At 31.8% G+C, this 71,212-nt stretch overlaps 6 protein-coding genes, 3 long non-coding RNA genes and 1 other non-coding gene across 22 annotated transcripts; 4 read left to right on the forward strand and 6 right to left on the reverse strand.

Annotated features, from left to right (window-relative positions):
• The first annotated feature begins 11,959 nt into the window (after positions 1-11,959).
• On the forward strand, positions 11,960-20,161 carry LOC121117363 (uncharacterized). Of its 6 annotated transcripts, none has more exons than XR_011780061.1 (6): positions 11,963-12,259; positions 12,321-12,460; positions 12,582-12,739; positions 13,326-15,850; positions 19,145-19,265; positions 19,365-20,161. It is a non-coding gene; the product is annotated as an uncharacterized lncRNA (long non-coding RNA). The 6 variants fall into 6 exon arrangements; XR_005864163.1 differs by lacking the exon at positions 13,326-15,850 and adding an exon at positions 17,271-17,361 and having other exon boundaries at positions 11,988-12,259; positions 18,720-19,265; XR_005864165.2 differs by lacking the exon at positions 13,326-15,850 and adding an exon at positions 17,271-17,361 and having other exon boundaries at positions 11,991-12,259.
• Positions 20,162-24,205: 4,044 nt separating this feature from the next.
• Positions 24,206-27,050, reverse strand: Wdr82 (WD repeat domain 82). The gene is made up of 3 exons (XM_040711765.2): positions 26,517-27,050; positions 25,905-26,164; positions 24,206-25,837 (listed from the first exon to the last, which is right to left on the reverse strand). Exons 1-3 carry the CDS (start codon positions 26,837-26,839, stop codon positions 25,461-25,463), a joined length of 960 nt encoding a protein of 319 aa, XP_040567699.1. The 5' UTR covers positions 26,840-27,050; the 3' UTR covers positions 24,206-25,460.
• Positions 27,051-28,047: 997 nt separating this feature from the next.
• LOC121118371 (uncharacterized) lies at positions 28,048-29,675 on the reverse strand. Its single transcript, XR_011780062.1, has 2 exons — positions 29,160-29,675; positions 28,048-29,091 (listed from the first exon to the last, which is right to left on the reverse strand). It is a non-coding gene; the product is annotated as an uncharacterized lncRNA (long non-coding RNA).
• A 2,860-nt stretch (positions 29,676-32,535) lies between these two features.
• LOC121118437 (ribosomal protein L37a) lies at positions 32,536-33,301 on the forward strand. The gene is made up of 3 exons (XR_011780064.1): positions 32,536-32,655; positions 32,982-33,099; positions 33,161-33,301. It is a non-coding gene; the product is annotated as a ribosomal protein L37a (transcript).
• A 1,759-nt stretch (positions 33,302-35,060) lies between these two features.
• Positions 35,061-36,958, reverse strand: LOC121117640 (cysteine protease ATG4D). The gene is made up of 2 exons (XM_071888405.1): positions 36,732-36,958; positions 35,061-36,665 (listed from the first exon to the last, which is right to left on the reverse strand). Exon 2 carries the CDS (start codon positions 36,307-36,309, stop codon positions 35,134-35,136), a length of 1,176 nt encoding a protein of 391 aa, XP_071744506.1. The 5' UTR covers positions 36,310-36,665; positions 36,732-36,958; the 3' UTR covers positions 35,061-35,133.
• On the forward strand, positions 36,952-39,537 carry LOC121117641 (protein phosphatase PTC7 homolog). 2 transcript variants are annotated; one of them, XM_040712090.1, is made up of 4 exons: positions 36,952-37,068; positions 37,129-37,299; positions 38,087-38,921; positions 38,984-39,537. In XM_040712090.1, exons 3-4 carry the CDS (start codon positions 38,191-38,193, stop codon positions 39,276-39,278), a joined length of 1,026 nt encoding a protein of 341 aa, XP_040568024.1. In that variant the 5' UTR covers positions 36,952-37,068; positions 37,129-37,299; positions 38,087-38,190; the 3' UTR covers positions 39,279-39,537. The 2 variants fall into 2 exon arrangements, with proteins under 2 accessions (XP_040568024.1, XP_040568023.1); XM_040712089.2 differs by lacking the exon at positions 37,129-37,299.
• On the reverse strand, positions 39,470-43,046 carry mRpL38 (mitochondrial ribosomal protein L38). 2 transcript variants are annotated; one of them, XM_040712087.2, is made up of 4 exons: positions 42,901-43,046; positions 41,004-41,388; positions 40,147-40,939; positions 39,470-40,086 (listed from the first exon to the last, which is right to left on the reverse strand). In XM_040712087.2, the coding sequence occupies exons 2-4, from the start codon at positions 41,239-41,241 to the stop codon at positions 39,795-39,797; spliced, it is 1,323 nt and encodes a 440-aa protein (XP_040568021.1). In that variant the 5' UTR covers positions 41,242-41,388; positions 42,901-43,046; the 3' UTR covers positions 39,470-39,794. The 2 variants fall into 2 exon arrangements, with proteins under 2 accessions (XP_040568021.1, XP_071744505.1); XM_071888404.1 differs by lacking the exon at positions 42,901-43,046 and adding an exon at positions 41,677-41,768.
• A 302-nt stretch (positions 43,047-43,348) lies between these two features.
• On the reverse strand, positions 43,349-45,711 carry LOC121117637 (uncharacterized). The gene is made up of 3 exons (XR_005864205.2): positions 44,677-45,711; positions 44,258-44,629; positions 43,349-44,187 (listed from the first exon to the last, which is right to left on the reverse strand). It is a non-coding gene; the product is annotated as an uncharacterized lncRNA (long non-coding RNA).
• A 4-nt stretch (positions 45,712-45,715) lies between these two features.
• LOC121117636 (zinc finger C4H2 domain-containing protein) lies at positions 45,716-47,748 on the forward strand. 4 transcript variants are annotated; one of them, XR_011780063.1, is made up of 4 exons: positions 45,958-46,413; positions 46,483-46,970; positions 47,040-47,240; positions 47,306-47,748. XR_011780063.1 is itself a non-coding variant. In XM_040712086.2 (3 exons), exons 1-3 carry the CDS (start codon positions 46,183-46,185, stop codon positions 47,167-47,169), a joined length of 849 nt encoding a protein of 282 aa, XP_040568020.1. In that variant the 5' UTR covers positions 45,716-46,182; the 3' UTR covers positions 47,170-47,748. The 4 variants fall into 4 exon arrangements, 2 of the variants coding, with proteins under 2 accessions (XP_040568020.1, XP_040568019.1); XR_005864204.2 differs by having other exon boundaries at positions 46,044-46,413; positions 46,483-46,976; XM_040712086.2 differs by having other exon boundaries at positions 45,716-46,413; positions 47,040-47,748.
• A 727-nt stretch (positions 47,749-48,475) lies between these two features.
• Positions 48,476-57,736, reverse strand: LOC121117635 (protein spinster). 3 transcript variants are annotated; one of them, XM_040712083.2, is made up of 7 exons: positions 57,463-57,708; positions 50,125-50,253; positions 49,905-50,030; positions 49,479-49,841; positions 49,149-49,410; positions 48,941-49,094; positions 48,476-48,879 (listed from the first exon to the last, which is right to left on the reverse strand). In XM_040712083.2, the coding sequence occupies exons 2-7, from the start codon at positions 50,175-50,177 to the stop codon at positions 48,683-48,685; spliced, it is 1,155 nt and encodes a 384-aa protein (XP_040568017.1). In that variant the 5' UTR covers positions 50,178-50,253; positions 57,463-57,708; the 3' UTR covers positions 48,476-48,682. The 3 variants fall into 3 exon arrangements, with proteins under 3 accessions (XP_040568017.1, XP_040568018.1, XP_040568016.1); XM_040712084.2 differs by lacking the exon at positions 57,463-57,708 and adding an exon at positions 50,890-50,929; XM_040712082.2 differs by having other exon boundaries at positions 49,905-50,253; positions 57,463-57,736.
• Positions 57,737-71,212: the final 13,476 nt, after the last annotated feature.

The following is a 71,212-nucleotide window of genomic DNA, read 5'->3' on the forward strand; positions in this document are numbered from 1 at the left end:
CTGAGATATTAATCACTATAAACGAACCTGTCCAAAATGTTGCATACCTTGATGTATAGGTAACTTGAGTCTTATTTTTTTACTCCATTGGAACGTGGTCCGTCAACATAAAAGTAAGCCGCAATTATTTTTCCCAAAATTGGGTGTGGATTGCATTTGTATTCTTAAACGAATTATCCTCAATTTCAATCAAAAATTATTCTCATTAACTCTGTGGATGTTTTGCAAATTGTACATAAAGTAGCCAAAATTGATCGTCAAAACAATAGAATGAGAAATTGACAGACTTTAATTGAAAGCCTATATCTGATAATTAAACATTAGGACATAGTTATTTATTAGTAAAATATTCATTGTGATTTTCTTCTATTCTTAATTTTGGTTAAAGATTGTTTTTATGTACATATATAAATTGTACAGATCATTGTTTACAGTCCATTATAGTGTATTGTAATCTTTTTAAAGCCTTTAATAGTGTAAGGAAAGAGTATTATAAAAATATTTCACGTAGAAATTTATCAGGTTCCAAATATTATACGAGTACATAAATAAAACGATAAAATATCATTGATATAGAACCCAAACAAGAGTCACAATATTAGAGATTGAACAAAAAAAAAGTTGAAAGATTGATATGACATAAATTAAGGATTTCCCTTGACACATACAAATATCTTCTATCTATCATCCAAGATTTGGCTGGGTGATGTGATGCATTTACAATACCGCCATCCCTAGAAGAAAATATACATTAGAGCTTACCGAGGAAAATCTAAAACCTAGCCCAAAATCATACCCTGGAGGAAGCTTGTTCCATCAGAAGAACTGTTAAGAACTTACTTGGGAAGAATTTGTGTAAATGTAACAATGGAAGACAATCCAGAGGTCAACATATCCCTATAAAGGAAAATCAAGGCGACTTCAAGTTGGAAAGAATAAGCGACCTCTCCAACCCAACACATCCGGAGATTTGGCTGGCATACAAGTCACTAAAAGAGATCTTTAGGCCAGTGGAGAATATTATCCCTTTATTAAAGGTATTTAATGTATACAACTATAAATTGAAAGAAGGAATCAAAAGAGGTTGTCCGTTGTCAGTTTTGAGACATACGATCAATGCAAGTGTCTATGAACAAACAAATAATACATGAATAAAATTGTATTTGGCCGATTGACATCAAAACAAGCATACTTAAAATACAGAGTCACACTACATCTAATGTAAGGGCGAGAACAAAACCTTCGACCTCTGGGAATAAAAACAATATCCCAATTCTTCAGAGACTGTCCTGTCAAAGAAAAATTTATTAAATCAGTGGCATCATTTCAAGTGCTTCATATATATGTACGTAAATATAAAAAGAAATAATAAACAAGCAATGTGTACGAGAAAATAGTTGAAAGGGGAAAAAATTCTCATAACATAATAAACCAATCACGTTAAAGAATAGTGGATTTTCTTTCCTCCCCAATTTCTGTGCCCCCTAGGAATCATTCGCCCTTAGCATTTGCTTATATTGCCTATATGCACGGGCCGGCCCTTGGGAAGACCAAAATGGGTCCGCACAGAAAGCCTCATAAGGAGTGTGAAGGCAAAGATAGACTATGTGACAACATCTGCGAAAAAGCCTGGGACCTCAGAGTTCACAATAAGTCTGTCCGGTGCATCGTTAAGGAGTATTTGGCCTTCATGTCTAGGGCTATCACAAAAGTTCAGGGTTTGACAGCTCAATAGAAGATCCTCCTTAATAAATTTAAGAAACCCAATAGGAAAGTCCTCAATTTTTTGGATAAAAAAATTTTCACAGACGACCCAGTCAGCAACTCCTGCAGCCTTCGGTACATCACCAAGACCCCAAAAGACGCCCCTCCCAAGGCTGAGGGTTCGAAACAAACAGCCAATGCCATGATGCTTAGTGTCATTGATTCAGACGGTACGGCCCCCCTCCGGTGTGGATAAAAGAGACCTTGAAGACCAGTGAATATAAAATTATTCTGGGCAAGAAGGTGTTCCCCCTCCCCCGCTCCCTCAACACAACCTATGGCATTAGAAATAGGGTAGGGACACAAATCAGAGCACCGTGCCACACATCTAAGGTCACCCAAAGGTATTTGAAAACAAATTAGGGGCGAATGGTTTTCGGCCCAAGGATATGAGGCCGTCCAATTCCTCCAACCTGCACCTACTAGACACTACGTTTGGCACGCCGTAGAGAGAAAGGACAACACCCACTATCGAAGTAGTAGGGAGGTAATGAAGGCCAAGGTGGAGGAGGAATGGGCCAACATTCCGGCAGACATTAAGCCTAGATTTATCTTAGTTTCCAATAAAGTAAAAAGTGTACAAGGACTTATGACAAATACAGTAATAGTCAGAGGGATTTAGTTTTTTGTGAAGACTGAGGCCAAAGTTACTGTGACCAAAATCCCCCCCCCCAAATTTTCTTGTTAAGTATGATTGAGTGGACTTTGATATGTGGTATGGTGCCCCATTTTGAGTTCATACCACATTCCCAACTACAAAGGAGTTGTTAAGTACAGGAGAAACTTTCTTCTGTAGCTCAGATAATATAAAGTTTATTGATATAGAATAAAGAAGTAATTGTTGCTTTAAAACATGTCCGAATGATACAGAGACGTACTGTAAGAAATTGGTTATTAAAGATAGCTCTGCAAAAACTAGAATTCATGAGTAATGTTTGTTTCTTAAAAGTATAAAATTATTAAAATCTGAGGTTCGCCAGAAACGTGGTACGGTACATTAATCTTGTTAAGTATAGGTTGCTATAGACGAACCCCTTCCACTTTTTCATCGTCTACATAAGGGACGGGTGTAGATACTACTAAAGGTAGCAATATATTCAACGTCGTTAACAGTGGTGTGAGTGAATATGGTGGCATTGAAAAACTGTCGACGGTTGTTACGGATAGAGCACCAACGATGCAGGGAAGAAGCAGGAAATTTGCAGGGTTATTCAGGCAGAGCAGAGTAAAATGCCCTACACTGCACTGCGTTATCCATTATGAGTAGCGTCATATTAATTGTGAGATGTACTGTAGGCCTGGTGGGCTGTGGTTACACGAATATAGAAAGACATAGAAACATTATATTTTCTAACCGCAACCATTTTTTTATAATCTTTCCAGGAATCCCTCTGCACAAAGATGTTAAACTTTGGTCATGACAGGGATTTGGTTACAACCGTCACTAATATCATCCAAGGAGGGAACAGATTTTTATGTTAGCGGAGGTTCATCACCTTTATAGATGAAGTGAATGCCGAGTATGGGGACTTACCACTGCATACTGTGGAAAGCTCAAAAGATACAAAGTTTCATGTCCCTTCTGACAGACATTACCCCGCATCTCAATAACCTGAAAAAAACTCTTACAGGGGAGAGATCAAACGGGGTATGATCTTTTTACAAGATTTTAAATATGAACCCGGCTTCTTCAAAGATAGCATAAAAATTATCTCTGAAAAAATTAATTTTTCAGAAGAATATGAAGAACGCAAGTGCTAATCTGAGAAAAATTTAGACAGATTGGTCCATTTACAAATTGGTATTTATTATTCATGTATGTATGTAAAAAAATATGTATGCTATAATTTTTACTTATTTACTTAACTTTTATTCACCAGTCCTATATTATGTAATAAAAACGCAAAATAGATCATCAATCTGATATATTGTACCAATTGCTGGGCAAAACAAGCATATTTTGACAAAACACGCAACCGCTTATAGTCTATGACTTCACTATTCCTATATTTTTCAATTTAATGTATCGTACCGAATGCTGGGCAGGCAAAATAAATTTTGACAAAACACACAACCACTCATCTACTATGACGTCAATATTAAAAGCGTGGTGGAAGTCAAACATCAGTTGTAAACGCGTTATGGTATAACCTTGTATTTTTATTTACCTTGACATAAAGCATTTTAATATAAGCTTAGATATAGATAGTTCATTATTATTAATAAGCAGATTAATCTTAGTCTTTTTATTGATTTTATTATTCTATAAAGTATCAAGCAAGGGTATCGTCAAGTTTCATAACAATCGAAATAAGTATTGGAAAGGATTTCATTTTATAGATATTAATATCAATATAAGTTAAATATTTTTGCTTTTTATCATTTTTGGCATGGTTTTAAGGTTACCATTTTGTACTATAAATGAATTTTAATTATATTTATTTACATAATTTGCGTTGCCTTACAATGAATAAAGTCTGGATTTTAAAATTATTACTTTACAATTATATAAGACAGAGTGTTATGTACCTCATCGTGACGTCATTAAATTTTCCATCTTCCCTTGATAATGAAAAAAACACAAACTTGTCGGATTTCCTTGCTGCCTCACTTTTATATATACTCACCTTTAAAGCATTAAACCAAGTAGCGCATCGAAGGACAACGTCATTATTAGCGAAAAAAAATATCTTGGGTCAAAATTTACTTATTTTGTTTGCTCGAGATATTATTACATATTTGAAGCATTTTGGAGAATCCTTTCCTGTTCTTTCGTGAATGAGTCAAGTACTGTACTGTCATTATTAACATACTTTTTGCTTGAACAATTATGGAAAGGGAATTATGATTCAAAATGATTTTCACATACAGAATGGTCAGCAGGTTTCCAATTAGGAAGATACATATTTAAGATTTGATATTCTTTTTTTTCTCTTGCCATTTGTTTTGGATTTTTGGGAATGGGAAATTGAAAAAAGCAAACTTTTCCTTGAAGCTTTTGGAAATTTGACTCTGTTCTATTTTTGCATCTCGCACACTACAATTAACAAAAAATTTGGAATGATTTGTTTCAAATTTGCTTTATATTAATATGTAAATATAAAATATTTAATACAAGAATAAATTATATACGCATTATTACTTATTCATACAACGTAGCACGACTAATAAATAAATGAGTGACGTACTAGAAAGCGACATGTAGTGAAAATATTATGACAAATATTGACCATACTATTTCTTCCGCCTAACGGTGCTCGATGGGCTACATGGTTTAATGCTTTAGTCATCTTGAGTGCTCCCTGTTAGATTAAACAAGAGAAGAATAAAAACAAGAGAAAATGTTTTCTGCGTGCTACACATAAGTCATTTCTTTTCTATAACTTTATATTCATACTCACTCCCTTGAAAGTAAGTACTAAGTACTTACTTTCAAGGGATAATATGTTATTTTTAAAAGCTGTTTCACTCTTAAAATTTATTAAATTTTATTTTTTGTGAGAAGTCCAGATCGTTGTATTGACCCGGGATGTAAAACAGGTCATCCGAGTCATGAAAAAACTAAGAATATATTATGTTCACATCAGTTCCCCTTCAATCTCAAGGAATGAGAATTAGATAAAGACCATCAAAAAGATAGGGACGATTAGACGTATCCTTCGAATACCAAGAAACCTCTAATGCAGAATTCCTTAAAGTATGTGAGAGAGGTGGGTGGCCTCCAGCAGGCCTCAAGAGCTATTGTTTGAAAAAGTATATTAAATATACTTAGTTTGTATGTAGATACAATTGGGCCACCCTAAATCAAATTTCAAACTCCCCCTAATGCTATAAGACCAATATTTTCACTAAAATATTTTTTTTTACAAAATTACCAATGTTGAAAAGCAAATTGTATTTAACAACACTCTGACTGTTATAGAAGGAAAAATAGTCACGTATGTTAAACAAAGTGTCCTTATGCGTGTATCTCTCAACTTTTCCTTAAAAAAACTGGAAATTAAGTGTTAAAAGTAGAGAAACATAACTCGACAAATATACTTTATTTGATAGAGTAATCAAATAGTTGAAGAGAGTGACGTAATTGATTATTTAACACTTCATTTCCAGTTTTTTTAAGGAAAAGTTGAGAGATACACACATTCTGTGTGTATAAGATATGGTACATGGATGATTACACATGAGAAGAATAGGGTATTAGAGAAAAAAAATTATGTGTGCTATACACTCGTAACTTTGACACATATCCTATTTTTATCAAACTGCCTATAATTAATGATAGTTATTCCTTTCCAAACAAAATACTTAAAAACAGTTAGATTGTTTACCTTTAAATGACAATTTTTTATTGAGGGCAACCTTCTGATTACAATATTCCTACAATCGAAAAAAACTAATTGAAGATTCGAAGTAAACGTATCAAGTACTAATAGCTTATAAGATTTTTGGAAAGTAATTTTTTTTAAATTAATGATTGCAAATAAATCGGTCGAACCCAATATTCAGTTCCGATTTTAGGAGGAGAATAGAAGAAATTTAACTAATTAATTAAATGAGTTTTCTAAAAATTTGAAATTAAATTATAAATTTCAAAAAGTAAAGAAAGAAAATGTCCCAAAGATTTATATTTGGCCCAGTCTCTGTTCATACTAAAAACATCCTTCCTTGGTCGAATGGGTAGTATACTTGCATATTTTCCTAATGTCTTAAGAAGGATTTCGATTCGGCGGAAAGGCTAATAGTGAATATTACTAGAGCAGGAGCCCCGAATTAATTCGTCAATATTGCAACACCATTTATGCACCATGCTCTTTTCATCTTTATAAAAAAGCGTACAGTCATTGTAATGACTGTTCCCAAATTCATCAAGAAAAACAAAGAGGTTTGGGGGTAGGCATATGTTAATTATGTATGTATTATATATACCTGAGTATGAATAAGATCCTTGTGTCTAGTAGTTGGAATGACGATCATGTGTATGTATGTAAACTTACATACATATATCCAGAGGGGGCATTCTTTTAATAATAATATAATTCGCCTCTTGAACAATTTAATAATTATTTATCATATTATGGAGATTGCCACTGATCTAATTCCATACTCATTCGACGTATGTAATATTTTTTTTAATTAAATTGTAAGTACGTATATTAGTACTCACCCTATTTATTTATTTTTTTCCAAAAAAAGAGTGAAGTTGATAATATTATAAACAATCTGTTTCATTTTATGAGGTTTTAAAATTATGAGTATACTTCATGCATTGATACAACCAGTTATTTGAGTCCTATTCATTTTGATTATATTAATTATTATTCATTTCATTACATTGCTTGAGAAAAAAATAACAGAAATATAATATGTAATGGGGATCAGTGTTGTAACTACAGGTCACAATAAGAGGCTGGACCTGCCACCTCACCAGAAAATAAAAATCATAAATAAAATTTAAAATTTTCTTAGACTGAAACTGCAAAATTGTGACCACATCCTTATAACTGTGTTTAACAATCCTATATTTTTTAATGTGCTCCAAATTTCGAAAAAAATCTCAGGAATAAATAAATAAAAATGTCATGACATAGTCCACACCCAACGAAAGAAAAATAATAGTCACGGCCTGGTTGCTCCTTGGATAATATAAATTTTGTTACAAAACTAGTGATAATTATTAGAGTTGTATAAAATATGAGCTATACTTTTTGTGGTTGCACCCTGAACATGTCTTTTACTTTCCAAAGCTGTCATCATAACTCTTAAGGGAGAACATCTAAGTCATGTGTGCTCATAATTACATGAAGTAACAAAAAAAAGCTTTTGGAGAGTTATAAGAGTAAGTCCTTGAATGACTCGGAGTAGAAGTGAGGATCGACATTGGAGTCCTTTCGGCCTGTGTCCTTGCTATATAAAGAATGTGGGATTTGTGTTTATTTCCTTCATTTCATGGCTTCATGCAACTGATCTAATAAGACTAAGCTAAGCTGCTGCTCTCCTTCAAAATATTCTTCAAATTGTCGGAGTATCAACGTTAATTTTTTAGCACAACGGCAGGTTAGAGATTATGTTCATTCTTCTTTAATTATAGAAGGCAATTACTCTCCAAGGATGAAATTGTTTTCTTCTTTCTATTGATAGGTTTTCTGCAATTATATGGATTATCTATTGCAAATATATATATATATATATGCAAACTAAAAACTAACAAAGATTCACGTCATGAAAGTTCAAATTATATTAGGGTGTAACAATAAATAGAAAATAATTGCCATTCAAAATCATTTATTATATATTTTTCATAATTGACTCCATGTGATTAATAGACGATTTGTCAAAATTAGGTGAGATTATTTTTTTATAAAAAGAATAATTATTATTGTATTTTAGTAATTAATAATAATTTCTGTCATAATTATTTCTTGTCAAAAACACAATCCTTTATAATAAATAGTAATAGGGGATAATGAATTCAATAGTTCCACAGATCGTCCTTTCACTTAGAGTTAAGGTGGCCTTAAACCTTAGATTTGCATTAAATGATATTTTTTAATGAGACTTGTTAAATCTTCTTTTTTTTTATTACTTTCAAAAACAGGGTGTTGAGCCTGGTTTTTTAGTAGGGATGTAAAACATAAGCATATTGACTATGTAAAAAATCAGCATGGTAGCCCTGACAATTTTAAGAATATTTTTGAGGAGAGCTGCTCAGCTTAATTAGATTATCTACAAACTTCTATGAGTGGAGGAAAATAAGCACAAGTCCTACTCCGTATCAGCCAAGGACACAGGGAGCCCTTACACTTATAACTCATCAAAAAATCTTCAGCGGTCCTCTCCGTCAATCCTGAGAACAAACACGCGTTGTTACACTTTATACTAAGAAGATATCTCTTCAAGAATGAAGAAATAACGATAACAGCTTCAGAAAATAAAAAACACTGTTCATATTGCCAATGACAACAAAACTTCCACGCTATAAAATACTTAGAGTATTCAAATATGTATGGAACGGTAATAGGTCAAACCGTCCACAGACAGAACGTCGACCAGAAAATATTACTTTTCCAAATATGAAAAACAGTTTCGACAACATTTCACTCCAGAAATTTTCAGTCCAATATATTTACCCCACCACCCTTACATAAACTAACAGTAAGGACCCCTTACAAAAAAACCATTTATAAATCGAAATTTGGGCTATTTTGGGTACAGACGGGCCTCAAAATGAGATAAACCCAACCGCTGGTAATTAAATTACTTTTCAGGGCCTCTGTCAACACCCCAATTTATTTTACAAAAATTAATAGTTATAACGTTAATACAGGGTGTCCACGATAAATTGGAACTATCTTAAAATTCAACCTGCTTGATAAAAAGGGAATTTGGAGTGTATTTGTTAATATGAAAAAGTTAGACATGGTATTAAACAATAAATTTATTCAACAAGTCCTCCTTCAGCAGCCACCATCTTCTCCATCCTGCCCCTAAAGGATTTGCATGCCTTGATGACTTCCGTGGAATCGACAGCATTCCACTCCCTCGTAATGGAGCCTTTCAGGGCCACAATGCTCCTGTGGCTGACCTTGCACACCTCCCTCTCCAACTTCCCCTACCAGGAGTAATCACACGGATTGAGGTTGGGTGAATTGGAGGGTCAGGTGTTGCGATCCCAGAAAGTGATGTCGTTGGAGTTGAAGAGGTTAGTGGTTCTCATGGTGATGTGTGCGGGCGCTGAGTTTTGTTGGAATATGAACTCCCTCCCAGCGGCCGTATCCTTCATCCAGGGGATGACGAGCTCCTCCATGACTTCGCAGTACCTTATCGCGTTAACCCTTTCCTTGGGATTGAAGAAGAAAGGAGGCATCACCTCACCGGTGCTGCAGATGACACCCAGGGTCATCACGGAGGCCGGGAACTTTGTAGTGAAGACTGCAGGGACCTCTTCTCTGTCCTTGGCAAGCCACCTGTCATTCTGGACGTTGTAGTCGACAGTCGACAGTCCAGTTCTTCTCGTCCCAGAAGAAGATGATTCTTCCTCCATGGCTCTTCAGGTCATTGAGGAGACGCTTACCGTTGGTGAGCCTGGTGGACTTCATGGATACCGTGAGGATGTGTTGTTTGGCCATTCGGTATGACCCGTACCCGAGGTCCTCATTCACAGCCTTGGAGACCAGCTGCTTGCTCACTCTACGGTTCTTGCCCAACCTGGACAAGGAAGTCCCCGGCGAAGCCTTGATGGACTTTCGGAGGAATTCAAGGAAGTGGGGAGTGCGGATTCTGTCACTTCTCATGTTGTGGGCCTTGCAGAAGACCTTCCCCTCAAACTTCCAGGCTTTGAAGATCCGGTAAAACGTGGTCTTGGGGTAGTTAAGAAGCTTGTAGATAGCAGAGGGCTTGTGTCCCGCGCGAGCCAATTCGAGGATGGCGTCTCTCCTTGCTTGTTCCATGATGACTATTGTTTTAATTCCATAAACATTGACCAAAATGAAGAAAAAAACAGCCGAAAGTACCAGAAGTACCCGAAAACAGCCCAAACATTCAGGAAGTAAATATGGGTTGTGAGGGACTTGTAGTGGTTGCTTAAATAGTGCCGGTGGGTTTATCCTATTTTGGGGCCAGGCCATACCCGAAAACAGCTCAAATATTTGGGGAGTACATATAGGTTGTGAGGGGCTCTTAGGGATTGCTTAAATATTGGCAATGGGGCTCATCCCATTTTGGGGAACTATAGGAATGGTGCGGCTGGGTTATGTTTCAGGCGGGAAATGTCTAAATGGGATATATAGCAACATCATTTGGAGTTACCCTTTATTTTATATCCTACGGTCGACAATCTGTCAGTTGACGTTTTGTCTTATAGACGTTTAGTCTATTCGAGTTTTTGTCCATTCGATGTTTTGTCCGTCGACGTTTTGTCCACGCACCGTATGGAACTGGCCAGATTATGAACTCTAAATATTATAATTTTAAAACTTGAACAATTATCAAAATAAATAGGTTTTATGATTAAATACGATTCTTGTTTGTTGGAGAGAAAATGCCACAAAAAGATACGTTTGAAAACAGGTTTGCAATTGTGGTGCTTCTGATATTAAATTTATTGGAACTTTTCACCCCTACAAACAAGAAAAGTTTTAAATCACAGAACTTCTTTATTTCGAATAGGATAATATTTGAGCATTGAAGAAGGTAATTTGTAGAGTTCTTAGAAACTCAGAAACTCGTTGTTAACATGTACACACGTCCAATAGATGTAGAAACTCACCTTTATTCGTGAATCTTGATGGGAGATTCAATAGTTGTCAAATATGTCATAACTAACATGGTAACATACAAAATTCGATGATCATCTTACAGAAAATATGTTTAAATTAGCGTTTGATGGTTGGCACAGATTAAGAGGTTCATTACACATGTAATTTGATCATTTTATCTTAATTTATTTGTACCTATGTACATTCTACATATTTCAAGAGGAATTTATAGATGTTCGCAAATGTAAGAATGGAGAAGAAAAATCCAATGGATTAAATGATTGATTTGGTTTCACCTGTAATAAGACTCTAAATATTGGATAAATAAACAAAAATCATTAGAAAAAATTATTCATTATATCTCCTTCGTACAAATACAAAGTTGGTCTCATCCTGATAAAAAATATATTCACAAATAAATTTTTAATATTTTATATAAAATATTGGTTTTTGTAGGGATCCCACTAAAACCCCTACATTTCAATAAGCTCAAAATCAGCTTACATTACCTTACAAATGTGTTTGTTTATTGAGAGTGTAAATAAATAAATTCCCCAAAAATATTTTCATAAAAAATTATTTGAATTCATTAGATGTATCTAACTATTCCATCAAAAAGAGCCATCTAAACCAGAACTACCGAACTACTCAAATTAACTCATCTCTGGTGGCATAACGCATTTTTATCCTTCAAGGTTTTGTGGCGATTCATACATATTCCTAGTTGCTAAGATATTATTGTTTAAAACAATTTTTCTTTAAAAAAAAGGGTACAGATGAAAAATAACTTGGTACCAAGGTTAATAGAAATACAAGGTTATACCATAACGCGTGTACGACTGAGGTTTGACTTCCACCACGCTTTTAATGTTGACGTCATGGTATATAAGTGGTTACGTGTTTTGTTAAAATCTGTTTTTTCCCCAGCAGTCGGTACAACACATTAAATTGGAAATTAAAACAATAATGACGTCATAGACGTCACTATTACAGTTCCCTGTTTTATCTAAAGAACTCCCTTGAGTCGTTTAGATAAAGTATAGAGTGCTTACTCTCTAGAATGACGAGGACAGTTTATTGAAGCGTTCAGCTAATGAACAATAAAGAAACAAGGATCAAATCATTCAGTTATTGTGTCAATATAAACATTTCTGTTACGAATAATGTTCTTAAAATCTTAATAAATTAATAATTAGTCATAAAGTAACCCTCTAATTTTTACATAAGGAGTTTGGTATTAGGTAAGTTTGTCATAGTGGATATAATTTGAACTTAATACACATCTTATTATTTTATTCTTAGAGTTCAATGCATTATTATATTGCATTCAATTGTACATCAAGAACGGTGGCTTTTTTAATATCCCCAGAGCACGATCTTGCTAGTAAATCGTTGAAAAAATGTGAACTCAACCACAATCATGTGAAAATAAGCTTTTTTCCGTTAGTATATATTTATAAATTTAAAAACAATCATATGTTTTGGCATCCTTGTTAGTTTCTATTTAATTTGATATTCCATATATATTATAACCATCTACTTTCATATGACCTAAAAATCCAGTGCTTCTAAATCCCTCGCCAAGATTGGAAACAACCCAAATGGGCAAGGATTTTTTTAAGCCCTTCAAGGACTCCGACATTCGACGAATCTTAAAGCGAAGAACTTATGATGAAGACAGTCATGACAATAATGAATTGTGATGACATGATTGAACAAGGGTAAACTATAAATATAGTCATAACTCATACATATGCCCTACCTAGTACTATGGAATCCTCTTGGGGGTGGTGAAAAAATAGAGCAAAAAGAGACATCCTGAAATCAAGATAGCAGTTATATTTGATAGTTGCCATATCTTATTCAGTTAAAGAATCAATAATTTGAAAAATATCAATAATGGGTGGAAAGACTTAATTTTATTATAATTTAATATTTTGTAGAATATTAAATTATACTTCATTGATTGCATGTTTATTTGTATTAGATATTCTAAAACATTTTTTATAAAAATAAGCCTTTACCAGAACAAACGAGAATATTAGGAATTGATAAGAAAAAATTAATTATGAAAATGTGTTGAGATTGATAAATTATTATAACAATGAACTATTTCACATTTTACAGATTTCATATTTATACTTGTCATTTTGATAAGAGAAAAGAGGAAAATGTTACCTTCATTATCCATACAGCTATTTACTATATAATATTTGAATGTTTTGATCATTTTGTTGTTTGTATTCATCAACTGTCTCTCCCTTCAATTTTTTCCTCAAGTAAGCACTCTATCTTTTTTATTTCTAGGGAAGCAACACTATTTTGACTTTTGGGAAATGTGTACTTTTAATCACAGTTCATTTTAAAAGTAAATTTTCTTCGAATTAGTGATGGGATGAGGAAAAAAACTTTCCGATGTCAATGCGATTTTAGTAGCTATTACCGATTCCGGTTTTTTAATATTTTAAATTATAGTCAAAAAATACCATTTCGCTATCAGGGTCGTCCACAGGAGCTTATACATGTATATTTTCTTTTTTTTTGGAAGGGGGCATGGTGGCTATTTTTTCTTTTTTTTATAACTTAAAAAAGTAATAAATAGTTCAATATGAGTAATAAATAAGAATCCGAATCGCAGATTAAATATTATTTCCCCGATTCCAGAAAAAACACCCGATTCCCATTAATTGACTCATCACTAGTTTGAAAGTTTTAAGTTTAGCGGGAGTACTCGACATTGCTGCGAATTACGCAAATTATTAAGCACACTCACAAAAGTCACCCTCATACCAATAGACATACGACAAAAATGTCTGTATTAATATAGATCTATGAATATTTCTGAATGCATCGCTATTAAACATAAATTCTAATGTTCAAATCTGAGTTTCACTCTACTATCTATAAATTCGTTCAGCGTATCCCTTCGATTTAAGGTTTAAGATACATCTTGCAGCATTTCAGTATGGAGTATATTAACTTTATAACTATAATTATATTTTTTGTTTAAATAGTAGTTGTTATATCTTGAAATGAATTTATTGTTTTAAATTTTAATATGTATTCGTATTCGACAAATAATAATATTACTAAATTGGCCATTAAGAATTTGAAATATGAGGAAAATAATGGTGAAGTTGATGTGACTCCAACAGCCCTATTTATCTTTTTGAATCTCTAGTTGAATCAAAAGATTGGAAAATTGTCGACTTTGCATATCTTATACCAGTTATAGTAGGTTTTTAATCAAATTTCAACATAAAAGTAATCTTGAACAAAAATCACGAAAAGAGAAAATCCCAATTAATTTTGTACTTCATATTTACCAAGGTTAATAGAAGTACAAGGTTAGACCATCATTTAATCGGGCTTGCTAGAATTTTCAATTTGATATATAGTACCGACTGCAGGGTAAGACATGCAGATTTTGACAAAAACACGCAACCCTTTATAGTCTATGACGTCACTATTGCTAGAATTTTCAATTATATAGTTCCGACTGTAGGGCAAGAAAAACAGATTTTCGGAATACACACAACCACTCATCTACTATGACGTCAATATTAAAAAGCGTGGTGGAAGTCAAACATTAGTCGTACACCTAGTATTTCTATTAACCTTGATATATACGAGAACATACAGTCCCATATTTAGTAGTTATATTTGAGTCAATTATAAGGTTTGTATTCAAATTAGTAGGAGAAAGTAAGATATTCAAGAATTTTAGCTATAATTAAAACCTTTATTTGATTAAAGATACATATAGCGTCCCGGATATGGCTCCTATCAAATAAAATACGTCACCTTCTTATTCTTTTAGAGTGACGTCAATTTTTGCTACTTTAAGTGCAATTAGCAACAACACAAAGCAGAAAGACAAACCGCCCTAATGTTATGTTATAATGAAGGTTTAACATAAGACATAACATGTTTATGTATGGACATAAACGTAAGGATGAGGTGCAACATCTTAGATTTCAGTTAGAAGTAACATGAAATATACGTATTCATATATGGATATAATCGAATAAAACACCTGCTTTCTTTCTAATGAAAAGTAGCAAAACTATACTTTTTTGTTAAATACTTAATCTGACAGTGAGTACTACATAATATCACGTTCTATTACGCTGCTCAGCACACTTCTTTTGAGCTTTGTCATTGACTTTGACAGTGAGTACTACATTGATATAACATAATATCATATCAATAAGTATTACTTTGTTCATCACACTTCTTTTGGGCTCGGTCATTCGTCACATTTAAACTAATTGAGAAAAAAATAAAGAAAAATATATGGAGTCTAATTTTATCACGATAGATCTGGTACGCTGCTATATAAAATAATTACCTATTATGATGAATAGGAATATTTTTGACCTCTCAAGTACCTACATAACATAGGTTAGTAATGATTTCATTTTCTTTTATTTATTTATTGTTCTCGAAAAAGGAATGACAATAATTATGAAATTGCAAGATTAGATAATCATAATTACCATGTATTTATTTATAAAAAAATATTAAGATACATCTTTAAGAAATACCATTACTGAAGGGCATTATCGTTGTAAGCACTCCCTAAATTCATTATATCAATACATAGATAACATTATTCATAATGCTCATGTAGTTACTACACAAGTACAGGCAACTTCACCTGGAGAATGCACTTCCCGATGTTTACTTTCGCTCCACCAAGCACAGGCTGGAACAAAGAACATTTCTTTGGCAATTACTCGGGTATGATTATTGCTTTCTCGAAGAACAATACAACTCCACCGCCGCCTCCCAAGATACCTCCAAAGACAGAACTGGAGACCGGGGCCAAGGTATGTATGAGAAACCTATAAGTTTCTTACCTTCTGATAGGCAGAATTCTAGATTTTTTCCAAAAGGAGCTCTTCACCTCCCGTCCCTATGCTTGACGTACCGAAGTTATTTCCTCATTATTAAAAGGTTGTTTGCGATAATTGAATTTCAACTAAATTCTGTCGCAGTATCAAATTTCGGTATAGAAAGTATTATGTGCGTAATAACTTATACCCACTTCGCGTCCAGGGAATGCCACCAAACAGAGAAATATATTTCTTGGGTTCCGTACGACACAGCCATTGCAACAGATGCAATCACAATAAACTGGGGGAAAGAGGGTTACTTCTTTCCCCAGTTCCACTTATTCACAAAGTACAAGTAAGATGAAGAGACCCAGAACTAAGACTGCCGATAATAATAACCCCCTCGTGCGTCAATCTGGTTTCATGAAATAAAGGAATTAGCCCAGGACTTAATGAATCTAGGCAACAGTAATTAATCCACAAACAGGAGACCTGGGTTGCTTAATGTCATGAAAAATCTGAAAAACAACCTTAAACAAAAAGGTTTAACAGATAAATCAATTGATATCATGATAGGAGACATTAATGTCTCTCCACGAAAAGCTTGCTCATATAATTTTAATAGATTTATAGTCTACTCTCAGGACATTGGCATGGATCCTTTTAACGTCTCTGCAGAATACTTAATTAACTATTTAAGTAATTTAGTAGAAAAGGGGGAATCTTTCTCTTCTGTTGCATCACATAGAGCAGCAATTGTAAAGTTTCAGACAGACTCAGCAGCCTTATTCAATTCTTCTAATTGAAGAAGATTTTTAAGGGTTTATTTAGTAAGTATCCACCTTTACCCGAAATACATAGAAACTTCATTTGAAAGTATTAGAAACCTAGGATATGATAAATTAACCAGCTTTAGAAATACTTTATGCTTCGCAGCTCTGCCCTCCATTTCCAGTTAATCTTCCCTAAGCATTTTAGGCTCAAATGTTAAAAAGAAACAAGGATCGTTCTTTATTTATCCCACTCTTGGGATTAGATAAAAACTCAAAATTTATACATTTTAGAGGAGGGATGACAATAGCAAAATATGCGAATGAATGATTAGACGCAGTATTTCATATCTTAAAACTAATATATTTTCAAAAATCTGTAGAGAGAGACCACTTTCCTCTTTAATACATGCAAAGGTCTGCTATCACAAATTTCCACACAACCTCTCAGCCGCTAGTTCATAGTTTAAATAGAAGCGGCCGAAATTGACACTAGCTCTTTCACCAGCCATAGTACTAGGTCAGCCATGGTTTTATTTAAAAGAAATGAAGGGTATTCCTTAAACTTAAACAGGGTTTTTGGACTGACAACTCTGATAGCTTTATACGGTTTTATAATTTACCTCTTCTTTCTTAAATTACAGGACGAGAAAGATCATCCTTCCGCAAATAGAGATCAAGTTTTTTGCGTCAATGGAAATCGAGATGTTCCCTTAGATCAACATATATGTCACAGTAGAGATTGAAATTCAGGAGAATCAATAATTCTATTAGTAGAGATTACAATCCTATTCTCTTCTAGGAAAAACTACAATTTCATTGAATATTTCAAAAGGTTGCGTGTTTTCAAAATATGAAGAAAATATGAATGCTGGGAATTGTGATTTCTTCACTGCATGAATCACTGCTAAGATACCCCCCTCCAATAAAAATACTTTGTTACCATTTTTTAGAATGATTCAAACTGATTTAAAAACCTTGTATAAAATCAATATAGTAAAAATTCTAAAGATTAAATTGCAACAAAAAAATCTTTAGGTATTAAATATAAATTTAAATATCATTGATTACTACATTATTTATATTGGATCAAACTGCAATAAATCCAAATTAGTATTAAGGAATACAAGCTGGTTGACTTTAGTTGGGCTCAACATTCCTTATATCCTAAAACTTCCATATCGCATGAATAATGAGATAACATCTTTAACTTGTCTCTTCTAGTTAGCCCAATATTAATGTAAGGGTTCATTTTAGTTAATAAATTATCTTTAGTTAAGAAGACCTGCATAATCAGTGGGACGGGATGCATTTTTGGATATTATTTGGGTTACACAAGTTACAACAATCCTCATCATTCATAGGATAATGCTGGGACTAGCAATAGATTTTTAAAATATATCATTCAACTGAACTGTTTTAACAAAAGAACTGATTCACTGAAAGAATGGAATCTTTAAAAGAACGAATCATCAAAAGAACTACATCTTTAATCGAACTGAGTCATCAAAAGAACTGATTCTCTAAAAGAACTTATTTAAGAAAAGAACTGAATCCTTTACAGATTATTCGTATTTCGTACATTCAGGTAGCAGTTCACTTGAGTCTACTCAAACTATTAAATCAAAAAATTCTTCCACAGCCGCTTCCTTGTGCATCATAAATCCCATATAATATTCAAAAATGCATCAGTTTGAATCATTCTAAAAATGGTAACAAAGTATTTTTATTGGAGGGGGGATATCTTAGAAGTGATTCATGCAGTGAACAAATCTTTTAGTGAACTGAATCAGTTCACTAAAAGGAATCACAACTCCCAGCATTATACAAAGCATAATCTTCACAAAAAAAAAAAATCGGCAATGAAAGAATAATTTTTGTACAATATTGCAATATACAATATAATAGAGGGTGTGACTCGCGTCATATTTTCTCAAACACACAACCTCTTCAAATATTTAATGCTACTATCTCCCTCAGTAAAATTGTAATTTGTCCTAGGAGAGAATGGGATTGTAATTTCTACTTGTAGAATTAATGATTCTCGTAGGAGAATCAACGATTTAACTTTCCTTTTCTCTTAAATTAACTAGACCCAATGAGGATTACTTTATTTGTCATTTCAAAAATCATTGTACCACCTTTGAAGGATACAATTGTTTACCTACGCAGATGAAATGAAATATTATACCTTACCCTTTTTAAGTAGTTAAGTAATATTTCACAAATAAACGTAGCTATGCAATTCCAGTGTCCCGCCACACCATCCCGTACATACTAGGTTTTTCTTTTCATCTTTAACAATATGTTAAAAACCCTACGAACGACAAAGGAAGTTGAAACAGAGGCTGTCTGATACAAAAGAACCAAAGATGCGGGTACAGGGGTACCAAACGCCTTTGTTGTTTGTGTGACCGTTTTCTATTGGGAGGGGGGAATACAATTGTATACCTACGTTTATTTATGAAATATTACTTAACTACTTAAAATAGGTAGAATATTATATTTATTATTTTAGGGTCAGTTTTGTCGCAAAACCTACATTGAAGGATTCTTGAACAAAAATGTTTGTCCATGAAAATAAAGAACTCTAAAATCACTTGGTCAAGTCCACCAGTTAAAAAAGCACAAATATTAAGGTAAACAAATAAATAGAAAGAAATAATTAACAATTTTTTATGCCTTATTTTGAAGCTATGTTCTTTCTTATGAATTTTATGTTTTATTAAACTTTTCAGATTTAATTGTGGTTCGTAAGGGTATGAATCTCTTCTTGACCAAGGATTTCCTTTACCCTCGCTGAGGACACTGCGAAGGAAAACTGAAGGCATTTCATTTGAAAGGTGTATTTTGAATGAGGATTTTGAGTTTTTTCAAGTTTAAAATAACGACCGTCAGTGAAAAAGACAAAAATATACTTTTCAAGTGCACACCGCCGAATATGCAAAACATATTCCTGTCGTCCTGTTCTCTGGAATTGAAAGTAGATTTAAGCAAATTTTGGTTATTTCTTTACTCCAAATTCAGTCAATGGGTATGTACTGGAGAAAATTACAACAGATGTCGTCATAAGATCTTCCAAAATTGGTCAACGTGTAAGATCGATTACCACAGATATGGGACCATCAAACTAGGCAATATTCCGTTGATAGGTAGTTAATTTTGGAAGAAAAAATGAAATTGTCAACTTCGTACCTCATTCAGCAAATCCGAAAGAAAATTTATACTTTCCTTATGATCTTCATCTAAAAATCTTTGTAGATCTTTGGTAAACAATATGGAAATTATTTTGCCACCATTTTTTTTGGGAAGAAAGACATTTATCAAAGAACACTGTTCTTGTAAAACATTTTCAAAAACTCGTAGACTTAGAAAAAGTTTAGGAATTGAAAATTGTTCTAAAGCTTTCTAAAAGTGTGATTAACCTCAGCCACTTTTCGAAAATGAATGTTACTGTTTCAATTACTTTTTTTTTCATGAAACAAGTGTGGGTATGAGATATTCGACAATACAGGAGGAGGATGGGTCAATCTTATTAAGGACATAATTTATTGATATGATTCGTTCCTGGTTTGAACTCACCAATCACCGATGATGGATTTAAGTCACAAAAATCTTGATAAACATAATGAAGCTATTTATACTTTAAAAAAGGTGATCGAAGTCATTCGTCAAGGAACTCCTTAATGAAGGATTTTTATTCATTTTTTTAACTAGAAGATTTACTCAAGATACCATGGAAAATTTATTCAGCCTTATTCGGTACAAGAGCCTGCCCAACTCTATCATCATTAGAGACTCAAAATAATCTTCGAATAATTGCTTTAAGTCAGTTCATGAAGGAACCGGGATCTTGAGCGACATTTAAAGCTGGCCCTTGGATCTTAAACTTTTCACTAAAATTGTAAATTTCTGCACGTTTACAATTTTTAAACACAAATTAAACGTAGAATGAATTAAAATTATACCACTATTAAGAAAAGAAGAGAAAAGTGCACCAAATAATGGTTGGTTTTGTAGATTAAGGACTTTATAGTAGAAGCGATTGGAAATTGAAACTGCAAAAGCTACTAAACCAGTAAAGCTATTGATATTGGTATTTTAATGTTTTGGGAAAAAATTGGAGACATCGATTTTTTTTTTTTTTTGCTAGTTTTTCAACTTAGAGCCAAACATTAAAAAGCGAGAGCCACAATTAATATTAATTAAAGTCAGAAATATTTTGCACAGTGAAGTTTTATTATAAAGAGAACAAAATGGAAGGGCGAGAGTAAAAAAAAGTAAAATATTGATTTTTAAGGCATACCCTAATAGATATGTTATAAAAGGAACATGTCGTTGATAAAATTTGATATGACACTAATGTACATGAAACAAGTGTGGGTATGAGATATTCGACAATACAGGAGGAGGATGGGTCAATCTTATTAAGGACATAATTTATTGATATGATTCGTTCCTGGTTTGAACTCACCAATCACCGATGATGGATTTAAGTCACAAAAATCTTGATAAACATAATGAAGCTATTTATACTTTAAAAAAGGTGATCGAAGTCATTCGTCAAGGAACTCCTTAATGAAGGATTTTTATTCATTTTTTTAACTAGAAGATTTACTCAAGATACCATGGAAAATTTATTCAGCCTTATTCGGTACAAGAGCCTGCCCAACTCTATCATCATTAGAGACTCAAAATAATCTTCGAATAATTGCTTTAAGTCAGTTCATGAAGGAACCGGGATCTTCCATTTAATTATCAATATGATGATGGTGAATATCTAATCAATTTTTTAGATGATTTAAAAGAAGGAAGAAATAAATCAGAGGAAGGGGATAATGCATCGTTTCGTCTAGAACTAATTCCTCCGCTACAAGAAAATACTTTGTTGTCTGAACAACAAACTGATATTTTATTTTATATTGGTGGCTATATTTTGAACCAAATTAAGACAATTATATATCAGTCAGCTGTAGATGAAGACCTTATTTATTTCCCATAATTTTTTGTTGTTGTAGATTTTTTGTCTACCCGCTCTTTCCCTCGAGTCCTTTACTTTAACTAAACCAATATGTTTAGGTTGAGAAATAAATTCTAGCAATAACCATTTATGGGAAGGAATATTACACGTAAATTGGTTTAAAATCCCATAATTTGCTTAACTTTATAAGCATTAAACCTCTTAAAACCATTAAATGTGGAATTTAATTATATATATCAACAAATTAAACATCTCTTATCTCCCAAGCCCAATGATCTATTACTCATCTTTTTTTTCTAAAATGAGATATTGATTTGATCTTGTTCTGACAATTTTTTATTAAAATCAGATGATATGATGTTTGAGATATTGAAAGTAAAAAAATATGGACATAGACAACTATAACATTTTATAACAGAATAACAAAAAGAGTATTTATTTGTATAATTCAATAGCTATCAAATGATGTAATAAATGCATCTATCAAATGTGCAGTTTACGAACTACAATCCAAAGTGCAAGGGTCTTCAAGACGATTTTAGAACAAATTCATCATGAAAAGGAGCTCAAAGTTGGATTGAGTTCCAGATCTGAAATTTCATAGTTGATTTTCTCAGTAATAAGTTATTACATACGAAATTTAATTCAAATAGGAAAAAAGAAGAAAAAATGTAAATTTTCTATGGAATAACCCATATTCCAATGGTAATATGACGAAAAATCTATATTAACACCTTGCACGCAAGGAACCCCACCGGTGGGTAATTGCCGAATAAAATACAGTGCGGGTGGGGCATTGCAAAAATTTCAAGTAACTTTAAAAAACATTGCATAAACGGGAGAATTTTTTTCACCATTATTTTTTAATTCATATTGGGTATATAGATGAATGAAAATTTAAATAATCAAGATCCTTAATCAGTATACCTCAAAATTACGAGTACTGACAGGATGAAACCTGTTAACTCCCGAAAACGCAGTATCTAAAAGCGTTGAGACTCGGTCCAGTACCGAATTTATTTTTTCGGTTCGGTCCTAGTGATTTTTCTTGCCCGATTTGGACCTATATTTCGGTCCAGAGCGTGGTCTCAGACCGTGGACCTATTTTTTTCGGTCTCACTTTATGGGCCGACTTTTTTTGGTCTCATATATTATGAAAGGCTAATTTTTTTTTTAGATTAACCGTCATTGATTTTTTGAAAAAAATCTCAATTATACACGATATGTTCTAGAACAAATACTGCATGCAAATAAGAGACAACGAGATTAAAATTCGTCAGATATATCTCTGTTTAAACATCGCATGACGTCATTGTATTTGAAAATACATATAGTCATGTTATAAATAATTTATCTATAAAATCAATCTAGACATATTTTTTTGAAACCAAACCAGACCGAATTTTTCTATTAGACCAATCCAGACCAAGCTTTTTTGTTACACCGAACTAATTCGGTCCAAAAAATTATATAACTGTCTCAGATCGGTCTAGGATGTCCAGACCCAACTCCAACATTAGTACCTATTGACCCCCACACGTAACGTGTTAATAAGTAAAACTTGTGATTAATCCAGTTACTTGGATATTAATTAAATAAATAATACACATCACTCTGTGAGGCTCACAAGGGATACGTTTGTTTATTTTTAAATGAAAATTATCTTTCTCTTCCCAACACCATTTCTTGGAAGTAATATAAAGATCATGAGTACACTCTCATAGAATCAAATACAATTTGTCTCATAATAATAATCTAATTTCCTCTTCTTTATAATTAAGATTTAATCTGATCAAATCCACAGTAAGGGGTTGTTCAATAAGAACGACAATCTTTTGATGCATGTGTCCCAGTGCATTAGGTATAATTGTCTTAGTGCAATTATTAATTATAATCAAGCTTTATAGAGTAAAAGAAGAATAGTTCTCACAGACAATGGGTCTTATTGTGTACTTACAAAATTCAATGTTTTTTATTTTAATTAATTCACCCTCCTCTCAATCGATTTCAATAGTGATAATATATTCCTGTGCCAAAAATTGTAACATTTTGAGCGACATTTAAAGCTGGCCCTTGGATCTTAAACTTTTCACTAAAATTGTAAATTTCTGCACGTTTACAATTTTTAAACACAAATTAAACGTAGAATGAATTAAAATTATACCACTATTAAGAAAAGAAGAGAAAAGTGCACCAAATAATGGTTGGTTTTGTAGATTAAGGACTTTATAGTAGAAGCGATTGGATATTGAAACTGCAAAAGCTACTAAACCAGTAAAGCTATTGATATTGGTATTTTAATGTTTTGGGAAAAAATTGGAGACATCGATTTTTTTTTTTTTTTTTTGCTAGTTTTTCAACTTAGAGCCAAACATTAAAAAGCGAGAGCCACAATTAATATTAATTAAAGTCAGAAATATTTTGCACAGTGAAGTTTTATTATAAAGAGAACAAAATGGAAGGGCGAGAGTAAAAAAAAGTAAAATATTGATTTTTAAGGCATACCCTAATAGATATGTTATAAAAGGAACATGTCGTTGATAAAATTTGATATGACACTAATGTATAAAAAATAAACAAGACATCCTAAGGATCCTATGAAATAAATTGTTTCACTTTATTTGTTTCTATATTTAAAAACAAAAACCAATACTGATTAAACATGTTAGTATATAATATGTATATATTTTTATAGATAGACTGAATAATATATATTATTCAAAGTTGTACCTGTTTCTATTATTATTATATTTTTCTTGTATGTAGATGAAAAAAAAAACACCACATTTTTATTTAGTTCAATAACTTGCTCGTCATTACATCTAGTGAACAAGAGTTAGAATTCTATGTAGGTATATATATATAAATTATAAATAATACTCAATTAATATATAGTAAACGTAATAAACTACGAAATACGGAACAGTATATGCGTACTTCTGTGACAGGTTACAAATTTGAATTTTACTGACTACTACAAGAAAGTTAAATAAAATGGTCTTGAATTACTAATTTCAAACGAACTCTCTCTCTCTCTCTCTTGGGACCTTGACTTTAAAAAAATAAAATTTACTCTTTGAAAAATGAATCAAATCAAATAAAGAAAAAAATGGAGGTAAGAAAGACAAACCTATTGCTCGGTGAATTTTATGATAGAATTAAGCAAATAGTTACTCCAATAAAAAATTTCATTGAAAAAAAAAAAATACCAAGACAAAAGAAAGAAAGAAAATAATAATAGCAGTCAAAAAGTATGAAGGAAAAAAACTGTATGAAACATGAAGGAAAGAAACGAAAACTGCAAAATGGCACACACTTTAAAACATTTGAGGTCGTAACTCACCATAACAAGGAAAATTAAGAGGGTGTAGCAATTTCGATGCATGTCAATGGAAATGAGATCTAATCATCTTCGGTAAAGTAGTTAAGTCTTAAGAATTACTTTGTTAGCATAAATACAACTTTTGAAGTTAGCCATGTTCATCCCATATTTTAATTTGATTCAATTTCTAAAACATGAGCCACGTGAAGAGAGGGAAGTGGTGGTCGGGAGGGTATGTATATGAAATACTTAAGGAACCTACATATATATAATATAGTTTTGGTTTTTTTTTTTGTTTTGTTTTTGCTTTATATATGTGTCTATATATAATACAAACTTTGGTTTTAGCTCTCTTTCTTTTCTTAATTTTTTTATATTAAACCGAGGAAAAGTATGATTTCGTCAACTTCTTTAAAAATCATAAGAAAAATAAATAATATTTTTAATAATAAAAGAAAACCGAATGAATACTTAGGAAACACAAGTTAAATACAATGATAATAATAAATACTCAATTTTTTTTCTAAAAACTCAAGTCTCTTCTTCAATACTGGGTAACCAAAATGCCATATTATTACAAGCAGATGCCATCATCATATACTTGGGATTAAATTGTACGCAACTGACAGGTCCATCGTGATCTCCATTTAAAACGCAGACTTTTGTACCCGTTTCTGCATTCCAAATATGAACACGTCCATCTGTGGATCCAGAAATAACGAATTGAGAGTCTGGTGAGAATGAAGCTTCTAACGGAATTCCTTTTGTATTTAAATGACCAGTGAAAGTTTGAAGCGTTTGTCCGGAGAAAGCATCAATAAGTTTTATGAGGGATCCATTAGTTGAAATGAGAATCGTTTTACCATCAGGACTAAACTTTAACCCTGTCCACTCCATTTCTTTCTCAGCTAATTCAATACATATAACAATTTATAAATTTGAAATGGCTTACTTTAAAAAAAAAACATAACTTACGTGGAAATTTGAAGGATGAAAATGGCCCTTTATCAAATGAGCGAAGATCGTAGAGCTTAACACTCTCTGAACTGATACCAGCTGCGAATATTAGACCTTCAGGATCAAATGATGCCACCGGTCTTCCTGCAAGGTGCATCAAGCCTTGGCAGTTGTTGGATCGCAAGTCCCATAATCTTATTGTCTTATCTAGGGATCCTGAGATAAAGGACTCGTCGACAGGGCTTACGCAGAGTGTTACTACTTTTTTAGTATGACCCCTGAAATTATATAATAATTGAATGTAGTTTTTGAAAAAGTCAGGTGAGTGTTAAAGATATATATAAATATTATACAGATGTATTGCAACTATTACTATTCCAAGTCCCAAAAACTTGACAGAACATAATGTACTAAATAACCTTGAATGATTAAATTGACCTTCATATTGTCATTTATTAACGCAAAGCTGTGGATTGAAATTAGATTTAGAGAAGACATGAAACAATGAAGTTACATCTGATTAGTATTTACACAAACTATAGTTAATATGTTCCGTCATTATTTTAATTATGTATAAGTATATATTTATATATCTTAGGATGTATATTATAATTTAGAGTGATGGAGCACCTAAAATAGGAGATGTATTTATTTTCAGCGACATTCAAGTATCGTATGATGTCATTTTCTTTGGTAGATGCATGAACAACATGGCTCTTGGAGTAATGTCCAGGTGTGAAATGAACGAGATCAACACCATACTTTTTGGAGTTAAGACTCCTTCGAGTCACTCCTTTTTCACAGTCATAAATAACGATTTGATCGTCATCCGCACTCGATATGAGCCAGGAGCCGTCAGAAGAGAAATGCAAATTATTGATGCCTTCTGAATTCTCTCTAAAGACTTTTCCAACTCGCATAGAACGAATCACATTATCCACTAATTTCATCATGCACTTAGAGATCTAAAAATCTAAAATTTATTCCATCTTTGGACAGATATCGATTTCCGAGACTCGGATTCCCTTTGAGGTCTGTTTGTTGTTTTTTCTTCTTCTTTTTCCTTCTTTCTCTCTCTCTCTCTTTTTCAGCAGCTTATTACTTTAATATTTCGTTCTCTCTCTTTCCCCCACTTCTCTCGCTCACTCCCTCGCTCTACACACGCTTCTGTTTCTCCTAAAAAGAGAAGGAAGATAGGAAGGAGCAAGGGGAAGGAGCAAAGAGTGCTCGTTACGCTTACTATATAATAAATAATAATAGACAATATAACTCAACAAAGCGACATCTATTAACAGATACATCTTTAATCCGCTGAACAAGAAAATAGTTAATTGCAAAAGCGACATCTACATAATCTAGACTACAGTAGTTTGTTGTTCTATGTCATTTCTTACCTTGTCATTATTAACGTCAAATTGCATTTTTTCTTATTCTTACTTAATTAATTAATTATATTTCGCAGCTTTGTAATTATTTTGATATATTTAATATTTCAATGTATGTTTTTGGAACTAAGTACCAGTTTTAATTAACTAATTAACCTTATACTTTCGATGTTTGAAACTTCAGCCTTTACTTTATTATACACCAGCAGTAGTACCCGGCAATTCCAGGAGTAATTATGGGTCGGCTAAAATACAAATTTTGTTTTAATAATATAGAAGATAACTTCCCAAAAAATCATTAGTGTTCCTTTAAGCTTTTTAGGAGCAAACTCACACGTGGTTCCTCGATATTTATATGGTATTTCCTTAATAATGATAGCAGCTTGAGGAAATAAAAAAAACATTTTTAGGCTACCAACAACAACAACAACAAAATATGCACGCTAAAAATGCTTAGAGTTTACTACTCTAAATAAATGAACTCCTTTTCTTTTTAATATGACGTGCTGTGCTTTAGCTACACACGCTCTTTTCTAAACTTCATCTAAAGTCACATTTACTATTCTAACTATAATTATATACTTTGTGTACAAGTTATAACTTGTATATCCAAATTGTACAACTTGCAATTTCTTCGTCTTAAATTCCATTATTTAATTCAACGAATATTTAAACTATAAGGAAGAAAAAGCGTGCGAGAGGAGATACAGTAAGGGGTTTCGTTATGTTTTTACTTCATTGATAGGTATATTATTGTAAATAAGAGTATATAGCAGTAGATTTATGAATTTATTCAATATTAATGGTAATATTATACAATACAGTTAAACAAGAATTATTTTTTATAAAGGTTAAAGAACATTATCAATATTCTAATGAAATGAATCATCCTTTTAATCCCCACTATTCCATTTTTGAATCCTTTTTCACTCTTTAGTTTTCATTTTAACGCATTACAAGTGATAATTATTTAGGACATTTAAAAACAATTATGGGATAAATTATATAAAAATAACTCCAATATGATAATTAAATTTATAATAAAACTTGATTAGATCTTTGGGATCCCAAAGGGACCCGGTAAATTAATTAACATATCGTTAGTATCAGTAGCAATTAGACGTAAGAAGAAATATTTGATTTGGATACATATTTGTTATTAAATTATTGGATTCAATCTTAAAAAATTAAGTGAACATATTCTCATAACATGTTCATTTTGTATTTATGTAAACAAAATTTCAAGAAAAAAATATCAAATATTCGAGTATAATTTCATTTATTTCTGATAATTATAGGAGCAATGTGAATGCAATGTTGGCCGATATTCCATCTGAAACACCCAAACTTTGCCTTCCTCTTAAAAATTGTTCATTGGACCTTTACAGCGTCTTAAACGAGAGGTAGATCTTATTAGGAGAGGACGATTGTCACATCTCAAACTTTTGCCAGCTGCTTGTCTACAAAATAGATAGAAACTGGATCAATATGACGGATAAATTATGAACGAGACATATATATTTGTTCTAGTTTTCAAGAGTCGCCAGGCTTGAACACCAGAATTACTACTGACCTGTTAAATATAAGCCACCACTTTTTCCTACATCTAATTATCCCTCCATAGGCAGCTGTTATTGCATACAAGAGCTCAACTCTTTCAATACTCCGAAGTTAAAAAGTGTTTCTTGTATGTATTTCTATTAACCTTGCTATACTCTTGTTTTATTTAGAAATCCCATCAAGAAGTGTCAGGATCATATATTTTTTCAACTTAATTCTACTCTTTTGCCTTAGAAAATGGAATATCTTTGTAACTGTCTCTAAAATTTTGTTAATAGTAAGATATTACCTATGAAAACAATATATTCTCAAAAATAACTATACTTACCTCATTGGCGAAAGGTTCATTTTTTAACCGCCTAATTTCAAAATGAAATAAAACTGTCAAAAAATAATGGAAATGATAAAAAATGATTTCGAGTAACATTAAGGATCAAAAAAACATTTCTAATAGAAATTTAATATCTAGACCATATGAATCACGATAATTTTTCCTTTCCGTGGAAGCCATAATTTTCATTTGAACAACACTCTCGATTAAATCATTATTCTTGAGTAATGCAGCTTCCCAATAAATAATTTATAATTTTATTTATTTATATGGTCAAAAATTTGACCATAAAGCTACTAATATGTTGTTCTTCATCACATTCAACGTCAATAATTTCGAGGAAGTATGGATCTTCTGCTATTAGCTTTAAAATATTATAATTAGTAAAAATATTTTTTTGGATTATTTTGTTGAAGATATAATTTTCTTAATATAGACCTATTGTTTTTAATTTCTGAAAATATTGAATAACAAACCGTATATCCCAAGAAAAATAAGCACTTGAGTTCCTTTTTTTTTTTAGACTTCGGTGCCTTTTAACTACTACGCCAATCTAGAACGAAATAATTATTCACCATATCGATGGGTTTCAGTGTAAGACACAGTGTAAATAAACAGACTTGTGAATGAACGCAAAATTGAACGGTGTTCCATGGAACGTGCGTTCAATGAGCGGAACGCTGATCAGAACGGATTTTTTTGATCGATGAACGCTAAAAATGAGATTTTAACGTTCCATTTAAATAGGTGATAGTAATTTCTGAAGGGGTGTAGTTGTTAAAGGATAAGTATCCTAGAAACACGACAATGCAAATTCAGGTTCAATTTTTGAAATTGATGAGGGACCTAAAGCCTCCACCTCTGCAGACACCTCTGATATTAATATTCGTGTAAATGTGAATATATGTGACTATAAAAAGTAATAAATATAAAGTATAAAAAACTATTATTTATGTCCCTTTTACTTTTATTTTTTCAATGTCGCCTGCATGTCAGGGTTTAGTTTAAAAAAATTTATTTATTTTTATGAAAAATACACGAATCATATATACAAAGGTTCAATCATTTATATTTATGAAATGACAGGCTATATTTTAAAGAGATATTCCGATCAATTAAAGGTATTGAATTCAAATTTCTGGGATGAATTGAAATACCCGAGAGTGTTATCTGTAGTTTAAAAACTCCATTTCATCTATCTGACTTAATTTGACCCAATATTGTTTTAGAAATATAATTTATGAATTTCCTAATTCTATAAATGTGGCGGTGAATTTTGGCTACTTTAAGTTCAATTTGCGATACCTCCAAAGGATTAATCAGAATCATTTGTTCATTGAAATAAACTATAATTTGTTGGAAAATGTATTCTATGTTTAATTTTGAGAAAAATTATTCTAGCTTTCTTTTGGGTTGACGTGCTACAAATATGCCATTTTATTAAGAGTTGGTCGTAAGTTATATATAATAGATTTGAATAATTATTTATGGCTTAATTAATCTATAATTACATATAGGATTAAGAGAAGATCGATATGATTGAATCACAAAGGACATAACTATTCTACTTCTGTGAAAATAAAATATTATAATTTTTAGTCGGCTATTAGTGTTTTGACCTTGAGTTTGACTTTTTTTTTTTTTAATAATTCCCATAGACATTTTAGACAAAAACTTTGGCACCCCAGACATAAATGAAAGCGTTCTCGTTTTTCTACATTCAATTTAATTTAGCAATTTCATTTTGAGTATCCGACCTTTTATGCCTCAAAAACTGTAGAGCTTCATTTAACGAGTGTGTATTTTTGTATACTGTAAAAGCCTGTTACTACGTTACTTATAAATTATAATTGGAACGCTGAACCGAACAAAATAATGGGTGAACGAAAAATGAAAAATTGAACGGAACGCTGAACAGAAAGCCAAAATAGCGGAACGCTTACAAGCCTGTTAATAAACCTTAGACCAGTGGGAGTAATCTTGCGTTTTTACAACATGCTTAGATATTTGATATAATGACAAGATTCTTTTAAACTGATATAATATCTATCGACTATCACCAATATAATATATATTAGGATAAAACTAAAAGGAAAATAAACAAACATAACAGAGGTTCCAATGGAAGAAGTGCTAGAAAAATACACTTAAAAATTCGTTGAAAGAATCTATAAGTCGATTGTTATGGTTCTCAGTACTTCGCTTGATACAGTTTTCCTCGCACTCCAACGACTCGACCTTTGACTACCTCCCCGAATCCTCTCAGCGGTTTGTCGCGCCACAGCCAACCAACCAACTCTTCTTCTGACATATCCTGGATCATAACGAAGTAGAAATTGCTGCTCTTGCCCAGTGCTTGCAAATGCTTGTCCGTCAATCCCAGAGTCTTGTCGAATATGAATAATCCATCATGTTTAATGATTTTAATTATTATAATTGATAACGGAGAATTAAATAATAAGCACTTTCTCTATGACTAGCACTTCTTCAATTAGAACCACATTCGTGTTTGTTTATTTTTCTTTTTTCTAAATATATATTGGTCATAGTTATTAATAATAAATTATTATATATATATATCAGTTTAAAAGAATCTTCCCACTCATTTACTTTTGAAATATGTTAAACGAAATTCATATTTTCCAATATAAATCTACTAAAGTTATAAGCTCATGGATAATTAATTTATTAACATGTATGTATCACGTAAGAGTTTCCATGAACTACTTATGCATACATGTAAGTAACTAATAGGGGAGTTAAATATGTCCCGCGACTTTGCTGATAATGATGTCTGGAATAGATTGCCACATTAAATTCATGGTCCAAGATCGTCTTTTTTTTAATTTTTTTTTTTTTTTAATGTTCCTTTAATTGGTTAGATGGAGTTGCACTGATTAAGTATAAGTAAACCTTATAGTATTAAAGTTACTCCAACTAACTTAGGAATCTTTTGGTGAAATCCATATACATAAAGTATATTTCTTTCTCTAGGAATCACCGGGCGCGAACGTTCACACATTCAAGTTCAAGAGAATAACTCCCGAGAGTGCTGTCCATAAGCTATAGCGATTCCACAAGATCGTCTTCTTCTTTTTTCTAATGAAAGAAGAGACTCACAAGTAATAATGGAGTCGGAAGGGAGGATGAAGGGTCTATAATTACAGAAATAATAAAGCCTTATAAATTGATTCAGTATCATAGACATTAGTTGTTTGATTGTTGTGTTCATCAGTGGCATCAGTTTTCCAAGAATATTAGGAGACGAAATAGAGAAAACTTTGGAAGTTGTTTTAATGGAAGAGCTGCAGATGCAGGAGGACGAATCTCATTGTTTCTCGCTGTACATTTCATTCCAGTATTATTGAGAAATTTAACTTGCTTCAGGCTCAGCCAAGTTGTTTTGAAAAAGAAAATTCCTTTTTTTATTAATATTAAGGAAAACGGTTAATTATTGGATGTCCACATGGGACCAATAAAAAAAAGACTTACGGTATATTAAAAAATTATTCCTCTAATGCCTAGTTTTATTATATAAAAATACAATAAAATTTATAAAAATGTGTTATTGTATCTTTATACTGCCTCATTTCCATTTTTTAGATAAAAATTGACTTATTACAGTGGAAATGTTAGGGTTTTTAGCACGTATTACTTTGATTTAATTCATATATTAGTGTTTATCATTGAATCAAGTAGTATTCAATAAAGGTATTAAGTTTTTTTTAACCCATTTGATGGAGTATAATCACGATTTATTGGAAATTTGTTCATTTTATGTAGTAAAAATATCCTCTTCCTAAAATGCCGTCTTCTTAGTTATGATGTAATTGATGACGTAAATGTAAAGAAGCTCTCATGAGCTCGTAATGAAAATTTCAAGAAGGCCAGATGATACTTTTCAAATTACTTTTGATAGATTCATATTAGTATTCATGTAAGTATAAATTTATCTGATTCAATCAATGTGATTTCCAAATAATAAATTTGAATTCCAGAGCTATCTAGCAAAGAATAAGTGGATTTAAAAATAGTCGTGAGATTATGTTTGGCTATAATCGTATCTTAAGTTAGCTATGAGCAGTTGAGAGGTGTTTTTCAGCTGTTGTTCTCCTCTTTCTTTCTTTTCACATCCGGATCCTGCCGAGGAACGATGGTAAGCTTTTGGCTTTAAAAAAATATTTAATGTTCTAATTAATAATCCGTACGAATCTTTGTTATCTTTAGACTAAGGGTACTAGCTCGTTTGGTAAACGGCGCAATAAGACGCACACCCTGTGCCGTCGTTGCGGACGCGTCTCTTATCACATCCAGAAAAAGACCTGTTCTTCTTGCGGCTACCCCAGTGCTCAGATCCGTAAATACAACTGGTCTGTTAAGGCCAGAAGGAGGAAGACCACTGGTACTGGCCGTATGAGATACTTGAAGGTCGTCAGACGTAAATTTAGGTAAGAAAGTTGCTTGATTAATAATAAGAAAAATGAATTATGCTTATATTTTTGTTACATTATAGAAACGGATTCCGTGAAGGCACCGTTGCACTTCCCCAGAAGAAAGAATAATCACTGTTTGTGTTCAATTACTCTTCCAACAACCCACATCTAAAATTACATCTGTCTTTGTTACAATTGAAAATTAAATACAACAACTTTTTTTTCGAAAGAAAAGTCTTGTTAGTGCATTTATTGAAACTAGAAATTCGCCATTTCTGTAAACTGAATATTTGTGGATTTCCGTAAGGTTATGAGTATGTGACTTAGTTTAATCAAGTTTGTAATTAGAAAGTGAAAGTGTCTTGTATCCATCAGTGATCAGATTGGCAATCTTTTAATCAATTTCCGTTTCCCTTTCCCCGCTTAGTGCATTTTGTTAGCGAGTTTTCAGTCGTCTCCAGCACCATCGTGTCGCTGCATGCTGATGGTCGTATTATAATATGAATATTAATTAACCTTTTAGGTACATAATCTTGTTAGGGTAATTGTGTATGGAGGCGTGCCGTCTTGTTTCGCACTAAAAGTTACCATTTATGTTGATTTCGATTATATTATTTGCTATTTCCTTACTTATACAAATTGTTCCTTAGAAGAATTGGTAAGTTATAGTGTTAACAATTTATGTTCATAAACAAATTTCAAATAGTCTTGATAAGGAGCCATGGAATGCAAGAGTTCTTGGATTTTGGTTTATTAAACTGTCAATATATTTCACTATTACTTACGGAATATAACTGCGTTCATAGGAATTGTATCGAATAATATAAATACTCAATATTTTATTTCGAAGATTAAAATAATGAAACCATTTTATTATCGATTAACATAAAATGTTGTTCTAAAGATATTAAAGTTTTATTACTTGACTTAAAGGATATTCAATTCTCGAGAACATAACTAATAAATTATAAATTTTCGTCATCAAAAATGCAATTGTTATTAATATCTTTGACCTGTTACCGTTATCGACCATCTCCAGTTAAAAGTTTGAAAACTTAATCAAAACGTGTTAGTTTTAAATCTCTAGTGTGAATATTTTACTCGAATTCTATAATATTCGTTCATTTAATTTCATAACACCAATTGAAATTTGATATCAAGTCTAGAAAGGCATAGCTTAGAACATTCCTAATCTTACTGCACTCTAATTTTTGTATCGCACGAGAGTCGTAAATTCATTATTAATAACCTATATAAATTAAGTATATCAAAGAATGATTGAGCTGGAAGTAAATTTGTGTAGATTCTCACTAATCTTAAATGAGGAAAATAAATCATTCAACGGATGCAAGTATTTAAATAAATTAGTTTTATTTAAAACCCCGAGATTTATCCACGTTTTACTTCATCGTTACTACGAAAATTGATATAGTATGAAGCAAATACGAATAAAAAAATGACAAACTGAAAGCAATAGATTTTATGACTGAAGGAAACATGACTATACATATATAAATAGAGTTAAAACATATTCAAGTTTAAATAAAGACAAAATCTTCTGAAATGGATTGGTGGCCTGTAGAAGGTGACTGAGGAATATTAACAAATTCTTCATCAGGATTACTTTCCATACTCAAGGATCGAGAAAGAAGATCCCCTAAATTGGTGACACAATCTGCTGCTTTGCCTTCGATAATAGTAAACATAGGATAGGTCATCCCGTCAGGTACAGCGAGTCTGGTAACGTTTGGTTTCCATTCCTCAAATTGTTTTTTACTTCGAATTAAAAATCCAAAACAACAGGAGGGATCCATTTTGAAAACAGACATTTTTTTAGGTGTGTTACAATGAAAGGTTTTAAGATCAAAGTGAACGAGATTAGTGTCCACTTGATCTTGTACCAAATGAGGATCTAAATGAATCAAATAGTTATCTTGAAATCCAATAAAATAAAGGGAATGCTTTGGCCTTCCCCCAATGATACCCACACATTCGTCGGAGGCAAGTAAAGACTTGATACATGAAATGTAAATAGGATTAAGCCTTTCTCCACCAAGACGAAGAGGTATAAGAATGAGTAGTGATGTCCATGATGTGGGAGTGGAACAGAGGTTTAGTACATCTTGATTATAAATAGTACAATCGTTAGCAATATAAATTCGAAAGTCTTTGAGTAAATCGTCAGTGCTTGCATTGGAAACTGCCGATTTGAGTAAGTGAGACGTGCTAGAAGGACCGAACCATTCTCCAGGAGAGCGATTAAGATTGATTCGAGCAATAGCAAGGAGGGAGTGGATAGATAAAGGTGATTCCTCTTGATCCGCAAAGAGACGAATAATATTACGATGCTTCAAGTCCTTGAGAGGATCCTCTCCTCCATTTCGTTCCCAACGCCAGTGTCGCCCCAGATGAAGAAGTAAAAGTGCATTTCCAAGAAGCATTTGTCCCGAACGAATAGTACAGCCCCATCCACAGTCGGAGTTGATTTTTGTTCCACGAAATTCCTTGAACTCTCGACGATACGTCAACCATAATTTGGATACAAAGTCACGAGCGAAGGATTCACTCATGTAATAATTTCGGGCAAGGAGAGTCACGGGACTCGAAGAGCTTGAAGTGTCACCTGCATCCAAGAGCCACGCTGCTTGTCCAAACTTGATTCGGTTCCAGACAGACAAAATTCGGTTCTTAATTTCTTGAGCCCCATCACTCATGGCAAATCACAAGTTAGGGCTTGGAACTTAATCATAGCACAAATCTCCCTGTCAGGAATTCCCTCAATTATTCATCTGGATTTTCTACTTTTTAGTCTTTAGATAGGAATCTCCACTCCTCTCAGGCTCAAGAGATGAGACGAGAATCCACTAGGTCCATTCCATTCACTCTCCAGTCTCACCAGCTTCAGAAATACAAACATCCAACAACAGAGTTGGGAGACTTGGGCTTGTTTGGAGTCACGTACATCACCTCCAAACCTACTCACACACAAATCTCACTCCCTATTTACTACAACTACTCCGAGTCCAACAACCACTTTCACTTAACCTAGGGCCCTCTCCTCAAGAATGAACTAATTATGATAACAACTTTAGAAAATCAGAAACTCTGCTCATAGTACAACTACAGAAAATCTTACACTGGCTCTTTGTGATATTTTCTACAACTCACTGATCGCTCTCCTCCTTTTCTTTCTTTCTTTCCTTCTTTTTTTTTTTTTTCCTTCTTCTTGTTGTTATTGTTATCCTTCTCCCAGTGGAACATCAGCTTTGCTCTTATACACTGGGCCAGAGTTGAATTACAACGAATTGACACCCTCCAGATCAGTCCATCATCCTCTCTTCCAACCACTTCGCCCTCATCATCCATTTCCTCTCTCTTCAAGGAAGGATCCATCAGCATAGTTACTGCTAGCAAATCAAAGAAGAATTCCCAATAGGATCTTTTTGAATGAAGACCAAAACTTTGGATCAGAGGTAATCCTAATATAATCCAATCCTTTCCTGGATTTCACTCTTTTTTTTTCTCCTTGTAAGCTTTTCCTTTTCTAACCCAGTCTCCTTTGAATGAGATCCTTCTTAGCTTTCCTTCCTGTGGATGCGTCGTAATAAGGGAATGAATTCAAGTTGGGAAGCGTTTGTTGCTAATTGAAAGGACATGGAATCACTCACGTGCTCTAGGCTATTAGTTCTTTGATCATAAACTAGGTTACTACTCCTTACTAGAAGCGTATTTAATGAGGTCGTGTTCAGAGTGCTACATGCATGACCGTCTTCTTCTGCTTGAGGCTTCATTTCATTCTGTCATTTCATTTTCTTTCCTTTCCTGTAGTATACTACTTCAACAAGAAATTGCAATTTTAGCTCCTGTTTTTTTGTCTCTTTCTCTCTTTTCACTCGTGCGAAAATATTCAAACCGTTGTTTCCTCAGCCTGCTCACTTTTATCAAATGCAAAAAATAAATAAATATGTATATATATTGTCCGTAAGAAAATGTATTCACTGACATTAGTGAGAGAAAATGAGATAATTTACAATCGGAGTCATGATACTACAGGACTTTCCATAATATAAATAATGAGAAAGGACCTTTAGTATTGTGCATTTTTTGACAGGTCATGCGTTAGTTGTATTATCAATATTTTAAATGCACTGTTTATTTCTTTAATTGTATGATGAATTTATTCTACGCTAATGTTTGAGTTTCAAACAAGAAATCCGAAATTATTTAACTATCTTGTTTTCCAAGGGCAACTTTTGAAATAAAACTATTCTCTCTTATTTTTATTTTGTTCCTGTAAGGAATTATTCTATTTGTCTTATTATGTTGTACAGTAATAAGGAAGGAAAGACTCGCATTAATGTATATATTTAAAAGTGTAATAACATTTATCAGATGTATGCTACTTGCTTATCAGAATTCAAATTTTAAAATTTATTACATGAAAGAAAAGGAAAAATCCAATACCTCTCATTTTCACAATTTTCTTTACAGATTATTAAGAATGTGACATTGGCCTGGTTTATTATCTACTTTTTTGTGTCGCCTCGAGTGGAAACAAAAAACTATTAAGCTCACTTAGAGTTATATCCTCCAACATGCATGCTATTGGATGTTTGAGTCGTATTGTTTCTAGGACACTCGTAACAGGTGTAGGTCGTCCTAATGGGGAATCCTTCAAAACAAGAAGCAAAGAAGAGACTAAATTGGTAACAGCCGTTAGTGGCTTTCCTAAATTGTCAAATGCATACGACATTGATCATATCATCAACGGACAAATAGGAGATGATGCCTACTTTGTGACTCGCCATTTGGATGACTGGGATTCTCGTAAACGTGAGGCTAAAAGCTTTTCCGAAGGAAATCAAGATGAATTCGAGCCTCAGAGCTATTCTTTTGAATGTAACTCTGCAGATGTGATCGGTGTTGCAGATGGTGTCGGAGGTTGGAGGCAATATGGCATTGATCCAGGACAATTTTCATCCTGCCTCATGAAATCTTGTGAAAGACTTGTGATGGATGGTAAAATTTGTTCAGACCAGCCAGCTAAATTGTTGTCTCAGGGTTATCAAAAGATGCAAGAGTTTAGTGGTGTGAAACAACAAATAATCGGATCCTCCACAGCCTGTGTTATAATCCTGTCTCACCGAGATAGGATGCTTTATGCCGCAAATATTGGGGATTCGGGATTTATTATCGTTCGAGATGGTGAAGTTATTCATAAATCTCGGGAACAACAGCACCATTTTAATACACCATTTCAATTGTCTCTACCTCCTTCTGAATTGGCCTCTGAGGTACTTTCAGATCGTCCTGAATCTGCTGACAAGTAAGAATTTTTACTTATGTACGACAATATCATTGGGATTTTTTCTTCTTCAATTATTATAGATACGCATTTTCTGTTCAAAATGGAGACGTTATAATGTTGGCAACCGATGGTATATTTGATAACGTTCCTGAGGCATTATTAGCTCAAGAAATGGCGACTATTTGGGGGTGTTCGGATCATAGAAGGATTCAACAGACTGCAAATAGTATTGCCCTCATTGCAAGAAAATTATCTCAAGATCAATATTTCCTATCTCCATTCTCTCGTAATGCTCGCGCCAATGGGCTGGATATCGTTGGTGGAAAACAAGATGATCTTACAGTTTTATTAGCTACAGTTATTTTACCTACATAGAGCCGTGCATGTGTTCATTTGCTCGCCCGGAAATATGTTTATTTTATATATACATTCGTTTGATTTTCCCCTTCACAAATTTCTTTCGAAAGAGTTGCTCCTATTATGTATTGGATTGTCAGATTTATTTAGATTTTTTTCTTCTTAGAAAAATCGAATAATGTGCTCCTGTAAAGTGAAGAAAGTAAGAATCCCATATATGTATTTATATTTGATAAAAAAATCATTTGGTTTAGACATATAAATGAGCATGACATAATTTTTGGGAGTTTCATATATTTTTCTTTGTAACAGTTAATATGTTAGTGATTATCCGTTTTGTTACTTATTACATACAGTGAAATTCGATCCATAGCTGGAAAGTGACATAAACTAAAACTTGTTTGCCGTATTACAGTTTAATAAGCAACATAAGTGATCAACTCAAAACGTCTCATACATCATTATTATAACTTGATAGAGAATACGTAATATATATATATAAATTTAAATTTAGTGGTTTTCACAATTTTTCATCTATGCATGCGAGTCCGTGGGATCTTTTCCCAACTCTTTCCAGTCCATATCCTTATAGATCCCCTGCCTTAGTCTTTCTCGTTCGATCTCTCTACGTCGCCATGTGGGCTCGGGCCAGTATCCTTCATAGGGATGAGAACCAATGGGATCAAACGCATGAGCTAATGGAAATTTATTTTTTCGTAAGTCTCCCTCAAATGGATGGGTCTCAATCAATTTCTTTCTTAGAACCTCCTCTTGAATTTCTTTTGGATCTCTATGCCTGTCTAAAAATAGATTAAACCCATCTACCCTAAATAAAACAATCAAAATATAAGCAAAGAAAAAAAAACGCGTTACAATAGAATTATACTTTTTTCGAGGAAACATTGAGCTCCAAGGTCGAACGTAACTGGGTAAAAACTCATACTCGTAGGTTGGTTCTGGTAATTGGAGAACATCATGATAGAAATCTCTAAGACTCGAGTCGTAGTCTGACTGAAAAAATGATAATCCCACAGGTGTAACAGAGTCCTTCTGACTTTCAAAAAAGTAAGAGCTAGAAAATGTTCGCTTTTTCAAATCAATGATTTGATTATCTTCTTTGAGATTAAACTGAGATAAGTCAATTTTATATTCATGTTCATAAAGAACGAATACATAACGAAAATATCCTGTTCCTTTCGGAGGAAAAGGCCTACAGTAAGGAATGACTTCTTCCTTTGACCCGTTATGAATATTTCCCACCATCCAATGAACATACTCCTGGTTTTCATCTTCAAAGTGTCCATCTGGTGTCGACATAACTAGAGTATAATACTTAGTTCCAGAAAAACTTACTTTTGGTTGGATTGAAGCTTGGGACGGTTTGACTATATTTCCCCTATAAACAGGAAGACAGTGACTCTTATCATCTCCGATAGGAAATTCTACACGAAGCATTGTGTTGGGTTTGAAAAATTTTCCCGGAAAGAGATCCTCGTATATTCCATACAATTCTGCTGCTTCAAAGATATCTTTGTAAGCACCACCGTATTGAATATGGTCTTTCTCAACAAGATGAGAATCAACATTGAGAGAACGTTCACGTGAAGCTTTTTCAAGCACTGGATTTTTTCGCTGTTCCTTCCTCCAGGCAAGCATCTTTTTACGATTCGTCGTGGGATCTAGAATCATAAAATGGTAATGAATTAATATCCTGTTATGGTTGATAACAAATACAAGAAGCACCTTCGCTCTTAACAGGAGGGTATCCAATGTCTTGACGTTGGGATAGTGCCAATGCATGAGGTGCCTTAAGAGCGTCCAAACGCTCCTGAAGATCTCCATGAACACCAGGTTGCCGATTTAGAATGGAAGATGGATAACCTGATTTAGCCAAACCATTGTTATTAAACCATCCACGATGCTTGGAATTAGGTCGTAAATCTTTCCAATGGTAACTTCTTCTCCAAACCACGGAAAACATGATCAGCAATTTTTAAGGATAAAAGAGCTATTTATTTTTAAGCGATTTAACTTTTAAGTAAATATAAAATTAATATTTAATAATTAAAAATGATCAGTTTGATTAAGTTCAGTCTTTGGTTATGGAATTATCCGCTACAGCAGAATTCTAAAATAAATAAACAAACAAATGGAATTTAGTTATAGCTAACAGCTTGTTAGCTGGATATTTTGAGAAAGCTAGTTATAACTTATAGCTAAAGCTTTAAACAAAAGGAAAGGATAAAAATATATATCTTTAGCTGGTAGCGGGTGACCGAAGGGAAAAATGATTTAAATGTATATGGAACGAACTCTTTTTTTTTGTGCTTGACGAGAGTTTAAAATAATTTTCTCATCATAATCAAATAAATTCAGTAAATTGAAGCTTGAAAGCAGCTCATATCTCTTGCATAACTTTTTAATCGAAAGTTTAACCACTAAACAATTATCACTTCAATGACACAGAATATGCATTAATAATTTAATCCCATTTATATATTCAAATACATGTATTACGTACACTTCTATTACATAATATGTATCCAAGCCAATTTCTGCAAATGAGCGAGAGTAAATCAATTTCTTATATTACGAAAATGGTTTCAAAATTCGTCAATCAGTATTAATAACCACCTACTCCGCACTTTATTCGATCAAACTGCATCAAAATTCTTCAATATCTATGCTAAAAATTGTGTTTCTGAAGCAAAAAGTCAGCTCCATGCAAATAAAAAAAAGGAAAAAAAATTCTTAACTACCTACTTTTTTTTCTTGATTTAAAGTTCGATTGAATTGTCAATTATCTCAATAATATTTTCTTCAATTTTAAAGTGTATAATGCACATAATATAAGTGTTTCATTATAAAAACATGTCATTGAAATTAGATTGTTTAATGGTTAAACTTCTATCAAAATAAATTAAATTATTTTTGTAAATGGGTAAGGTATGATGTGTTAAAGTTTCAATTGGCTATTTTTACAGACTGAATCTGAGCAAATTATTTTGCACTAGAGTAAAAAAAAAAAAGCGCACACCAAAAGAATATATATTTGTGTGGCAATTACAAGAAACCAACATACGATTTTTATTCGTCAAATTAAGTCAATGTTAGTTTATTATTCTTTGTATAATGTTCTACAATTTCTATTATAGAAATATTTTAATTAACACTCTAAAGAGTGCGCTAATTAGGGTTAATTATTATCAAAATATCCCACTAAAAATAATGTAGCTATAATAGTTGGTACAGCTGAACATATTGAGAGGTGACATTATTTCATTTATAAATGGAGGAATAACAAGTCTTGAGAGATAATTTCAAAAATTAAAAAATCTCAAATTTCACCAAAATTGTTCAAATTCGTCAATTGAATTTATATCAAGTCCATCTGTTACTACAATTAAATTTGAAACGTTCACTTTTTTAAATCATATCATTTCAAGTATATCAATCTTAAATTACATTACATTATAAGTGTAATATAAACTTATCTCTCTGAATTCAATTAATTGACATTTTTAATGTTATCTTTTCATTGAGTATCTAAACTTAGTAATAGAGTTTACAAACAGGTATGAATACTGTCTAATGGAAAATTTGTAATAATAATATAAAAATAAAATAAAAATTTACTGACCCGATAATGTCACATTGTTACTTAAACATACATTATGAAGTCAAAACGTATTTTATTTCAAACTTTGGGAACATGTGGAATAAATGGTTTTATACTTTATAATAATAATAGAATATATTCTGATCTACTTTTAGCAGAGTTATACTGTAATCCAGTTTTCATTAATCTTTATGTTTGGTTATATAAGATGAAAGTTATTACTGATAATGATTCATAAGTTAACAATAAATTTCAGACCATTAGACACAACTATAACATGAGTCATCATATTAAGTAAATAGTTTGTATGTTAGGTTTAGATTTACCAAATTATATCTTGTGAACTATTAGAAAATATATGTACGAAATGATTATCTTAATATTTTTAGTATGACAATATAATTGAAGTTTAACCACCCTGTAGGTATAAAACTAAATTCACCTAGATTAAATACTCAATAAGCATTACTTATTCACATCTCTTTAAAGGTATATTCTTGAATGATTAAAAAATTACACGTAAATTAAAAAAAAAAAAAAATTTTTTTGGTTTATTATTAATAACGACTAAATATAATATTTTACAAGATAAATAACATAAGTATGTACTAAAAATTTCGTATTGTTGTATCACAATAAAAAAAAAAAAAAAAACAATGGAAAAAACAATGGAAAAAATAATAGTAGAATTCGTTTTACACCTTTTAAATTCTTAATCTAAAATATCATAAACCAAATAGCTACGATTTCCTTAAAATATTAACCTCACAATTGACTTAATAATTCATAATAACTACCTCATATCAAACGATATGGCAGTGATCAAGAAAAATGGTTACTATTTTTTAACAAAGTTAGAAATGACGTAGAATACGTAGATGATGAGGAAAAAAAACGTACACACTGATAACGAGGGATAAATGTCATTTGTTGAAAAATTGAAATGTAGAAGTAATTTTGTAGAAATTCAAATTCAAGTTTTCAAATGGCAAATTATTAAAAATTTCGTTCCATAAGAAAAAAAATCATATTTACTAACTGTGTACATTAATTCCATCCAGAGGTTATCGGTTGTATTTCGTAAATATAAATATTTTCTAGGATTTTTTAAGATATTTTTCCCTGCAAAGTTTACAAGTTCCACATTTTTTAATCTCCTTCTTCAAATTATTTCTGTGCAAATCAAACCCTTCGCATGAAAAACACCCTTTCTTTATTTTTCCATATGATTTGAACACACCAATCGCATATTCCTGTGAGAGTCCTTGTGTATCAAAATGAGTTGGTAAGTAAAATCAAAATAGCATGCTGAGTATGATAATAGAGAAGGGGTGGATTGGAAATTAATAAAATTACACAATTTAATTTTGAGTGATACCTTGTAGTAAATTAGCCGATAATGTGTAAGGAGTATCTTCTCCCAAAAAATTAGATGGTGAAGATAAAAATGATGAATAATCTTTGGATAAAGTGACACATGTAGGAGAAGAAGTGAACGTAGATAAGAAAAGGTTATGTTGAGAAAAATATGTGATAGTTCTTTATTCGTTTCAGAGGAAAGAAATACTCGTCCAAAAATTACCTCCAATTAACACTGTATTTTTGCACGTCCACTGGCGAAAACTTTGAATGATTTTCAACAAAAAAGGGTATAGAAAACTCATCAAATGCACCACAAATAACCTATGCTACAAAAGCCATAATGATATAAGAGAGATATCGCACAATTTGAGCCTTCCTTAATCGTTTCCTAAAATTATTTTAGAACAAAACTACAAATACTGAAAACATTAGTACCTATTCAGCCTCAACAAAAATATAGTTAATAACGTAATAGATTCTTGATGATTTTTGGAGTATTCAACCCTCCTATTATAATTGCTGCGTTCACTTTAGATTTGATGCATGTGCCCCTTAATACCGTCATTAATATTTAATGTCCAATCAACCAAAGTATGTTTTTAAATAGATTCTATGAATAATGAGGGCAATTGTTGAGAATGACCATAAAAAATATGGGAAACATCGCTTCACCGTTCCATAATATCCAATTTGGGACACAAAGTCTTCCAATGACGAATAAAAGTTGATTAACTGCAATATTTATCGTATCCTTGATCCAAATATGATTTGTTTATATTTATTATATACAATTTCCCTATTTCAATGACTTAGAAAATGAATTGCTAAGATCATTATGAGATGCAACTCTTCCCGGTACAAAGACACCATGATCTTTCATTAGGTTATCCAGAAAATGTTTAATACCTTCTCTACTTTTATTAATATTTCGATTGTACGGGTAATTAGATGGATCTCCAGTTAACTTATGTTGCTTATGAGTGAACCTATTTTTCAAACAATGAGAGTAAAGTCCCTGATTCCTGGATTTTCCCATAGCCATGATGAAAGAAAAGTTGTGAAACAAACTCTCCATCCACTAATTTTGAATTAAATTTTTTTATCTTCCCTTTCCAGAGCACCAAAATGTCCTAACACATAGGCTCATGACTCAATGGAGAAAAAGAAGACATTTCTAGGGATTGATCCCGCCGAAAAGAAACACATTCATAATCAAACCAATGAAAACAAGGAGTTTTGTTTCCTAATTGATCCAATGGTCCATTTTCGAAATACTTTTCAATGTTAAACCCACATCACGAAATGTAACGTCTCCATGCTCCGAAGTTCGGATATCAGAGATGTCGTCAATAGACGAAGACCAAATCGGGGATTTCATTACAAAAATATATTATAATTTATGTCAATATTGAATATAACAATCCTAATGGTGCCGAAAGATTGAGAAAATTATAATAATAACTCAAGATCAGCCAGTTAAAAACCTAACCATACCAACATCAATTTTGAATCATCCTTATAATCTAATTTAAGAGGCGATAGCGGCTCTTCTGAAGCATTATACTTTTTTAAAATGCATTTAAATTAAACTAAAGATTCAAAGCAATAGGGTTTTCTTTGCAGTGTTGGGAAATTTTATCTAAAAGTGGTTTTATGATGAAACAAAAATAGCTAGAAATAAAAAAAGCTGTTTTTCTCCTTTTCACTTATTCTTTGAGGAATTGATTTATTGTGATAGCCTGAGACTTATCGTTCTCTGTGGAATTCCCTGGGAGTGCAACTATCGCTATAAATAACAAAGAATAAAGTTAGCTATTTCTTTCTGTTTCTTGTTCAGTGTTCTCGTTCATTGATTCATATTCTGAGGTCGAACGTTCTCCGGTACCATTGATTGTTATTAGTTTCCTTGCATTAAAAGAAGATCCAATCCATCATTATAGGATGACGACCATGGAGGAGCGTCAATCTCTGGCCAAATTGGAGGCTTTAAAAGATATCCGCAATAAGACGATTGCATTGGAGAAATTGCGACTTCGACTTCTTCACGACATTGAGTGTGTGGAGGGTGAAGAGAAGTGCCTGGGGGAGTATCGGCGGGAAATGGAGTTTCTTCAACAGGAGAAAATGGCTCATGTAGAGGAACTGCGACAAATTCACGCGGACATCAATGCTGTATGACTTAGATTCTGGATTTCTTGTTTCCTATAACTTTCCTTTTTCCTTCTTTCTTCTTTCTTACAGATGGAAACCGTGATGAAGCAGGCCGAAGAGGCTCGTCGGGGATCTCAGGAATCCGCTCGTCGTATTTATGAGGACTACGGTCCACTCAAGCAAGACGTGGATCTGATGCGAACTGAGCTTCTTGGTCTGGAAAAACTGCCTGATCTTCTTACGGATTCCAAGGATAAACTCACATCCATGGGAATTTCGGATAAACCCAAAATGCCAAACATGATGCTGGAACCCTGGCATCATCATCATCCACACTCGGAAGAATCCAAATCCTTTGCTTCTCTCATGTCTTTAGGGAGAGCTGCCGCCGCGGCTGCTGCTGCCGGCAATGCACCTCCTCCACCTCCAAATCCATTTTTGGCAGCGGCAGCTGCGCAACATTCAGCAATGGGACTAGGTCCGCTCCCCGGGATGGGCTCAAAAGGATCCTCTGCCGTATCTTCTAATGAACTACGTAATTCATCAAGTGGCCCCACAGCCGTTCCACCTCCATTTAGGTATAGGTAGTTAAACTTGAATCACTTGCATCACTCACTCACTCATTCAAATATTCATTATCATTTCAGACAACAACCACCTCCAATGAAGTCTTGTCTCTCATGTCATCAACAAATCCATCGAAATGCTCCAATTTGTCCCCTCTGCAAAGCCAAATCTCGATCTCGTAATCCAAAAAAGCCAAAGAAGAAAGAATAACATTTGAATTTCGTTTTTTCCACATGCTATTTCTATGAATTCATCTCACAGTGCCAATGTATTATAACTAAGTATTATTGAATAGTATTTAATGTTTAGCATCCTAATATAGCATTTTCATGTACTATGGTTCAAGGATTTCAATACCATTGAATCCCCTCTTTATAGAATTTCTTTTTTTATGTGAGACTGATAGAATACTTCCATTTTCAACCTGCATGATAGTTGTTAATATACTCATATGAGTAAACAACACAGGCCTGTTTTTAATGAATTTTCTTTAAAAAAATATTTTTTACAAATTATATGGTTTGTTAAGTTAACACTTGTTTAGGTCCTAGGGAGCTTACCATAATGAGTTTTAACTTTTTGTGAGATGTGGAAGGATTTATTCTATTCCTTTAGTATAAATTGTTGATTTCACATTGTATCATCGAAATAATATACTCAATTAAACCATTTTTCTTATACTTAATAGAATTTCTAATTTAATTTATATCTGTTTCTATAATTAATTATCATGTATGTATTTATCATAAATTAATCGTTATTTTATAGCAAATATAAATAGTAGCCATACTCCTCTAATAAATTTATTTTATAATTGGTAAGAAGTGGTCATTGTATTCATCTTTTGGTTAGTGTTTAGTGAAATAAGAAAGGACTTAAAAATACGAAGACATATATTCCTTATATTGTTTTTCTTCTAAACAATGTTCATTGATTAAGCTTGGATTGCCATTTATAAGGTAGCAAAATCTTTAGTTTGATAGTTTTGTTATTTATGAATTGAGTAAACAATTTCATACCCAAGTCTGAAGATATTATGCTTATTCTGAATAAATATGTAACTTTTTATTCTTAAAACTAAATATAACTATATGTCCAAATAATAAACTGAAAAAATGTGTTATAAAATATGTAAGTAGTGAAAGTCAAATCATTGCTACATGACGGACACAAAATGTACATTGCAGAAAAAACAACAACAGGAGATGATTTAATATCATTTTGATGTTACCCGGTTGTAGAAATATCAATACAATGAAAAATTATACCAATTGAGAGGCACAATAGGAGGAAGTTGAATTAACTTCAGACAACGTTAATCTTAGACGAATCGTAATATATTATTTTATAATTATAAAATAATACCCTTTATAATGCTATAGCATATTATTGATATATTTTTTGATATCACTTGCCTCGTGATAAGAAATATAATATTCTATCTATTTCACCTATTAGTTAAATAATAATATCTCATTAATAAACGTAGGTATATTACTATACCAACTACTTTAAATAATCTCATACTTGAAATATTTTTTAATAGTAATGTTTTGAACATATTATAGAATACATAATCGATGTACGATTATCAATTAATTCATTTTATATTTGACTATAAATGATATAAAATATTTCTTCAAAGATTTGGCATGAATGGTAAAATATCAAGTAAAAGTTCCTGGTTGTATTCAAAAATATTAAAATTATTCTTAGTGTATTTTTATGTGATCACAGAGAGTGAAAGCTCAGCCTCTTTCTTCAACTGATCCTCGACATTTTTCTTATCTTTCACGATGAAAAATACCGTAAATAAGAAGAATATTCCACTTAAGATACAAGATATAATTGTGAGGTAGATGGAGGTTTGTAAGGAATAGAAGGAATTCTCAATGTCAGATATTGTGGAGTTTTGTGGAACTGTTTAGAAGACATAACATTATTAAAAACAAATTAATTAAAAGAATATATAGTAATTTACTTTCTGGGTTAAGCGTTGTTGTATTTTCATTTGTCGTTCGGATATAATCAGTTAATAGGCCAATTAGATATGGACTACCAGCTTCTCCTAAAGCGTGTGTAGCCATCAACTGAAACCCTTCGGCTGTAGATCTCACTGTCGGTAAAACTACATACTAAACAAAAACAAGTCAATAATTTGACCAAAATCCATATAAAAATAAGCTTACCATGGACATATCCACAGTGATTGCCCAGTTAGTGTTTAAAAATGTTTGACCAAGAAATATCAAGGCATAGGTCTGATTGATGCCATTCAAACTAAACGCTATACCACAGAGTAAGAATGGACATGATAAAAGAAGACCTGTGCCGCAAATAATTGGATCAATTCGAGGAAAACGATTGCGAAGCTTAATAGAAAGGAATGAGCCAAGAACTAATCCTGAGATCCCAGCAACAACCATAACAATTCCAAAATAGAATGGCACACTAAGTAAAAAAGAATATTGTTAAAGATTCAAACCTTTCATAAATACATATGTAGATTAACAATTTACTTCTCTATACTTGGTTCATTAGATGTATCGTATCCGTACTCATCTCTTACTTTGATGGCTTCTTCAACGAGAAAAGGGCCCCACCACGTTAGAGCACCAATTGCAAATGTTAGAAAAGTATATGCAATTGTAACACAAACATATGATTTATTTTGAGAAAGATATAGGAAATCACTCAGAAGGGATGTACTAGATTTGGTTTTGCTTGTCTTTATCTCCTCTGTAACTCCTCTTTCTGGGTCTAAGAGAAACATAAACATTAAAATTATTCCAATGAGAGTTAGAAAGGGAGTAACACGAAGTCCCCATCTCCAATCTCCAGCTAGCTGGCCTACTTTATCTCCAATGATATAACCCAGACCACTAATAAATAAAAGTTCATGCTGAGATTTAAAAATATAATACATACACTTGTGTTTTATTCACCTGCCAACAGGGATTGCAAAATAAAATGCTGCGAGTACGATGCTTCGAATCTCATTAGAAAATAAATCTCCAAGAACAGTGGGTGCAATTGTGGAAAAGCCTGCTTCACCAAAGCCAACAGCAGTTCTACAGAGCAAAAAAGATGTGTAGTCAGTTGTAAAGGATGCTACCAAAGAGCAAATTCCCCATGCTAGAGCACTAAACATCATTATATATTTACGGGAGTAACGGTCCCCTAAGTATCCAAATATAGGAGCAAAAATACAGTAGCATACCACAAAGCCAGTTTGGAGCAATCCTCCTTGCCAAAACTCTAGATTATAATCGGATTTGATTTTGGATAGCACACCTAAAATAATAAAAAATTAATCAAGGACTCATGGCAAAACGTCAATTTGTACAACTTTGAGTTTGAATAATTAATTATCATGATTATTATTTGAAATGATATTATTGACCCAATTAATACTTCTTGTTAACAAAATATGTATATGTATGGATTATTTAAGTAATTCATTTTATATATGCAAGGCGTCCGCAGGATTAGTATATGGATATATTTAGCCCCTATTTTCTAGTCAAAAATGTTTCATCTTGAGGAAAAAAATTATGTAAACAATAAAAATTATTTGATTTGCGGAGGGGAGGTGTACAACAGCCACTCCACCCCCACCGGCTGTCCCTGTGTTGTGTATAAGCTGTAACAAAAAATGCGATTAATAATTTTAAATGAAGAATTTAGAGTAGGACTTATAATGAGAATAATGCAATAATTGAACACTCTTTGAAGAGTGGGCCAATTAAGAGTGTAATTTTTGACTTTTAGAAAGAAAATTGCTAATTGACACTATTACACTTATAAAGTTCAAATGTGCACTGTTATATTATTTTAAATCTATATTAATAAAACAAAGTATTTCTCTGGGTGGAAGACTTGCATGTGTATTCATATTTAATTCAATTGAATAATATTGATTCACATCACCCTAATTTAACACGGTGTTCCCTCACCGTCACAAAAATGTAGTTTATTCTTAAATGTCAGCTATCGATATTTCTATTTTTTCTCTTCTAATCAGCGGAAAAAATTTACAAAAAGTTCACAGATATTCACAAAAAATTGATATTTTTGGATAAAAATTTCAAATACTCAATTTTTTTTTAAAATATTTAAAAAATCTATAAGTGTTCACAGAAAATTAATTTTTCTGTCAAAAAGTTCATAGCTATTCAAAGAAAAACTATTTTTTTTGGAAAAAAAAATTGAAATAAAAAATGTAATTATTATTTTTTTTGGAGAAAAATTCATAGCTATTCACAGATAATTAATTTTTTTTGGAAAAAAATTTGAAATATTCAATTTTACTGAAATTTTTTTTTTGAAAAATTTAACTTAATTTCAAATATTAAATAAATAAAAAATTGTATATTAAATTTTTTGGAAAAAAAATCAAAAGTCATTTTTTCATCCGTAAATAATTTTCCGATATTTCTCTAGTTCCCAGAATCGGTTCCTCCGTTGAGAGGACAGTCGGAAGCTTTCAAACAAGGAGGGTAAAAACTTTCTTCTATACAATTTAAATTATTATTGAAGTGGCAAATGCCCTCTTTTCTCCACTTCTGACTACCCTGATGACCATAGATGAAAATAATATGATAGTGGAAAAGGGAGTAGTGGCTTTTTGAAGTTGTAAACTGAATAAATGTTTTTTTTATTTTCCAAAGCTGTTATCATTATTACTTTCTTCTTGAAGAGATGACATATAAGTATAGAGTAATCACTAGTGCGTGAAAGACGAAAAGTAAAACTAAGGATTTGTTGCAGAGTTATAAATGTAATTCCTTGTTAATCTTAGAGTAAAATTGAGAGTCGACATAGCTGTAATTCCTGCCGATATAAATGCTAGATACGGAGTGGAATTTATGTTTATTTCCTTCATCTCATAGCTACTCGCAGCTAAGTTATTTAAATGTCACGACAGCTATTGGACTCCCATGCATTCTTCAAATTGTCAGGGTGGTGATGCTAATTCTTTGGTTTTTTTAAGCAACTGGTAGATCATATTATTTTCGACTATGCTTATGACCTTCTGAGGTTGTCCAAAAAATATTTCCTGAGCGATGTTTATTAATATTAAAATTATTAGAATTTTCCGCTCCGCTGGAAAGTTTTAGAACAAAAGAGGTTACGTATCGAATAATGAAAGTTTAAGAAAATGGGATCTACTTTAAAACAAAAATGAAGGTTATTTAAAAAGTAATGAGCTCTGAATTTCAAATATTCTTATATTTTGAAAGTAATATAAAGCATAGATGCATGTAAAAATCATTTTGATTTATCTTGATAAATCCATAAACAAATATTTGTCATTGATTTCAATAGACTACATCAATATTGACCATGCTTTTAGATACTACTGATAAGTACATTCTTGAACAAGTTTCGGATTGCAGATATGGATATACAATACATAGATACATATTATGTATAAGCTCCTTCTTATCCATGGTGCATTCTATTAATCTTCAATTGATCAAAGACATATTATAAATCGAGATGTATTCTAATAATAACAGCCCTTATAGGTCACAAATTGCACTATAAAAAGTTTTTGAGATTAATACAAAGTTGCAATTTCTAGTGTACATTCCTTGATCGTTACATTATGCTCTCCTACTATAAATTAGTTTGCTATGATATTTATTGAAGTAATTCTCTCCATATTAAAGTGTTTAATATTTGAATTTGCTTATTGATTCATATAGAATAAAAATTGAATCCCTTGAAAATGGGATGCTAATCATTTAATCACATTAGCGGTTATTAAAGAACATCTCATTATTATCTATCATTTAAAAATAACCATTCTTTTATTCTAAAATCATTCTATTAAAACTGTTTTAAATGCTAAAATACAATTGTGGTGCGTACACACAAATGCAATATTCAACAAAAAAGAGGAAATGAAAAAATACCAATAATATAAATAAACGACCCAATATTTCATAGGGATAATTTGGTCTATTATAGGGTTTACTTTTAAAATTATGTAATGGACCTAGAAATCTTAAATATAATTTAGACTCTAGAACAGGGGTTACTAATCGGTGGGTCATAAATACTTTGTTTATGGGTCATATAGATTTCTAGATGGGATTGGGATCATATTAATCCTATATCACCAATTATATTTTGCTATTTTACATTCACTTAGGGGAGAGGGAGGATACTTGTTAAGGAAGAGACATGTTACACTGCCAATAAATTTGAAATCTAAAGTTATCAAACAACCATATTCTTATACAATTGAATGTCTTCTTTTGTTTATCAAATCTATATAAAAGCCGGGTTGCCTAATGCTTACAATATTAGACAATTTCGACATTGAAATTTTTGATACAAAAAGTAAACATTTTAGGTAAGTGTTAGTTGAGATTATTTTTATTATAAAATATGAGATTTTAATTTAATTTGATTAAATGTCATAATCAAGCATGTTGTTAAAATAATTAACATACTTGTAATATATTATTAGTTTCAATATTCAGTTCACATCATTTATTCTGATTACAATACTATGGAGAAGACTTGTTACGCCCAATTTTTTTTTATATATACTCGTACTATATATATATATTTAATTATGTTTTGGTTTTTTGTGTAATTTCATGTTTTACTTTTTATTATCAATCCAAGTAAATAGTAAAAGAAATGATATTTTTTTAAATTCTATTAGTAACTATGCTCTATTTCTGTAAATGTTTTATTTGTTTATCTTATATATGTAATTGTAAGTATTTACTTTATGATGACAAACTGTAATAAAAAGTAAAATAAATGCTTGAATATAATAAATTACAGTTTTTACATGTTTCCTTCTGATGTATCAAGTATCCTACTTTTGGTTAATTTCGAAAACCCAATAAATGGCTATCAATTATTGTACCACAACATAAATAATTTGGAATTATTTTTCTTAGGTAGCCACCTATGTCATGTTGTCAGGGCGTTGAATTATCTTTTAAATTATGAAAATTATAACAGTATAAAAAAAAAAAAATTATGACATGTATCCTCACTCTCCCGTATATGTTTTATGCAAATTTATGAGTCATGCGTGGAATGGCCGTTTCCTTTGCTTTTCAAACATTTATGAAGGATTGCGAGTGAAAAAAAAAGGTTAGGAACCACTATACTAGAGCCTTCATTTGATTTAGAAAACTTTTTTTTGGCTCGGATGTGTCCTTACGAATAGGAAATTCAATTTGTCTCATCGTTACCTTTATTTTATCACACAACCTTTCATCCGAAAAGCAACAGGAGATAAAACCCAAAATCCGTTGGTAGTTAGCCAATTTCTTACCAAATTTAGAACTATTATTCAATAATTGCTAGGAATTTTTGCAGCTTAAATAACAATATATAATTTTAATTCAATCAATCAACATTCAAAACAAGCAACCTGTTGTGAGGAAAACATCCTTTTTGATGATAAATTCTACGTAGTGAACTCATATGAAATTTGTACAATTATAAGGCCATAAAATTTGTGGTGAGTAGTTTTAATTCTATATTAACATCACGTGGTATTTTAAGCGACTCTTCTAATTTGGTAGGATATTTGAAATACTAAAAAATTGTTTTTGAGCCAAAAATGATGGATTTACTTAATTTATACTACTCAAAATCAAAGTAGATTTATGTTGAAAGGTAAAATGATGTTTTTTAACAGAACAGGTTGAGTGATCGGAGCTTATGTTCATCCAGATAGTATTAGAACTAATTGGTTCAGAACACTGATTAGAAGACTAGAAGAAGAAACATCAGCAGGACAAAATATACTGTATATTTTTGTGTGAGCGAGGTAATGCATTGTTGTACATTACGACTGAAGGACATTTAAGTGCAATTTGCGGCGTACACCCAGGATTAATCCGAATTATTTTATTAATGTATATTGAAGATAATTAATCAATTAGTTGAAGAATAAAAATATGTAACCCAGACAGATTTATAAGGAGTAATCATCCTAGCTTGCTTTTGTGTTCACAAACCTCATACATATGCTATTTAAAAAATATTCCCCATAAATAAATGCAGTACAATTGATTTATTACTTCATGAGCAGTATAGAACAAAAATGTATAGAGTGGAATAAGTGAATACATATTGAATTCTAATTGAACTTCAACACCATAATCGAAAAAAGACCTTAAAGTGATTCAAATACAGGCTCGCTCTCCTGATCATGTATGTGCCAATTTTTTCCCTTCTAAATATGTGACCCGTGAACAACAAAAACAAGCTAGAATGACTTTTCTTAAATTGAGTGTGGATTACACTTGTATTCTTCTACGAATTGTCCACAATTTCTACCAAAAAAATATTTTTATTATTCCTTTGGGTGTTTTGCATATTGCACTTAAAGTAGCTGAAATTCATCGTCACAATAAAGGAATGGAAAATTAATACATTTGAAATGGGTCATATAGGGGCTAATGTAGGTCTTAAGTCAAATAAAGTTCTAAAGTATAGCTAAATTCTTGGGTATCTTAACCCATCCAACAAAATTTGTATCCAAAGCTTTAATTGACTAAAGATTAAAATAATCACAAAAAATATGTCATGACATATTTTTTGTGATTATTTTAGTAATTATTAGTGTTGAGACTTAGTCAAGACCCAAACTTTTTCTCAGATCGGTTCTTAAGGGATTATTATTAGAACCATCTGTACCGATATTTCTTTCCAGATCGCTATCTAAGAACTTAGATCGAAATTTAATCGTTTTCAAATCACAGGTCGATTTTTTCGGTCTCAATATGTTGACCGATTTTTTCCCAATAAGCTGAATTATGAGTTGTAAAAATATGATTTATCCAACACATTTAACCTCATATAACGTTATTGTGCACATGTACACAATTTTGAAACATACATTACGCCATTAACAATTTATAGAATTTGTCTAGAATGAATTTTAACTTAGACCTATTTTTCTTTAGGACCGATCTAGACTGACTTTTTTCTATAATACCGTTCCTTTCCAAACTTTTTAAAGGATATAATTAGTCCAGCCTTCTAAAATGACATCGGTCTCAGACCGGTCTATGATTATTAGACCGAAACCCAACATTAGTAATTATTACTAATAATATACATAAATGTAATAAAGTACACAATGACAAGCAGTATTAAAAGTCTGAGTGAACTGAAGTCAATACCCATGTAATCTGAGTAACATAACTACATACAGTAAATTATGAACTGATTTCTTTCTTTCTTATGTTAAGTATAAGACTTTGGAAAATAATAATAATAAAAAAATAGAAAATAAAGGTAAAACGAATAAGCCTGAATGATCTTTATAAAATTTTGATTTACAGATTCCGTTCACTACAATTGATTCGACAACAAAATTATTTTAGTTCTCTAAGTTTTTAATACAAAACTGTTTGCAGACTATGGAACTCTCAATCAATGGACCAATTTTCTCCATATCCTGATTTATGAGTTATACAAATATGAATTATAAAACTTCATATGACGTCATTCTATATTGATGTTCACAATTTTGAAACACTAATGACGTCCTCATAACAATTCATCTTAAGAATAGTTAAGACAGAAATTTAAATGAGAACTATCTAGACCGTATTTTTATTTGGGACGGATCTAGAACGAGTTTTTTTTCTGAGAGCTTCTTTAAAGGACCGAACTAGTTCAGTCACTAAAAATCATTGTGTCTCAGACCGATCCACGATTTTCTGACCGAAACTCAACACTAATATGTATGTATGTATATATAATGAGACACTACACCACACATGGAAAGTATGAATGGAGGAAACAAGATTTTGCGTAACTTGGACTATAACACAAACATCTTGAATCGTACGATGAAGAAATGACTAATTTTTAGTTCACTTCATTATTAGGTGTCTTAACATTAGTTAAGATATTGACACATACATATGATTTAGGGGGATTTAACATGCACATTTTATTATAAAATGTCATTAAATCTACTTTCATTTTTGCATGATTGCATTCTTACAATTACTATCAAACAATGAGGATAAATAGTGTGTACATATTTGACATAATCCGAAGCAAAAACCCAAAAACAAATTGATACTAACAGGATTAATAAAATCTGCAAACAGCAAGGACTGTGGGTATTTTACTAAAAGAAAATGGGTTGTAAACCTCGATCCATCACTCATTAATCAGTGACCTACGATGTTTTTTAAATAAAAAAATAGACGCAATACTTGGTTCAATCTCCTATTAATTCAACTCTCATATTATTTGATCCAAGCACTACTTCACGATATTGCATTAAAAGAACACCCCTGTATTTTTGCACTGACATATTATTAAAAACATGTTGCAAGGTACCTACCATGAAAATGGGACAAGCTAAAACTATACATTTGGTATTTCTTTTCTACTATTTATTGGTTGTTTGATGTTAAATTTAATCTATTAATATTTAAGAGGGCGTTAGGAGAAGAGTTGCAGTTGAATATATACATAGAGAGTTTACGTACTTACCAGAGACTGTGAATCTCTCCATAAAGTGTACTACGTTGACGTAGCACAGAATAAGTGTGGTTATCCATCGACGCATCGTAATAAATTATGTTTGGTTATTGAATATGATGGAATGAGATCTTTTTAGACCTATGATTATGGACTAAAATGAAAATGCGTTATGTAAGTAAAACTCTAAAATATTAAATCCCTAATTCATAATTGATCATGGCACATGGACCAGCTTTAGCAACGAACTACTACTGAACAAGCAGCGGGAGTAATATTTTGTAACAAAAAGAATAAGAAAAAAGGCATAGATAATACATATGCCGGCCGCTTGCTTCTAGTTGTATAATATTGATATGATATTAACATTTCATTCTACTACAACATGAAGCTACCTTAGTTTTAGTCCACAAGCCGACTCCTTCCAACTCCGTATGTTAGTAAAAGAGTGATTTAGCGTGCACCCTACTACGTGTGTGTATATATATATATATAAATATGTATAATATATGTTATATGAATCAATGTATAAGACTTAATTGTAGCCTAGGTCATGTACATGGAGATCAGTGTCCATTTTAGTACACATACATAGCTTAAGTTACTTATATATAACACATCGATGCTTGAAAAAAAACACAAATATGATCCGTAGCTTTTTCTTTGTTTGTTCTCTAACCCTTCATTTATAATCACAAGAGCTAGTAAAAAGATTAACCTTTTCTTAGATTTAAAAAAAAACCACATCAATCCATTAAGTAGGAAAGAAGAGGAAGTGACGTCAGTATCAACCATTTCTTTCTGGTAATTTGTACGTAGAGTAGTACTTGAAATGTATTATCATGCAATTACTTATCATCCGTTTCCTCATAAAAAAATTCACTTTTTTTTTTCTCTCTCTCTTTGTTTCTTCTGACATATTTTCTACAATAATCAAAATGAAGAAAATTACATGAACCGACTAATTCAGCTAAAGTAATATTTGCATGATAACAGATTAAAACAAGGGAGTCATGTATGACTCTTTGGAAGAAATCTTGGATGCAATGTCTATATATATCCAGAAAATTTAATTACTCAATCGAGCCAAGTTTCTTAAATTTCTAATTGAGATGATAAAAATAATAGTGGTATTGTTAAACTTGATATATTTGTATGATTTTTGTTTGGCTCTAGACATTATTCGGAGAAGAATCCCTTCTTTATCCTTTTTGTAGAAGGAGGACTAACCCTCAATTACAGAAAACAATAATAGCGGGTAATCTAGGTCATGCTCCTCCCAACTTTATGAAGGACTCTGGAACTGCCCATTCATGAATATATGCGTTTATATTATAAAATAAATTATAAAATAGAACCCTCCTTGAGGAGTGCACATGGATGTGTAGCAGTATTGGGTAATATTACTTAGTTGAGTAATAAGTTCCTAATTATATATTACTCCGTAGAAAAGTAATATAGTTATATTATATGGAATCAAGAGTAATGGTATTACTTATTTTTCAAAATCCCCTTCAGAGATGAACGTTACTACATACTACTACGTTACTACATACAATCATTGCGGCGGATTTCTTACATTAAATAATGCTTAAGTATGTGAATAAATACATTTCAAAAAAGAATTTTCACTACATTTTCTCTATTAGCAATTTTTCGAAATGCTTGATTAATTGTTTTTCGGCCTAGATCCTCTGAAAGTTAATAATAATATAAGTTAATAAATATATTCATAATTAAAAGTAATTTCGTTATATTACTTATTATGCAAAGTAATATGTTTATTTACTAGAAAAGTAATATTATTAAACAAATATATTACTAACTAACGCATTAATACTCAACACTGGTTAGTAATAGTGAATGAAGGTTCTTCAAGATTGAAATTTTGATATTCACATAATATTCATTATATTGTCTTATATTTAGGTTTAATGTGGGTAAAACACTTTTTATTTCTTCTTTCTCATGCATTATGAGATGGTAATGGAGAGTGAACCTTCTTCCCAAATAATTTATATCTTATACACTTATACTGTCCTTAATACTCCTCCTCCCCTTAAGCTATTTAGAAGTTAATACTGATTAAAAGTACCGCAAGTTCTGATAATACAACGCTTATCAAAATACATATTTTTTAATTAAAAAAAAAAAAAATAGTAATTCACATTGAGAGAAAGCCAGATGGTCCTAATTTCATTGTTTTTTGTTTTGTTTTAAAGAGACGTACAAAAAGCGTACTAGTGATCTATTCAGTACAACCACGAATTATTAACAATTTAAAAGTATTGGGATATTCAAATTTATTTTTGTTGATCTTATATTTAAACAGAATTATAATTTATCAACAAACAATAAGTTTAAAAACAGGATTGCTAGAAATATTTACTGTAATACTTTAATTTGTTCCTGTAGCGGCATTAGATATTATTAACTGTTGTCCTATTCAATAAAAATTTATGTTAAGGTTGCAACTACATAATGTATCTCCCGCCTTCTAGGACATATTTTATACAACACTGTAAATAATTGTGATCCAATAAAGGAATATTTTTATTAAATACTATATTATAATTGTAAATTCTCAAAAAGTGAGTGACTATAGATCCCTGTTGCGGGAACCCTGAGGCGGCAAATTGAAAAATTTCTGGACTAACCAAACATAAAAAGTAAAATTTTTACAACAAATGCATCATCATTAAAAAAATAAATTCAACTCAAATATCAATTTCAAATTTTAGAAATACTAGTTAAAAAACATGTAAGTGTTAGAAAGTGTAATGAACTTTATTCAAATTAATAATTTATTGCTTTGTATCTGATTAGGTATTTAATGTGATACAATAAATTCGTCACTTAATAGTAAAATAGTTTTTTATAAAGTTGAGAATTCAGCACCTATCTGATTCAAAATTGATATTATTTTTGATTAAAAAAAACCATTAATATTTTTCGTTTTTGAATACTGACTTTTAACTGAAAATATTAACAAATCAGATAATTGTCAGATAGATTGGATCTCAATTTCGTGACATACAATCCTTATTTTTTCATCATTTTATGGGCTTAATTGAATGAATCTAAAACACACTCCTAAGCTTGATGTAGTTTTCTGTTCTTCTAAAGGAATCCCGCATTCTAAGACAAGTTGGTCTAAATCGATAGAAATTGTTCTAGTACTCGGGTCCGGATTTGAGTTATTTTTTCATGGATTCGTATTTGACTTGAAATTGTTATCATAAAGACTCACAACCCGGAGGATTCAGGCTTGGACTCAGAAAAGTTGGATTCAAATACAATTCTTGGTCCAAATTCATACTTTAAACATCTCCAAATCTTTTCTACGACAATACAATCAAGAGGGGTCTTAAAGAAGCTCATCCATTGACGTAAAATAGTTCATTTGAAGCGTAAATAATACAACTAACAATTACAAAAGAGTATTTGGAGCAGATATGCTGTTCATATTTGAATTATTTTCTTTAGCAAAAATTTATCGAGGTAAAGTGCTGGAATTTTTAAAATCCTGTGATACTGATTCTTCTGTATATATATAATAAGAATTTGTGTGTGTACTTTATGGGTGTCAATACCGTTGGGTCTAAAAGGCTTTTTATGGGTTCCACTTTTGAACTCGGGAGTAAATAACCAAAATACAAAAATTATTTTTTGGAGGTCAAGGAGAATAGAAAGGGGTTGAGTTATAAATCAAAAAGTGACTGGCGTCTCAAAAACACAATACGAATAAATACTTATCCAAAAAAGTTCAAAATCAAAAAGTTATGGGCCAAAAAAAAGAAAAAGAAATCTGTGAAAATTGCACTTTCGTTTATTTCATGAATAAAAAAAAAGGATTTCAAATGGAATAATGGATTCGGTGATAAAATAAAGTTTGTTGAAATTTATACGGGAATTCGTTTGCATATAAATTTGAGACGAAAAAAAAAATTGATCTTTAACTGAATATCTGTCATTTTATGAATATTTTTTCATTCTTTTTTTCATCAAACGTCAATTTTCAATTTTTAAGAAGAAATGGCACAAAATGATAATTTGATGGAAATTCATGATGTTAAATCGGAAGTTGGGACAACTCAATACAGTTCTGCAAAGGGAATGCTCGATTTTTTCGACGGAAAAGAGGTCTTATTGCAGACCCGGACTACAGGTAACAGATATTTATGAAATATTTAAGAGAAGACTACAGAAGAGATCGCTATTGAATTTGGAATTAATTAAGTTTTTAGAGACTACATCAGATGAACAATAAATTTGTGTTCTTTCTTTTCAAATTTCAACTTTTTTGCTATAAAGCTTTTATTTGCTCTTTAGTTTTAGGTTCACTTATAGGAAAATACTCACTTCACACATGCATCGCCATATAAGATGATCTTCTGATGAAAAATCCGCCTACTATGTACAAGATGTAAAAGTAATTAGTCTTCAATGGTAATATGAAATAATTGAAGGAATATATCAACAATTGGAAAAAAGAGGTTTGCTATTAATTGTGTTTTCCTTTCGACTTGGATATATCTCGTTCATGACTATTTACTGTATCAATTAGTCATTTGAACTTATACTAAAACGTTATACTGTCACATCATGCATCGTAAGTCAAGGGCTCAGGGGAAAGAGTTGTCAATTAGTAGAAGAAGAGCATATTTTTTCCATCTCTTTGCTGATTGGCTTAAAATTGTCAGCTGCCATCAGGTCTATTTTAAAGGTCTTGAGGCATTGTCGATGCCCAATTCTACTCTGAGTCCAACAAGGACTTACAATTAGAACTCCGCAACAAATCCTCAGGGTTACACTCCGTTTTTTATGAGCACACACGAATGTTCAATCAGGTTCTGAATATAATTTAATCTATTTAGGAAAGGATTACCAATTCCAAAAATATCGGGCTAGCTAAAAATACAACGGATTTTGATCACTGTTTATGACCGTACGCGGACGCATTACTGAAAACTTTATTGCCGAAAGCCATTTTTCCGAACGGACACTTTGCCGAACAGACACATTGCCGAATGGTAGTTTGCCGAAGGACCACTTTCCCGAATTTGATAATAAATATATTTGACGATAATTCATGCTCCAATACTAGTCATTATGATTCCCATTCATATTACTCCAAAATTAAAACATATAATATTTTATTCTTTGTCACAAATTGTAATAATTAAGTGTTCATTAATTGATTCACTTAATTATGGGGACGGTTCAAAAGTTGGTTCGAACCTCAATTAGAACCGTTTTATCAAAAATCATGACAACCGTCCAATAAATGAATTAGAAAGTGAAAATATGTTTAAAGAAGAGAGGGAGTCGGATGTGGATTAAGATTAATCAATGACTGATGAGTGTCGATTGATATTCAATGGACAATGCGAATGAAGAATAATTTTGATGGCATGTGTTGGAGATCCTATGTACCCGGCAAAGTCCTGATGGACACTCCTCTGGGTCTCAATAATTCTCAATATGTATGTATCTATTGTAGGATACACATTACGAAATAAAAACATTACTCTTTTCTTGGTTATTTATATTTACTACTCCTCAGTCCAGTGCCTCTCAAACTGTTGGATACATATCTTAAGATTTCCCCGGCAATAAAACGAACTAACGTGGTATACTAGTCTCATTAATGACAATATACAGGGTGAACAATGAAAAAATATTTATGGACTCCATTTGAATGTCCCATAACATCCCAGTTTTTTTACTCTTGCAAGGTCTTGTAGGCCACTTTGTGTTCCAAGTACAATAATTCTATAGACATACATTCTATTGCAGTTCATACGTACATGAATGAACCAAATTAGATATTTACAAGCAGTGTCGAATATTTTTTTAAAAGACGTTTCTATAGTAATTAAGTATTTATATGTACATTTATTCAATTAACTAGTTAACTGATTGAAATTAACACTCAAAAAGGAAAATTATTATAAATGAAGTTACATAGTCAAATGTCATTGTATCATAGTAAAAAAATACACACAAAAATTTATTGAATGAGCCTATAACTTACTTAGTCACTATTTATGGTTCTCATAACTTGGCTTGAGGTCCAACGGAGGTATACATTCACATTCTTAGATGCAAAACTCCGAGGATTCGCGTCCCTTGAGTGACTACGTAATACAGCCTGTTTCGTGCTCTTTGTGTAAGAAAGAAGGTTCACGAAGAAACAAAGAACTGTCTTTCTTATCTTTCTATTCAGATTCCAGATTGCTCCAACTGTACTGAGCTTTATAGTTTTCCTCGTCTACGTATCTCATTTCCTCGTGCTCTCCTACGACCCGACCTTTGAGTGCCTCCCCAAATAGAGATATAAAGTATCTATGAACGAATCACTGTCGTGTTTGTTTTTTATTCAATTTATTTAAAGCACTTCAACGGTTAAAGATTCCAACTCCATGCTACTGTGTTGTGTTCATATAATGATCAAGAATTAATATTAACTTTTGAAGCCTCCTCATAATTAAATGAATCAATAAATTATTAATTAATGAACACTTAATTATTGCAATTTGAGACAAATAATTAAACATATTATCTTTTAATTTTGGAGTAGTATGAATGGGAATTATAATTACATAGTATTGGAGCATTAATCATAATCAAATATATTTAGTATAAAATTCGGCAAAGTGGTCCTTTGGCAAACTGCCATTCAGCAAAGTGTCTATTCGGCAAAGTGGTCATTCGGCAATAAGGTTTTCGGCAATTGGTCCTAGAACCGTTCATGAAATTAGCATAAATATGGAGATAATAGTTCAAATACTTGGCTTAGAATCTGAAGATACGATGGAACTATGGAAAAGTTGCAATAGAAGTTACTAATGTTCATTAAACAATAGAAAAAATTGACAAGACAGGAAGCTCTCTGACACTGCTCACACAAAATTACCCTATATATTTTGTTGTTAGCTGTCGATTGCCTCGTCTTGCTTGATACGTCACGGTTATTTCATTGTTTATTCTTTTTGAAAAATAAACAAAGTAATAATCTATTCTATACATATGCTCTGTTTCTTAAAGGATAAGAATACAATTTATTTTTAATCATTCGTCGTTTATATGATATATATATTGGACATTTTATTATTTCTATGAATAAATTTTGGCTATCATAGACAAATATAAATTGGGTACGTTTACTAAAATCTACCATCACCACTTTCTCTTTCTAATTCTTCTTCTTTAGTTTTAAAGCTCAAACTAATAGAGAATCAAATAATTTAAAGGAAATGTTTGAATCACCTGAAGACGAATAGAAAAGAGATAGGCGATATCAGGTTGTCAAATTATAATCTTGGGAGTTTATAAGAAGACGACAACGGTAAGACTTCGGAACAAGGAAGGGGCTTAAAAGAAGACTTTAAAATGTTGCTTAATATACGTTTGAAACCCTTTTTAAATGTGTATGTTTTAGCCCATTACGGTGCATACAGAATATTTAAGCGATGGTAGAACCAAACCTATTTTACAATTTCTGCAATATGTGTTGCAAAGGGCTTAACCATCAAGCTTAATATTGAATTTGAGTCAGAGCATTTTAGGCTACATGCCGGAGTACAAAAAAAGGTTGAGTTTCTTTGTTAAAAATCAAATACTGCAGTCAGCTGAGCTGTCAGAAATCGATCTGAGAAGTCAAAGCAATCATTTATATTAATAAAGTTTATCTTAGAGGAAAGATATTATCACATTTGATGTATAGACTGTTTGATGAAATTATTAATAGAAAATTTAAACATGGTTTCTTAAAGTTCATAATAGAGCATGTAATCAAATATGGAAGATATTTAATTCTGATAAAAATGGAATAATTGAAAATTAAGATCATTAGATCCTACAGTATCTCAAAACCTCAAAATTTCAGCAACATATATTATTCCAAGAGCTGTCCATTTCTTCCACAGAAACATACAAAAAAAACGATCTTTATAATCAATAGTTGATTTACCGATTATCCATGTAGTCGACTATTTGTAAATATCTACAGAAACTTCTTGAATAAAGAAAAAAAAAAATATATATATATATCCTTGGAGCCTAGGGTTTTAATTAACTACGTCTAGAGTTTTGTTGAAAAGTTCACTGAAATCCCTGGTTAAGATTACAAGTACTTTTGTATTTCTCTGGTTATTATTATGTGGCTTTATACTAAAGTAGTTTTAGATAACGTTCATGTACATATATATATTTATATATTATCATAGCTCTAAATATAATGTTTCTTCAATTACAATTTTCTTATTCTGGATTCATGTCTACATAAAATGGTGATATTTTGTCTACAGTAGAAAATCTATCAATATTCAAATAGTTTGAATTTGTTTTTGAACTTTTTATAATATATACAGGTTAATTTCTGGGCCCCAAAGCAGATCTCCACCGCCTCCGTCTTTCTAAGCATCAAGGATCCAACGAGTGAGCGGTGTGTATTTTGGGATATTGGAAGTGTCCTTGATACGTAGAGAAGTGGTGGCACAATAATTTAAACTTCCTTGGCCCTAGTACTTCAAATTCACTACCCGTAGGCCAAGCTGTATTTTTGTATATTAGATACTCATGATGCTCAGGGAAGCGGCTGCAAATAAATTTAACCTTTCTCAGGGCCCAGCAGTTTACCTGCACAACAAGTGGGATTACTCCGGGCAATTACCGCTAGTAAATTAATAAGTAAACTTGAAAAACAGCATTTTTCAATGAAAAACTTATGGATTGTAAAATAATTTCTTAATTTTTTTAAATAAAATGAGGAAATGACTTCCATATATTTTTGATAACTATTGATTTTTTTTAAAAAATCAAATGATATTTTTTTAATCTAATCTCAAGATAATTCGACATTTTTGAAGCAACTCTGTTTCTATAGCAGTAATATATTCAATGCGTAATTTCAATCATTGCTTACATTATCAAAAGGAGAAATATTTTAGATTTTTTACAGCATCATTTTAATTTAAGTTTCCGAAAAAACCTCCAGATAACAAGATAATGAAATGTGTATAGTTCTTGAAGTACAAAGACTGGAAATACATACTTTGGCACAAGATATGTAAATGATTATCAGTTTCCCTTATAATAAAGTAGTTACGTAAGCAAAACGGATTTTACAATACTTGTAAAATATAAGTATTCCTGAGATACTACTATTTCCCTCCCTTTGGTTATATCAGAACCAAGATACTTAGAGAGGAACTAGCGGGGACACACCTCCAAAAAAACGGGTGCGTCTGGTTACCCTACAATTAAATACTTTCATTCGAAATAAATTTCAAAAACAACCTTAGATTTTGAAAGCCCAAGCTTCACAACTTATTTGAAAAACCTCTTGAAATTTGGTACTTAACTATTTTGAAGAGTGAGGATTCCAAAATTGAAGTTAATAGTAGAATATTTAAATTTCTCATGGCCTCAATTTTGATTTAAAAAACAACAACGTTGAAATACACTTGCAAGTACTTGATCAACAATAAAAAAAATGGCCCAACTTTTATGAATATGAAAGTTTGGCAACATAGTCTACATATGTAGGGATATCATTGTGGCAAAAATTGTCTTGGCTTCTTTATCATAGCTTCCAGGGCGGTATCTTAAATTTAGGTTACTTTGGTCAGGAAATTTGGTCAATTTTACGTACGTACTTAAAATTATTTTATGATTCATTTATATTGACAAAAAAATGAACTACAGTAATTGATAGTATTGATTAAAAGTCGACAAATTTTAAGAAAAATATGAGTAGTTAATAAAGTTGGACATAACTTTAAAATAGTTTGTTCATTCTTTTTTGAGACTTTGGACTGACGTCCTTTCACTCTTGTTGCTACTGTTATCACAATGGCGTCACTAGCCCCTTTCTAGGGGCTTATAATCATTCTAAGAGAAACAAATTTCTTTTTGATATAGATGTGCTTTTAATTTAACAGTTTGTTAAGGACAAAGATCATTCTTCATTCATAAAGACCTGAAGAATGTTCTATGTTCTCCTAGAGTTAGAAACAAAAGAAGATAGAGGGAATCGAAGGAAGATGCTTCTAACTTTATCATCCATCTCAAGATATGTGCGGATTCCGAATTCCGCAGAGGCCCAACGGTATGAAAATTCATCCAAGGAAAACTACTAGGCTTCATAAAAGAGTAAAGTGGACTCCTTCCTTGGGATAGAGATTTCAGAACCGAAACAATGAAGAGATCCATTCAAGATGAGTAGGAAATTTTAATATTTCAAATATAATTAATAATCATTTTATTTGAATTTGTACGAATTGCGATATTAATTATTATTATTTATTACGGGGTATGACGTCATAAAATTCCCATTGAAATCGTAAACAGTATTATGATAATGTTGCCTATTTGTTTATACACCCTTATAAAAAATGAGATTACTTAAAAAAATACAAAACCGCACCAAAATCCATGTATACACATATTTTTGAAATAAGTATTTTTTAATATAAAACATGGAATATTTTTCCATAATATAAGCTATGATATTTCTTATGATTATGAATGATAAATAAGTTATAAGGATTTAAAGAAGAGTGTCGTTTTTCATCATTTTTTCTCTTATTACTAGTGAACCACTGGTCCAAAAAGTGGATCATTACTCACCTCTTCCTTGAGCATCAAGGACCCCTTTTGATATCTTATAATAAACCCCACCCACGAGCTGTTCAAAATAACTGCAGGTTCAAAAAGTGGATCATTACCCACCACCACCACTTCCTTGAGTATGAAGGACCCCTTTCAATATCCTATGATATACCCCAGCTCATGGGTTGTGCAAGTGAACGCTGGTCGAAAAGGTAGGTCTTTATTCGCAGAAATTTTAAGCTTTTTTTGGTATTGTACTTATTTGTATCTGTAAATGTATATGTAACTTTTGGTGGTGGTTTATAACTGTCATGCGTCTCTTCTGTAGCCACAGGTTCAGCTGTTTTTTAATACTAAAATGTAAGCCAAAAAGGTGAGTAATTTGAATGAAGGCGATAAAATTTGGGCATATCAGGATAAGTACAGCAACAAATAAAGATCCTTGGGTTCCTTGATGCTCAGGGAAGTGGGGGTGGAGGGTAAAGATCCACCTTTTGGAACAGTAGCTCACTTGTACAATCCGGGGTATATTATTATGATTTAAAAAAAAATAAAAATGCTAATAATATATCAAAATGGGTCCTTGATACTCACCATAGTGGTGGTGATAGATTTTTATCCCCCTTGTGGACAAGCGGTTCACTAGCGTAACCTGTGGGCTGGTGTATATTGTAATATATTCGAAAGGGGGTCTTGATACTCAGGATATTATTGGTGATAGGGTTTGATCCACCTTAGAGACCAGCTATCTATCTGCACAACTTGTTGGCCGAGATATATTTTGAAAATAAAATTGAGCCTCTGGTGATAATTTCTTATCATACTATAGTTTGATTCTTTGAATACAATATCAATTTCAATGGAAATGCACCAGATCAGAGATGTTTGACATTTTGATATAATGGGTCGTATTGCCACTAAAAATATTTCAATTGACCTAAGAACCTATTAAGTTAAATTTCTTGTGAAATGTCTATAAAAAACAACAACTATTTAATACAAATTTAGTTAGACCAAATGTAAAAAGGGCCAAATCTAATTTTTCAAGACCCAACTGTTTTTAAAAAGCTAATCTGTTAGAATCTCAGAAAATATAAGATACCTTCAAATATTTTTTAACGTTTGTACGTATAATGTGCGTTCTACGCGTTTTGATGATATTACGACTATTTGGCTGAAAAAATACTACTTGAAGTAAGAATGAGTAGGAGACAACGACTAAACATTAAGCGGGCCGCAATGCACAGGTTGAACATCCCTGCACTGGATTATCAAATTGCGTGCAATTAAATGGTACCTTAATAAAACGACCACACCACACCACATTGTCCGGAGTAGGTTCATTCCCACAGCCAAATTGTTTTAATTTGCGAATGAACCCCTTATGGGAGACTCTATTTATTTTTTTCAGTGGAGCACGTATAACACAATGCTAATTCACTGTTTTTTATATTACCTCAAATGTTTACTTATATGATCCATTTGAATTCTTACTGGGTTTGCAAAGGCGGTCAGCATCAAGAATGGGTAGCTCAGGCTTAGAAAAGTTTAAGAGCTATAACTATAAATTACAAAATATCATTCATTATATTTAAAAAGTAAAATAATTAAAATTTGTTAAATTTTAGTACCTTGTGAACCATTCGTGAATCTGTGAGATTTTTTTTTTAAACAAACATTCTCATTCTTTGGATTCAGTGTTCCTTTTTCTTTGTATTCGCTCTCGTAATAGGCGAATATTTACGTATTTAATTCATTGAAGGCCTAGGTATTTTACAATATTGTTATTATGGGCAAATAAAATTTTGATCTACTCACTAGAGAAATGTTTGGTAATGAGTCTACATCAGGTATATTTCATTTAAGTAAATAGGCACTAAATACCTCTTCAAAAAAAAAAATTTTTTTAATGGGGTTGGGGAATCTACCATTATAACAATAATTAATTAGAATGAAATTTTTCTGTACGCATTTTGTTCAAATTAGACATCTTATGGATTCGAACTTGAAGATTGTGAACTAGGAAAGGCAATTCATTTGTATGTAAGGGCTTATAGATAAACTGCAAGCAAATTCGAAATTAGTAGGTGAAAAAATGAAATAGGGAATATTTCTTATTAAGTTTTTCCAATCAATGACACCGATATTTTTATTGTCTGCATGGTTTTTTGTAAAATCGTCGTAAAAGCTAGTGAATGTACTCAATTTTTAATAATCAATAAATCTTAGAACACCAAACGAATTAAATACGTAAATATTGACGTATTACGACTACAAATACACAAAGAAAAAAAGGAACAATGGCCACCAAAAATGAGAATGTCTGTAAAAAAAAAAAAAATCGTACAGATTCATGAATGATTCACAAACTGGACTAAAATTTAACGGATTTTGAATATTTTACTTTTTAACTTCAACAGATGCTATTTGATTCCTAAAAGTTTCCAGGCCTGAGCCCCCGCATTCTTGATGCTGACCCAGGGGCGTCTGCAGGATTATATTTGGAGGGGGCTTGGTTGTTATAATTTTTTGAAAAAAATCCAAATATTAAATTTTTTTGAATAAATTTCAAATATCCGTAGCTATTCACAAGAAATTAAATTGTTTCGTCACAGTTTTGTCTTTTTTATGAATTATGTCAGATTTTCGTCTTCGTTAAACTTTCTTCTTTGTCAGAATTTTTTCTTTTTCAGAGTTTCCTCTTCATTGGAAATTTTTTTTATAGTTTGATTTATATTTTCTTGGTAATAAATAACGTATGAAAAATAGGATTTTAAAGTACAAAAAAGTATGTCACTATAGCCCGGAGTAGGTTCACAAACCACAACAAAATCATTGTAATTGGCAAAGGAAACCCTTACTTGAGACTCTATTTACTTTTTCTGCCCACAGGTTGTGCAATATACCGGCAGTGCACTTAATAGGTTCATAATCCAACGCCAATTTTTTGTAAAAAAAGCTATTCACATAAAATTTGATTTTTAAGAAGAAAATTTCAAAAATTTAATTTCACTATTAGACTTTTTGAAAAAATTTCAAAAATTCATAGCTACATAAAGATAATTAAATTTTTTGGGAAAAAAAATTAAATATCAAATTCTGACAATGACAAAACTTTGACAAAGCGAAAATCTGACAAAAATCC

The sequence above is a fragment of the Lepeophtheirus salmonis genome, chromosome 5, assembly GCF_016086655.4.
Source record: "Lepeophtheirus salmonis chromosome 5, UVic_Lsal_1.4, whole genome shotgun sequence".
NCBI lineage: Eukaryota > Metazoa > Arthropoda > Copepoda > Siphonostomatoida > Caligidae > Lepeophtheirus > Lepeophtheirus salmonis.

Bases quoted from the DNA above. Each gene is read 5' to 3' on its own strand.
- LOC121117636 (XM_040712085.2), top strand. From the start codon at position 46,183: ATGACGACCATGGAGGAGCGTCAATCTCTGGCCAAATTGGAGGCTTTA. The intron at 46,414-46,482 runs GTATGACTTAGA...TCTTTCTTACAG, and splicing joins TTCACGCGGACATCAATGCT to ATGGAAACCGTGATGAAGCA. The intron at 46,977-47,039 runs GTAGTTAAACTT...TTATCATTTCAG, and splicing joins CCACCTCCATTTAGGTATAG to ACAACAACCACCTCCAATGA.
- LOC121117640 (XM_071888405.1), bottom strand. From the start codon at position 36,309: ATGAGTGATGGGGCTCAAGAAATTAAGAACCGAATTTTGTCTGTCTGG.
- Wdr82 (XM_040711765.2), bottom strand. From the start codon at position 26,839: ATGATGAAATTAGTGGATAATGTGATTCGTTCTATGCGAGTTGGAAAA. The intron at 26,165-26,516 runs GTGCTCCATCAC...ATATAATTTCAG, and splicing joins AAATACATCTCCTATTTTAG to GGGTCATACTAAAAAAGTAG. The intron at 25,838-25,904 runs GTAAGTTATGTT...GTATTGAATTAG, and splicing joins TTCATCCTTCAAATTTCCAC to CTGAGAAAGAAATGGAGTGG.
- mRpL38 (XM_040712087.2), bottom strand. From the start codon at position 41,241: ATGTTTTCCGTGGTTTGGAGAAGAAGTTACCATTGGAAAGATTTACGA. The intron at 40,940-41,003 runs GTGCTTCTTGTA...TTATGATTCTAG, and splicing joins CCCTCCTGTTAAGAGCGAAG to ATCCCACGACGAATCGTAAA. The intron at 40,087-40,146 runs GTATAATTCTAT...TGTTTTATTTAG, and splicing joins TCAATGTTTCCTCGAAAAAA to GGTAGATGGGTTTAATCTAT.
- LOC121117635 (XM_040712082.2), bottom strand. From the start codon at position 57,538: ATGCGTCGATGGATAACCACACTTATTCTGTGCTACGTCAACGTAGTA. The intron at 49,842-49,904 runs GTGAATAAAACA...TTTATTTATTAG, and splicing joins TTTGCAATCCCTGTTGGCAG to TGGTCTGGGTTATATCATTG. The intron at 48,880-48,940 runs GTAAATTACTAT...TCTTCTAAACAG, and splicing joins AACAACGCTTAACCCAGAAA to TTCCACAAAACTCCACAATA.
- LOC121117641 (XM_040712090.1), top strand. From the start codon at position 38,191: ATGCATGCTATTGGATGTTTGAGTCGTATTGTTTCTAGGACACTCGTA. The intron at 38,922-38,983 runs GTAAGAATTTTT...CAATTATTATAG, and splicing joins CGTCCTGAATCTGCTGACAA to ATACGCATTTTCTGTTCAAA.